The sequence below is a fragment of the Toxorhynchites rutilus genome, chromosome 3 (assembly GCF_029784135.1).
Source record: "Toxorhynchites rutilus septentrionalis strain SRP chromosome 3, ASM2978413v1, whole genome shotgun sequence".
In the NCBI taxonomy this organism is placed as follows: Eukaryota; Metazoa; Arthropoda; class Insecta; order Diptera; family Culicidae; genus Toxorhynchites; species Toxorhynchites rutilus.
Genome location: NC_073746.1, coordinates 329,273,049 through 329,337,440, shown reverse-complemented (window position 1 = coordinate 329,337,440; position 64,392 = coordinate 329,273,049). Strand labels below are relative to the sequence as shown.

General features: G+C 40.4%; 7 protein-coding genes across 10 annotated transcripts in view; 2 read left to right on the top strand and 5 right to left on the bottom strand.

Annotated features, from left to right (window-relative positions):
* The window catches only part of LOC129778917 (arrestin domain-containing protein 17-like), a 17,046-nt gene extending 16,895 nt beyond the window's left edge, over positions 1–151 (bottom strand). Inside the window, exon 1 of the mRNA XM_055786095.1 lies at positions 1–151. This exon is cut by the window's left edge and continues 267 nt beyond it. The gene's annotated coding sequence lies outside the window, so the exon portion shown is untranslated.
* A 4,323-nt stretch (positions 152–4,474) lies between these two features.
* Positions 4,475–5,933, bottom strand: LOC129778514 (arrestin domain-containing protein 3-like). Its single transcript, XM_055785456.1, has 3 exons — positions 5,800–5,933; positions 4,816–5,736; positions 4,475–4,755 (listed from the first exon to the last, which is right to left on the bottom strand). Exons 1-3 carry the CDS (start codon positions 5,912–5,914, stop codon positions 4,589–4,591), a joined length of 1,203 nt encoding a protein of 400 aa, XP_055641431.1. The 5' UTR covers positions 5,915–5,933; the 3' UTR covers positions 4,475–4,588.
* A 334-nt stretch (positions 5,934–6,267) lies between these two features.
* LOC129778513 (arrestin domain-containing protein 4-like) lies at positions 6,268–12,030 on the bottom strand. Of its 2 annotated transcripts, none has more exons than XM_055785454.1 (3): positions 11,712–12,030; positions 9,915–10,886; positions 6,268–6,423 (listed from the first exon to the last, which is right to left on the bottom strand). In XM_055785454.1, the coding sequence occupies exons 1-3, from the start codon at positions 11,824–11,826 to the stop codon at positions 6,278–6,280; spliced, it is 1,233 nt and encodes a 410-aa protein (XP_055641429.1). In that variant the 5' UTR covers positions 11,827–12,030; the 3' UTR covers positions 6,268–6,277. The 2 variants fall into 2 exon arrangements, with proteins under 2 accessions (XP_055641429.1, XP_055641430.1); XM_055785455.1 differs by having other exon boundaries at positions 11,629–11,767.
* Positions 12,031–17,938: 5,908 nt separating this feature from the next.
* LOC129778515 (arrestin domain-containing protein 2-like) lies at positions 17,939–27,282 on the top strand. 2 transcript variants are annotated; one of them, XR_008743451.1, is made up of 3 exons: positions 17,939–18,206; positions 18,270–18,555; positions 26,294–26,427. XR_008743451.1 is itself a non-coding variant. In XM_055785457.1 (3 exons), exons 1-3 carry the CDS (start codon positions 26,121–26,123, stop codon positions 27,249–27,251), a joined length of 1,008 nt encoding a protein of 335 aa, XP_055641432.1. In that variant the 5' UTR covers positions 25,941–26,120; the 3' UTR covers positions 27,252–27,282. The 2 variants fall into 2 exon arrangements, 1 of the variants encoding a protein (XP_055641432.1); XM_055785457.1 differs by lacking the exons at positions 17,939–18,206; positions 18,270–18,555 and adding exons at positions 25,941–26,235; positions 26,539–27,282 and having other exon boundaries at positions 26,294–26,473.
* Positions 27,283–36,905: 9,623 nt separating this feature from the next.
* LOC129778259 (arrestin domain-containing protein 2-like) lies at positions 36,906–38,448 on the bottom strand. 2 transcript variants are annotated; one of them, XM_055785053.1, is made up of 3 exons: positions 38,187–38,448; positions 37,809–37,940; positions 36,906–37,744 (listed from the first exon to the last, which is right to left on the bottom strand). In XM_055785053.1, exons 1-3 carry the CDS (start codon positions 38,299–38,301, stop codon positions 37,032–37,034), a joined length of 960 nt encoding a protein of 319 aa, XP_055641028.1. In that variant the 5' UTR covers positions 38,302–38,448; the 3' UTR covers positions 36,906–37,031. The 2 variants fall into 2 exon arrangements, with proteins under 2 accessions (XP_055641028.1, XP_055641029.1); XM_055785054.1 differs by lacking the exon at positions 38,187–38,448 and adding an exon at positions 38,013–38,169.
* An 8,673-nt stretch (positions 38,449–47,121) lies between these two features.
* On the top strand, positions 47,122–50,694 carry LOC129774571 (uncharacterized). Its single transcript, XM_055778332.1, has one exon. The coding sequence runs from the start codon at positions 47,122–47,124 to the stop codon at positions 50,692–50,694; it is 3,573 nt and encodes a 1,190-aa protein (XP_055634307.1).
* A 518-nt stretch (positions 50,695–51,212) lies between these two features.
* Positions 51,213–53,083, bottom strand: LOC129777958 (arrestin domain-containing protein 17-like). The gene is made up of 3 exons (XM_055784571.1): positions 52,368–53,083; positions 52,178–52,312; positions 51,213–52,126 (listed from the first exon to the last, which is right to left on the bottom strand). Exons 1-3 carry the CDS (start codon positions 52,480–52,482, stop codon positions 51,402–51,404), a joined length of 975 nt encoding a protein of 324 aa, XP_055640546.1. The 5' UTR covers positions 52,483–53,083; the 3' UTR covers positions 51,213–51,401.
* Between the last annotated feature and the right edge of the window lie 11,309 nt (positions 53,084–64,392).

The following is a 64,392-nucleotide window of genomic DNA, read 5'->3' as shown; positions in this document are numbered from 1 at the left end:
TTAACACAAAAATTGAGACGGAAATGTATCAACGAAAGATCCGTGGTTGAGAATTCCCGTGGTAAAATTCAGTGTGAAGTTGTTCTGCTGAGCAATTCCACACACTCCGTCGCGAATGCCGTCATCTACACACTACTGACTGTCTGACTGACTGATTGTTCATGCGGGACGAAATTGTTGGGTGGTGCCTCAATTTAATGTAAGCAGGTTCAACAATCGTAGCTGTGTATTCACAAAAATAGCCGCAGTAGTGACGTCATTCGAGAACGCTGAAAATAATGGAGCGTGAGTTTGATTGGTGTGTTTTTTTATTACGAACACAGCTGAAAGGACTGTACATTGCTAAGACGTACATTGGTGCTTTGCGTGTTTGAGGACAGTATGATAGGTGTGCGCTAATTAGTAATGAGTTAGTGTAAATGTTTTTGTAAAAATGCAAAAATCAAATTCATTCACTGTTTGTTTGAGGGGGTGTTCTAGTGTAGAGGCGTTATTTTCGAGCTCTGAACAAACAAAATAAATAATATTTTATTTTTTGTTATCATCTTTGAGAAAACAAAAATAATTAAACGAAGAAAAATATATTCAAAGTTAGAAAAATTGCAAGCGAAGGTAAAAGGAGGGTGAAAAACGGTGTCCTAACGTACACGATTTCAGTCTCTCTGGTTATCCGAAATAAAATATCTAATAGATTTTAATCAGTCAAGACGCTGTTTTAATCAACCAGTAATGAACAAAGCCAGAAAAGTGTTTCGCCAAAATAGCGGCAGTTTGAAAATAAAAGTTTTCAAACTGTCTCTATGCCGCAAGTTTTTCGAAAACGTCCACGCTTGTCCACGGAGAGGGGGGAAGGGGTGTAGCTAATGTCCACGTGGACACTCTAAATACATAATTTAAAAAAATCACATCTGTATTTAATAATAAACGAAATTTATTCTGCATTTCCGAGAAATTTATCGGTATTTATCAAGAAAAAGCTGTTGAGCTGTCTGATTGTGCTTCCCGGACGAAAATCCATATTTTTCATATCGTTGAACTCCTTTGCTAAAATGTGTATCCCGATAGAAACGCACATCGACTGAGAGCGATCAATTTATTTCCATTGGTTTAAGATGATAATGCCGAAATGACAGGATGAAAACACCGTCAAAACATGCTCGATTGTTGTAATATTAGAAATACACGACAACCCATCTAGAAGGGTTTTTGGTTCAACTTCCACTCTTGATGTAAAAACCGTTTCGCCTTCATATTTTGAAAACTCCCAAGGCGAAAATGGAACACAAACAATAAATACTAGTGTTCTTAGCAACGATGCTCTGAAATATGCATCTATGAGTTGCCCAGAAAGTTCATGCCGTCTTGTAATGATATCGAATCGAGACGCAGATCTAAAATAATCTTCAGTAAACGACATATGAATTAGCAGCTTGATTACAGATACAGTACAGCTCCGATTATATTCGTAATATTCTGGCAAGGTCACCGCGAATAACGAAAATCGCGGATTACGAGTTAATGGACTAAAAATGAGGTGCAAACACGAAATAAAAATATTTCAGCATGAAAACAATGTTCTAGGAATACAGAAATCATTCAATTATTAAAGGTCGTGAACATCAGTGTTCAAATAAAATGAAAGCGACCAAAACAAACGAGCAAGTACCATTCTCTTACTTACAAATCGAATCATCCGTTCGTATGCTCACTTGGTGAAGCCTGGGGTGACATTGCGCATTTCGAAACGAGTGATTTTTGTTCGTTTCGACCACTTTGACTTAGCTTTGTTTACGAACCCAAAAATTTCACATTTCTCTACGAAACAAATTTTGTTCTAAATCTAGTACACTGAAAATATTAACTTGAAAAAGATACAAGTTACGTAAAACGCAAAGTCATTCTTTGTGTCTGAGTGATTGGAGAGAAATTCGGTATTATGAGTTCCTACCAATCTATCGACTGGTTGCGATAGATTCCATAAAGCACAGTTCGCAACAAAAACTCATGATAGGCGCCCTGTTCTATCAGAATAATGGCAAACCTCATGCCTTTTTGACAGCCCGAAAAAGAGTTTGGTTGCGATGGGATTCTTTACCCACCGTATTTCCCAAATATTGCATCTTTAGATCATCATTTTCAAGTTGCGCAAAGGACTACATAACACCACACAGCATTTTAATATCTTGAACAGCATGATGACATCCATATTAATTTGTTTATACCACTATACCACTCAGCTTTTCTTCAATGATTTCGACTAACTGAATTCAGCTAACGATTGTTTTATTTTCTCCAAAACCTAAACAGCTCAGCTAGTTTTCGTCAGTTTACGCTACAAAATGTCCGAGAAAAGAATCACAAGTGATGCTTTGATACAACGTAATAACAACGTAAATGGAATTTGGATGAAACTAAGGAGTTGTACAATAAGTTTCACGAACAATGTTTGGAAACAAATCAAAAAATTGTGTACAAACCGCTACTATTAATATAATATTTTAATCAATGTTAAAACATAGCATAGAAAAAGAAACAAATTTCAAAGGGAATTTACCCACAGTTCAATTACTTTCCCGATTTGTATTCAAAAAAATTAACAAATGTCCTCGTGGACAACGGGGAGAGGGGTATAGAAAATGTTCACGCTTGTCCACGGAGGGGGAGGGGGGTGTCTAAAATCGTGCTTTTTCAATCTACGTGGTACGTGGACAGCCCCCAACTCGGGTAACCAGTTCGCTGTCCATTGCTTCTGCAATACTTCCGACCAGTCTTCCGAAAAACACTTACACATGTGTACGCGATGTTCAAATTACATGTTTTTGTTCTACACGAACATGCTTGTCGCCAGTGTTCAATGTTTATCCCAAACACGCCCAATGATACACAAACATAAACATGTAGAGATGATCATAAACAAACACGATGTTTATAATTCAAGCACATCATGTACAAAACATACCATCCGTTATCGCAGTATTCATTGCTCGTCGTTTCCATTCATGCATGGAGAAAAATTATTCCTCCTGAAACGTTTCTTTGTAAAATACTTCTTCACAGAAGCTAACTGGAAATTTAGCTCGTATTGCAAAAACTGCATGAACACTGAAGGTGTGATTTCATGCACATTTTGCAGGTCTGATTAAAAAAAACCTAGTTTTTCCCCGTGAAAAGTAAACATTCTATGGATAGAAAGAAGCTTTGTGCTTTTTATGAGCATTTTTTTGGGGAACCGACTGCACAGCGGGGGCGTCATATAAGTGCTGGCCAAAAAGATAAATAAATACTCAAAAATTACTTCTAGATGAATGTTTTCGGGAAGTTTTAGACCTATTTTTGGCAATTTGATGTAGGTAGTCAAGCATCTCCGCCTCGCTCTATTCAATTTTAGTACTTGTTAAAATAGCTAATAATAGCGGATGTTACATTAATTCAATTTATGAATTGATGCGTGCGCTAAACAATGATGTCGAATGTAAAGAACTCTGATTTCTGAAATTATTGCACCTCTCGAGTGTACGTACTTCTAGAATCACGATCAGGTGCACAGTTTCGATTTTGACATGCACATCCAACCCATATTGTTGAATTAATCGACGTTATCGCAGCAAATGGCTATCAACATTTTGTAATGCAATGGGTTCATCTTCTACTTTTTTAATGACATTGCTGCGAAATTAGGGTTGAACTGCAAATTAATTTATGCTGATGATTTGAAAATAGTCTGCATGATCCGTTCAGCTGAAGACTGCCAACGCTTGCAACATTTGATGAATGTGTTTGTTGACTGGTGCCATCTAAACAAACTGATTATCAGCGTACCGAAGTGCTCCGTCATGACGTTCCATCGTTCCAAAAGTCCGTTACAGTTTGATTACTGCATCGACGGTGCTTTGCTTGAAAGAGTTGAAAAAGTTACTGACCTCGTAGTAGTGCTGGATCAGAAATTGAACTTCAACGCTCATTACACCTCAATCATTGCTAAGGCAAACCGACAGCTCGGATTTATTTCGAAGATTGCGAAGGATTTCACTGACCCATACTGCTTGAAGTCCTCATATTGCGCTTTAGTATCAAAGCTGTTCAATGGGGAAGTTGATTCTCCTCGGCTACTTTCATTACTGGACCTTCGTGCTGCTCAACGACCTCTCCGACAGCGATCTTTGCTACAGAACAGGGAGGCGATCTGGCGTAATGGTAACATCCATACTTCTCACGCTAAAGATCACGAGTTCAATTCTCACTCCCGACATTCTTGTGTTAAAAGTGACTACAATACAGAAATAAAAAAAAGAAACCGTTCTTGGACGATTTCAATGTTTGTTTGAGTTTGAGCAATGGCCTGTGGTAAAAAGAAAAAAATAAACAATAGTCTCACAATAATCATAATAGAATACTAAAATATTACATTGAACTAAAAAAAATAGGATGCATTTTGGAACCCAAACCGAAATTTTAGTGTTCAAATCATTACGTGTTCAATCTTTATTAGTCATCGGACGAATTTATTGAGTGATATTATATTTATATGCAATCCCGGCCTGAGTACATCCACAAGTTTAGGTAGCTGCTACCATTATTGACATCTGAATCATTTTTCACTGGTTAATGCTCCTGAACCACCCTCAGGCTGTGATCCTTCAAATCGATAAACCATATATCGTGGCGTGTAGTTTCTCCATCCAATTTCATTAGTTTCTCCCTCGTCTTGGATGTCGGTTTGACTAGCACTGATAACTTCTTCGTAACTTGGTGGTGCTGTTAGGAGGGAAATTCAATCAAAAATAGTTCAATGCTTCACGAACATCAAGTACTCACGCAGTTCTGCAGGAATTCTGGGCTCAATTGGAACGGTTCCTTCTGGAGCGGCTGAGGTTGGTTGATGAAGCACTGGTGTCGTAAACATCGCATTCCCAAATGCTGGTATTGCTCTCACCGACAGAGGAATCGTTCCCAATGTTACAGGTATCTGAATTCTTGGATTGATGCCCAGGCCGGAAATTTTGCCTTCGACCTCGACACAATAGTTGATTGTCAACACCTGACAACTTCGGCTGGTAGGTGGCATTGGTGGTATCAACAAATGCTGTTCGTAGGTCTGTTTGTTCTGTCCGTTCACTCCGGCACAACGAGCCTCCGCTATGACGGATGAAACTGCTTTCACTTGACAGCGTGGTGTTTGACTGATGAAGGAAACTATTTGCACCAGTTTAGTGGAGAGTTCATCCATGTTCTTTCTGCTCTGATTGTTGACGTCTATTTTCACCGCTATCGTTTGCCCTGGTACATAACCGGAAATGGGAATTTCGGCTGTTATGTGCATAGGATCGGATCGACAGGGACCACAACAAAATGTCTTAGCTTTCTCCATCTTCGAGGGAAAACGGATTTCGAACAATTCTTCATTCAAGTTTACGTGACGAAGAACCGTGAAAGCGACTTTGTAAGACTTTTCAAACTTCCATGAGCGCTCAAGTACAACTTTCACAGTATATCGTACGTGTCCATGGTCAGCTTCTAGTGAGGTTATTAAGTTCGGTGGTAGCACGCAGGAGAATCGGTACGTGTGTATGCCAGGCAGCAGCTCGAGTGTGTTTCCTTCCTTCGATCCCGCCAGATATGTGGTAGAGTGCAAGTAATCCTGCCGACCATGGTAGTAAATGGTTCGCCGTGTCTTGCCAGTGCCCGTGGTTTCCGACCATTTGACTTCCGCTACGCCGCTGATCTTCAGGGCGACTCCTGAGGGATAATATTTCCACAATTAGGTGGCTTCGACAATGACGATAGGCGACTTTTTCCTACCTTTAACCTTGGTAACCTCCGCCAGACGTAGCTCAACTGTTCCTGCAAGTGTTTGCCCCGGAAAATACACACCGTATGGATTCTCGTCAAATTTAATTTCACATCCAATAGACATTTTGAGTGCACTAGCAGGAAGAGATCGAGGATGATAAACACAGGTTGAGAATGACCGCCCCGAATAGTTGCCGATGATTGACTAATGTGCAATTATCGGAGAACACTGAGTAATCTCTATTTTGCCATTGAGTCGACACATTAGATAAGATAAATGGGAAAATGTGAATTGCAAGGGCATGTGTGTACGATTGATATTAACATAATTGTAAATATTTTGCAGTGTAACCATGGTTTATTCTGAGTGTTAGATCGGATGCAGACCATATACTCGGAATAGTTGAACAGATCGAATCAGAGTGTTTGGTCTGTTGGCCGGCTTCAGACATACGATAAAAGGGTAAAAAAATCTAATTGAATCATTTCACTGGCGTTTGTCACTTGTTTCGCCAAAGTTATAGACTGGATAGCGCGGAATGAATGATAACGAGTCTTCTTGTGTTGGTTGCTCATCTTGCTCTTGTGGATCCACTTCGGCAACATTCATTGCCTCCTCATACGTAGGAGGTGCTGTGGAAGATAAAAAAAGGGTATCAATATATGAATACTCTCATAATTGAACGCACATCGTTGAAAGGAGATTTCATTATGGCATTTGACGAATTTCATGCCAACTCGTCTTAGGAGTTGGCAGCACCATCTCAGATACACCCAAAATTGATTTTTAGTTTAAGTTTTGTCATCCCGATTTATGACATTAAATGAGACATAACATAACAGAAAATGTCATGACTCACAAATACTGGTAAGCATTTGTATAATATACATGGTACAGCAATATAAGATTAATACGAGCGAGCGAAACAAAAGACAAATAAGCTTTCCGCATACTTTGCCACATACACGGTCCCAGACAGAGATAGATATTGTTCTCCTTCATGTACTTCATTTTATAATCAGGTGCAATATTATCACGTATTTGCTGAACAACTGCTGAAGCATCATTAGCCATGTGGATATCGTGGTCGTGTAAAATAGCTTTGCATTCCAGCCGGCCTTGGTTCGATCCCCATTGACGTCGTATAGACTTTTTTTTCGGCACAATCCCAAATGAATTTAAAAGAGAAAACAGATAGAGATGTCTGCACGCATACATACAAATAATTTTTAAGCTTTTAAAACAGCTCATTATTTGCGCATCTGAAATGTTTTCTGCCAACGCCTGTTTGGGTGTAGTAGTGAAACGTTGTGGGTGTAAAGACATGACTCAATTAAGCAACTTTGCATACTTGAAATATTCGAAAAAGTGTTAGACTGCTTTTTGAAAAAATCATCTGACATCAAAATTTTTTTCTTTAAAACCCTGATTTCCGGTGATTTTTCGGTTTTCAAAAAACTCAAATTTTAACGTTTTGACACCAGTAAATGAAGTCCGAATGAGCTAATATTTTGCATAGGGTATATTATCGTGCAAATCAACATGTCGTAGCAAGTTCCGAATGAAAAATCAAGATGACTATTTTTATTGGCACCCAAAACTATGCTTTTCGTTTCGTACTTCGAAACCTAGAATGCCGATTTCGATGTTTCATGCAATTTTAAGACATTTGGCATCAACTTTTTTTTCGAAAACCCCTTTTTTCTTTAAAATCGAAAAATCACCCAAGGGGGGAGGGGGCAAAAATTCGTTCATAATGTTCATAAAAAATATTTCCTCTTCCACTCGCTATCATTGAATCTCAAGGCACAACGTTCCCTCCTCCATTTTTCACCATTGGTTTCATGTTTGGAGATTTGAACATCAGAAAACAATTGATCATAATCATTCGAATTCACTTTCCTTTTCACATGAATGACCAATGACATAATCATATATTTGATACAGGGTCTTTCAGATTGAACGCTCACGCAACAAATTTTAATAACTTCTACCAAAGTGAGCCGATTTTTATTTTTAAAAAACGAAAATAAAGCTTATTTCAGGACATTTTCGATGTGACCACGCCTTTTTTCGATAACGCGTTCTAAACTGTGAACAAAATTCTCCATCAATGCCCTAGATTAATGAAGGAGAGGTGTGATAACTGCTAACTGCTACTTGCCTAATTATTTTCTAGCTTTTAGTAAATTATTATGTTTAATCACTATTAAACCGTTTAACCGTTTAAGTTTTCTTTACTTATTTTATTGAATTTATGTTCTTATCGATGCAAAAAAATGTTTCATTGTGAAGTTAAAATAACAGCTGTTACAAAACAAAACAAAATATTTCCCAGACGTTCGTTGCTTGTAATAATCAACTCATGATAAATTTCATGTTCAACACAATCCATTTGCAATCCTTATGCGATGTGCACTATCTGACGATCTATAAATCAAACATACTTTCGCTGATCCTTGATGACGATAGTCTCGATATGAGCGAGAACACCCAGAAGACGGTGGAAATGCTTGGCCAAAAGCAGGTTCCAAAAAGAGATAGCAGATCTCTACGCTCGGCGGAAACTTTTCCCCAGTCTCACTGCGTACAGAGAACCTGGGAACACCGAACAATATCGTCAAATGTGTCCCTCCGCCAACAGCCTACAGTCTACAGGTGATTCAGGAGCACACCCGACTCCCGATAGCACCCTATCGAGAAGCTGTCTCAATCAGTATGTCCACGCTTGTCCACGGTAAGCGAGGGTAGGGGTTATGAATAAAGTCCACGTGGACACACTTAATAACTATATTATAAATGAAGTTTGATATTTGTTCTGCATTTTCAAGATTTTTTAAAACTTTCCACCCTTAGTACTTCGTAGTTTTTAATGTAAAGGATTGAGCTGCATGAGAATGTTGCCCAGTTGAACATCCATCTTTTTTCTCATATTGTTGAATTTCTTCACTGTAATGTATACTTTGAGAGTAACTCACATAAAAATCACTGATGTCTAGGAGATCAAATGGTTTAAATACTCTAAAGGACGCATTACGCATTTCTCTTCATTTCCAATATGCACTTTCCTTGTGATATCCGCAATCAAACGTTGCACAGCTGTAGTATCAATATCTTTTGATAGTTTGTTCCAAAGTTTAACAGTTGTGCACACAATCTTCCGGCTGTAGTGGGAACTCGCCAAATCAACCCAAAACAGGGCCATACTCCTACGAAAGGTAGCCCGTGTTTCCTGAGGAGTTATTTGTACAACACATCAGTCATAGTAACCCATGAGTCAACAGACAAAAATTGATAGTTCTATCAGTCGAACATTAACCATGATGGCAAAAACAGTTAAGCTACTCCGTTCAGAAGTGTGCGCGTTCAAAGAACGGTACCCCGTCGCGTCGAAAACTGACATCGTGCGGCACTTTGTGGACGCCAGACAGGCTCGTTTCGTCAACTACAATATCTTGGCACTATTGAACAAGCATCGAAAAAAGGACGGCCGACGACCCTGAGTGACAAGAAGCTCCAAAGGATGCTGAAGAGGAAGATCGAGGGATAAGTGGCTACATCGCTGCGTCCGCTTGGCCGGGTGGTCGGTGCAACCGGCCAAACAGTGAAAAAGTACCTGGCGAACATGGACATACATGTCAGGAAGCGGAAGTCCCGTCCACTGGTCTCGGAGCTGCAGGTAATGACGCAGCGGCAGCGGCTGAATAAGGTGGTCAAGTCAATGAATTACAATTAATTTTATATTATAATGAAGAGAACCAGTGATAATGTCGGAAAATATATAGACAAATGTCTAAATAAGAGTCAGGAATAAGCATTTTAAGAACTTTGACTTGAACTTTGAGAAAATTAGACTTTCGAGTTTGAGACCCAAATTATGGCCCGAACTTGAAAGTTGCCACCAGACGTCGGCACTGTACTTCTGTCATCGATGATAGAGGAATCATTTCACATGTAAGTACACAAAATTAAGAGTGCTCAGATTTTTTACATGCACATTCAAAAGAAATACATTTTGATCGTTCCACCCATTAACAGGACATTGACATTTTAAATACACTTATCTTTAATGGTGTTAACGCAAAATGAAACACAACAACAGAGATTTCAAAGAAATACTTACGAAGCTCTTCGGTTGAAGAAGCAGTAGGGGTCGCGGTTTGTGATGTTGATGGGGCTCCTGCTTTGTTTGGTGGATGATCGGAAGACGTTCCGGCCACTTTGAAGCCGTAGGCCGGTGGCTGCGGAGGAGAAGGTGGCTGGTCCGAATCGTCTCCCGCTGCACTGGCAGAAGGAAAATCTAACAGTGGAATAGTTCCAACGGTAATCGGTACATTGAACTCCGGTATTTCTCCGGTTGAAATATGAATATACACTGCCAATTCGTAGGCTATAGTTATCAAATTACTGCTACTTGTGGGTGGGGTCGATGGGATCAGCAAATTTCGTTGGAAACTGGCTTGTTCTTGTTTTTGCTCATCTCGATTTTCAATTTTGACGACACACTGAGAATTCGTACGCTGCTTTTCGTATGGATCCGTCGCGAAATAAACCTCGTTCTTGAACAGTTTTATTCGAATTCCACTGATATAAGCGCTGCTGTTATTATTCCAGCGAACTGCGACAGGTATGTACTGTCCGGGGACGTATCCCGTGAACGGAATTTCTACCGCAATGTTCAATGGGTCCGATTTGAAAATCCACCAACCAAAACTTTTGCTCAGTTCTAATTTTTTTGGTTTTCGTAAAGATGGATCGTTGTTCAGGTTGACATGTCGAAGGACAGTGAGTGCTTCACGAAAGGTAGAGTTCTGATTAGACGGTCTCTCAACCACGGTGGTGATTGTGTACCTAATGCTGCCATACGAGCCTTCGAAAGATGTTGGAAGGGTGTCTGGTAGCGGGCAGCTGAACCTGTAAACGTGTCTTCCTTCTGCAATCTCGGTTGGATCACCATTCCCCGCGGTGATGAATTGTGTAAGAATGTTGAAATGATCCTGTCGGTTGCTAAACTGTCTTGGGCGATGACGATGACCATGTGGTCGTCTTTCGTTCCAACGAACTACCGTTGAGCCCTCGATTTTGGCGTAAATAGCTGCCGGATTTGAATAGTAGTTAAAATACAAATTATATTAACGGATTTCGAGACGTGTCGAATAGAAGGTAAGTTCGAAATTATTGCTACTATAACTGTTTTCTCACTGATGAAGCTCAGAAGGTCAGAAATGCGAAGGATCTACATTATGTACATTAAAAGTACAAATGCTTCCAAATCGAGTGAAAACCGAACTACGCAAAGGAAATGTTCATCAAATTCAGTTTCTGTTTCACGGATGATGAAATTCACGTCAGAGCTGACTTCAAACAGCACCCGGGACAGAAATGTTTCATTAGAAATGCGTCATTTGGTGGCCATCTGAACTTGTGGAATGCGAATTTTTCGTTCTGCATGCAACGTTTGAATGCCTCCAAGAACGTATTTTGCCATTTCGTGGGTCAGATTCAGCTTCATGCAATTACTCGACAAGCGTGATAGTATGAGGATGATTCGATAAATTATCATCAAAATGAAATCTCCGAACTGCCCTGACCTACGAAAGCGACAAGAGAAGGCAAAAATATAGATGACGTGCTCAAAAGTGGAGTGAAAAATGAAAGTAGATACCAAATACGACTGTATGGATTTTCAAGGAATATTTGGAGCTCACTTGTGTAAATTTTTACCGAAAACTCTTCACCATTCAGAGTAATATATAAACTGTGCAACAATATTGAAAAAACTTTCCTAAAAATTTGATTTTATCAATGCAAAATTCTGGCAATAATTTCGTGCTTACCATTCATATGCAGTTTTATTGCGTGTTTCGAAACAAAGGTCGAATTTCCTGTTCCGCATACTTTAAATTTGATTCTTTCTCACCGTTTACTGACTCTATCCCTGTTGATTGCAGTATCACACTTCCCGATAATGGTTGGCCAACATAGAAGACACCCTGGGGGTTGCTATCATATTTGATTTCACAGCTTATCGTCATGTTTCTATTAACGAAAACAATCCAAACAATGCTATTATTATTTCCGACTCTTATGTAATGAGGAGAGAGCGCAGCGGGGAAACTGGTTTAAAGCACAGCTACTACGCGACAGAGATCACTGAATGGAACTCCTACTTGTTCGATCGTGTGTTTATGACTAAGGCTGCGATCAGCAGCGATAGTGAAGTTTCGCCATCGTCCAAAACCTCCCGAGCCGCTCGGCTGCAGGTTGGTGTTTTTCTCATTCGACCTTCCTCTTATTTCATGCTTCGTATTCATACGTGTTCATCGCTCAGGTGAGCCACGATGGGCTTCGAAGTGATCAACGTGAACAGAACAAAACAAAAACTAGAAACTTTTTTTTCGTTTTTTTTGTGTTTTTTTGCATACTTTGCAATGGAATTTATTTCCGGTGGTTTTCTCATTCAATATAAGATTGCGACTGAAAATATTCGCTTTTGAATTCTATTAAAGGGTGTGTCACATCAAATTGCATCACGGATAAAACTCTGTAAAAATTCGCCCAGTAGACCGATCTTTTTGAAAATTTTAGACAGTAAAATAAAAATTATTAAACAACTTTTGGCATTTTCTTTTTATTCATACTTTTCATTCATAGCCCAAGCCCGTATGCTCGCACCTTCCTCTTTACCCCGTCCATAAGGTTCTGTACAACGTCAGGTTGTAGTTTTTTTTGAACAGAAATCCATTTTCTCTTGAAGTCCGCCTCCGATTTGTCAACTTTTGGGTTCTTCCGGAGGGCCTGCTTCATAATCGCCCAATATTTCTCTGTTGGGCGAAGCTCCGGCGCGTTGGGCGGGTTCATTTCCTTTGGCACGAAGGTGACCCCGTTGGCTTCGTACCACTCCAACACGTCCTTTGAATAGTGGCACGAAGCGAGATCCGGCCAGAAGATGGTCGGGCCCTCGTGCTGCTTCAATAATGGTAGTAAGCGCTTTTGTAGGCACTCCTTAAGGTAAACCTGCCCGTTTACCGTGCCGGTCATCACGAAGGGGGCGCTCCGCTTTCCGCAAGAGCAGATCGCTTGCCACACCATGTACTTTTTGGCAAACTTAGATAGTTTCTGCTTGCGAATCTCCTCCGGAACGCTGAATTTGTCCTCTGCGGAGAAGAACAACAGGCCCGGCAGCTGACGAAAGTCCGCTTTGACGTAGGTTTCGTCGTCCATTACCAGGCAATGCGGCTTCGTCAGCATTTCGGTGTACAGCTTCCGGGCTCCCGTCTTCCCCACCATGTTTTGCCTTTCGTCGCGGTTAGGAGCCTTCTGAACCTTGTATGTACGCAGGCCCTCCCGCTGCTTGGTCCGCTGGACGAATGAACTTGACAAATTCAGCTTATTGGCGACATCCCGGACCGAACTTCTCGGATCACGTCTAAACTGCTTAACTACGCGCTTGTGATCTTTTTCACTGACGGAGCATCCATTTTTTCCGTTCTTCACCTTCCGGTCGATGGTTAGGTTCTCGAAGTATCGTTTTAGTACTCTGCTGACCGTGGATTGGACGATTCCCAGCATCCTACCGATGTCCCGATGTGACAACTCCGGATTCTTGAAATGAGTGCGCAGGATTAATTCACGACGCTCTTTTTCGTTCGACGACACTTTTCCAAATTTACGAAAAATTGACAGTGAAGCATGGCCAACGTGATCTATACACTCTTATCTGATTATAGGCGAAAGCTGAAGATATAATTCCTAAAAATTAAATTTCTACAGCGTTTTTTCCGTGATGCAAATTGATGTGACACACCCTTTATTTCATGATCAGAACTCACCATAAACATTGCTCGATCGCGCTAAGTCGGCGCTGTTTTGCAGAAGGTAAACATGGATCATATGGAAATAGTTGAAGTCTAAAGCTCGAATCAAACGAATGAAGAATGGAACGAATGAACCATAACGCGAAACCTCAAATGAACAGGTGATTTGTTACAATCATTCATTGCATTCTTGAAAGTATCTGTCAACGAGGAAACTGGTACCGTAAACGGGGGGCAAATTGATCACTATTTTCAGAAAAATGTGAATATTTCCGGTTGTATTAGTTAGATTAATACCCAATTATTTTTAAAATCAGTACTGGTGCTAAGGTCACAAAATGTTATGGAAAGCTTTGTTCAAAAAAATCCTTAAGCGTTAATTTGGAAAATTTCAAAACGTTGCTTATAGAAAATCAATTATTTCTTCACATACGGTCATTTAAATGATAATTCAAGGGTTTGAGGATACAAAAACCTGATTGAGTCCACTCAAAGGTGTGGTCATGTCTTTCCATAACTCGATTTAAACATTGATCTGCAGATCATCCGGAGACCATTCGGGTCATTCTAATGTGGCCAAAAACCATTGAAATGCTCACCAATGAGCTAGTTTTGACAAACCAAGACGTTCGATATGTCTCATGATGCGATTCGGTTCTGGTCATTCGTGGTGCTTTTTTGTAAAATAGTTTTTTCTTACTTGATTGAATAGAAATTACAAGTATTTGATTACTTATTCAACTCATCAAGCATCGGCTAGAAGTGAATTAATATGTTTAGCGTCTATAAATATAGCTTGATGTGTTGAAAATATGTCATAATAGAAAATGGAAACGGAAATGCTATTCAGAAAAATATTAATTTTCATGCAATTTAATAAGTGTTTCGTTGAGAACCATTGACAAAAAGAAGCTTCAGATGGTTATTGAACATGTCAGATTTGAAAAACGTTTAAAATTAAATAGCATAATACCTCTGAAAATTTATGTTTGTTTTCAGTAATACGTTTGATCAATTTCACCCCGGTGATCAATTTGCCTCCGGATGACGGTACTTAACTACCATGCAAAATAGTTTTTTTTTTGAATAACTCAATGGTGTGCTTTCTTTGGTGGTAGCTGACGTTTAGAGAGGCAATGCCTATCTTAGCCATTCAGGACAGCTTGATTCCAACAAAAAACCGCGATCGGTACGTTAATCACCAGAATAAAAATGGGAAATGAGGTAGGGAAATGTCTATGTGATGAAACGGATAGTAGTTTGACCGGATACCGGAAGCTGCGAGAGCGGATAGCCGGGCATTCGGCTGTTTATTTGCGAATGCGAATCTGGGAGACACTGCATGTGCGAGAGAATAAAGGATTACATTTTAGGGAGAAATAAACACATTTTTCACATAAAAGTAATGAACTACAGAATCAACTTTTAAATGTAAGGAACCAACTTCAAATTTTGTGTTTTTAATTAATTTTCCAAAAATGCATGATAAACTGGAAGCTCTCCAAGCTGGTCAACACCCTTGACACCACACTATTATCCTTCTTGTTATCTTCCACTAATTTAAATGTGTTTACAACATAATTTTATGCAAATTTTCCTCAAATGAAAGCATCGTGCGCACTTTTTGAATTTTTAGTTCAGTCATTTTAAGGCAAAAACCGGTCTCAAGGAAAAGTTCAATAATTCTTTCGTAGTTAAGATTTGATCATCAGCGTGGAAGATTTTTTATGATCCCCTATCTTTTAAAATTTTTCGGATCAGCTACCTAATAACCTATATATAATAATATAATTTTAAAAAGATATAATAGTTTTCGATATTTAATTTAATTTATGAGAAAGTTTTCTCAATAGTTTGAACATTTATAAAAAAAAAATAGAAGGTTAATAAATTTCTCAAAAAAATGTTTCAATCGGACAACAGTCTTCAGGGCCATTTTTGGAAAAAATGAACAAAATTTCAATAAAATGGGGAGGATCGGGGCAGCGGAGGATTAATTTGGCGTTGAATTGCTCTCTGGTAAACTGTGACGTTTTGATAAGGATTTAAGTGGAGGAAAACTAAAGAGCAATACAAAAAACTTATCGTGCAAGATTAGTAAAAAATTATTGAGTTGTGAGTTTTCTGATGTTTTCTCCCCACGGGTATTTTGGAAGTATTATTTAGACACTCAATGCAGGATGGTCAATAAGCAGTTGAAAATTAAAAAATATATATATAGATATTGAAAATATTTTTAATAAGGTATTAGTACCCTTTGAAAATATTGCGGAAAAGGTTTCTAATGCGCTGATGACTAAATGTGAATTGATCGTGTGAATGAATTTCCTGTGGCGAAATGTCGAAAATGTTTTGAGTAATCTTTGAAACGCTGTAACTCTTTTATAAAATAATGCATTCGTCAAAGCATCAACTGGACCATGTATTAAATATTTCCCAGATTGCGATGAGTAGATTTGACCATCGATTTGTTGTGCGTTCATTATTTCATGAAATATTCTTAATTCGAAATCAAAGGATAATTTTTCATTCGATAGAGAATACCTCTGTAGTAAATAGTTCTACTGAAACTCTCTATGAATCAAATGGACGCGGAATAATCATGTTGATTGGATTGCTTTCAAGCATATATTCTCAAAATCTAGAGAAACTTTGAAAACAAACTATAAACGCTTTATCTTTTCTTGCAAAGTATTTTATCTACAACACATATACACATCACACACTAGAAATTTGTAGCTTGAAAATGCTGTATTTTTTATCTTAATGTCATCGTTTATATCGAAGATATAGGCGTTCCGAAATCTCTGGAAAATTTCGACCTTCTACTCCTCATCCTTTGTCAAGTGAGGATCTATAGATATCAGTAAATGCTTCCTACATTATTTTTTCTTTTTTTGAAATTCTTTTTAAATGATAGAAAAAGAGTCTATGTATATAAAATCGTTCTGTTCGTTTTTGTGCGCTTCAAAAACTCGAGCTCTGATGGAGCTCATATTACAACACAACATACGAGCCACTTCAAAAATTGTTGTTGCTACTGCCAACGCCTCAAGAAGCTTCACGATTTCCAGATGAAATGAGCACACTTCTGAAATAAATCTGTGAAAGTAAATTAACTTTCTAGTATTGAAGATGTATTCTATGTGACAGCAACACAATTCTTTGCATGTGTTCTTGCATGTGTAATCGTGAGCTTAAATTGTGTCTGATAGTGATTTTAAATCTATTTAATTTTATTCGATTGGCTTTGCTCAAGATCAATCCTTGGAATTTTGTAATTTATATTCGGATGCGGATTGTTCAACTGGATATTGCGCGTTTCCGTGTTGACAAACCAGATAGCCTTTATATCTTCGAAGATAATAGAAAAACAAAGTATTACAAGTATTTAAATTAGAGGCGAATGAACTGCAAAGTTTAAGGCCTTTTAAAAACAAAGAACAAAGAACATACAAGTATTTCAAAGTTAAACTCATATGGAATATTTGCTTTGTTTTACTACTCATTTTTCTGTCATAAAACACCAATGAGCCACGGCAAACGTGGCAGGGTTCAGCAAGTAAAATTTGAAACAAAATAAACTTAAATGGAATTAAAATTTAATTCATGCGCAATTAAGTTATTTCCTAAATTATTCTAATAAAATCAAGAGAAATATCCAGGGGGGAGGGGTATGAAAATGTCCATGCTTGTCCACGGAGGGGGAGGGGGGAGTTTAAAATCGTGCTTTTTCTGTTCACGTGGTATGTGGACAGCTCCTAAAGTGACCAGATGGTCAAAGGTCTAACGCGGGACACAAAAAACAAAACGTTATGTGAAAATAAACCATAGTTTAGCGAGTCTCATTTATTCGTGAAACACTTAACATGTGTCCTTGCAATTAAATCTAATCTGTATTATTACTTTCTAAGTAACGTTATTCAGTTGTGATTTTTCAGTGGTTTAGATTTTGTTTACGCCTGAAAATCATTCGCTCAGAGCATTAAAGCCTGGCAAGCACGATTCAAATTCAACAATTTTCTTCAAATTACCGAATGGAATGCTCGAAAATTTCAATTCATTTTTCATCCAATTTAGTGTTAACGTATGCAGTTAAAAAATGGACTATTTTCGGATGGCGATAAAAAAAAATTACAAAAAATAATTTAATGGAGCAAATTTTCCTTAAATATTACGTTTCTTAAGCCTTAAAAAAATTAAAATTGTTCATGGCTGTTGATAAGCCGCAGCAGCACTGTCAACCAACTTCATGATTTTTTCATACTATCACCTTCACCCCACAGCAAAGGAGTTGGATATCCTGAGACACTTTGTGTCCGCCAGACAAAGCCGATCTGGTATTTCCAACATCCTCTCCCTGTCGTTCTTCAAGCCGAGAGATCGAAATAACCGGCCAAACGGTTAAGGGGAATCTGGCCAAAATGGACATTTTTATGCGGAAGCGTCAGACGAGACCGGCAGTATCTGAGCAGCAGGCAATCACCCGGAAGGAGTAGCTTCAGGTGCTGGTGAAAAACTTCTTTTCGTGCTCATAATGGAAGATGAGACGTGCTTGATGCTAGAATTCAACGAATGGCCGGGGACCGGGTACCCAGGTAAGCGATGACGTCGAATATATCATCCACATCAAGTTCTCGAAGAAGGTCTTTCTCTGACAGGCGAGAAGGGAATGTCCAAGCCGCTCTTCTTTCGAGTCATATAGTGAACGGGGAACGAGTACGAAGTGCTTGCCGAAACTTGCGAAGGTGATGTGGTCTTTATGCCGAAACGGGGATCAGCCCATTATGCCAAAAGATCACTGGAGAATGGATAATGGATCGGCTGGAGATAAACATTGTCGCGTAGACGGCCAACCTTCCCAACATACCCCAGTTGCGGTCTATAGAAGACTTTTAAGCGAATGGCTAAAATGGAGAGATAGCTGACTACCAAAGCCACGGAAAGGTAAAAGAACATGTCGACATCCCTCTTTTCATCAGCCATGATTAAGGTTCCGGCCAACATTTGCTTCATTTGCGATACTTCATCTAACAACCCTCTTCCTGCCCAGCATACACTAGTTCTTCCGGCTTAATTACCACGTTAAGCCCTGACCGAGCTAGAGGACCAAAGATGAACTTTTCGTTTGACTCACGTTGGTCCCTGCGGATCAATATGGGACTTTTATAAAAATCATTATAAATCTTTATAAAAATCGAATCCTGATAAAAATCAATTTTCCGATTTTGTTGCTGTCGTGTCACTCTCTAAACAAGAAATCCACTGTCGGTGCGATGAAACGATGAAACGATGACGCCCTTGAACAGTCTGACAAATAAAAGTTTTATTTTGAGGTTCATTCATTTAAGAAAATCAACATGATCAAATTGTAATATTGAAATAAATTGATATCGCGGGACATTTTCGTTCCTTTTGCCAAATGCGGAACGTTTCGCGGGACATTTTGTTGAAATGCGGGACTGTCCCGCGTAACGCGGTATCAGTAAACTGACGTCTGGTCAGTTTACTTATACATTATTTTATTGAATCTAGATTGCATACTATCATTTATTGAAATTTCCGATCTGCCGCCACAATGTTTTCTCATTTTTTTTTTATCTTAAAATAGCGTCCGTCGTATCAATTTCGAAGCTAATTTTTGTTCTGATTATATTCAATGGAATGAGGAATGAGGCATAGTGAGAACGTTACAAAGCATCAAAGCGAAAATGCGAGCGAACCGTCAATTCTTTTTTGGTATCCAATTTTTGTCCACCAGCTCATGCTCGTTTTCTGAAACTGTGATTTTCTTACGAAGTAATTTTACCTTCAGGGTACGAATTCTATTCTCCAGATCTTGTATATTCCCATCGTATCCTGGAAACGCCTCTAACATAACGTGAGTGATTGTCAAATTGAAAAAGTTTCATGGATTCAACATTACGGCAGAGTTGAACATCGGATCATCAAAATCGAATCTTTTTCTCATTTGCTTGATTACCTCCATGAAAAAACAACGACAAATATCGTTTAAAATGATCTGTCATTCGTCATTCTTCTGCTGCCACTCCAAACTAAAAATTCTTGCCGAATGATCTTCAAATTTAATAGTATTGAATATTGAAACAACGTAAGATTCCTCGCAGTGAGAATGATCAAATAAAAATCTTTCATGTGTAGCATCACGAATTCAGGTTTTTCAGCCTGGAGCAAACGATACAAATTTGTTGATCTGGTCCAAAACATACTCCAAAAACAGCAACGGACGTTTTGTCATGAAATCTTTGGGAGCAGTCAATATTCTGCCAGCAGTTTAATTTTTGTCACATTCATACTAAGTGGTTGAAAACAAAATTAACTCTGAAAATCGTAAAATGTATCTCTTCAAGACCGCCACTAACGAAAGCCAACGGGTGGCCGAAGGGTGTAGGATTTTAAGCTGCCTGAGTTTCAAAATTTCCTGTATTACCTCGAATTCGTTGGTTCTTTTTGAACTATTGAATATATAGGAATATATTTCCCTCTATAAATGCTCAAGATAGTCAAAGATTTTTTCACATGCATAAATAGCACACAAGGCCAGCGAATGGCATGCACATTTGACGAATACTAGTTCTGGGCAATCGATTTTTATCAAACGCATTACGGAATTTTAAACCCCCATCATCACGGTCGCACCGTCCGACGCGAATTCTTTCAGACGATCCTTGTAAGGAATTCCGTCTTCATGAAATTGATCAATTATTGCATTTGAATTGCTTTTATGATCAGCAGTACCAATCGAAACTACGGCGTAAAAGTCGGCATGTACTTTAATGTTGCTTCGTTGCAAATAAAAGAAATTTCATACGCCGAAAAAATCTGTACCAATCTGTACTTTTTGACGAAAATCTGTACTCTGTACCGTACAGAATCTTTACCAAAAATAACGAAAAAAATCTGTACCTTTCCAGATAAATCTGTACGTGTGGCAACACTGGTCACAAGTTATATCTACAGCATCACTTTCACAAGGCAGACAGTGAAAATTGTGACGAAATTGGATGATGACATCAGATCCAACTGAAGCGTCCTTTTGTAGCCCTGGAACTATTACCAAGATTTCGACTAAATGTCAGACGTATGACACGGTTGGAACTCTGAATGAGTATCAGTTGTTGAATTTCTAATAATAATTCTAAATTATTTTTTTTAATTAAATAATACCATGACGGGACAAGATGAATGAACTGGAAAATACAATTTTGCTGGGTTTTCAAGTTTTGACGTAGGACTACGTCTAACCGGAAGATATAGGGGGTGAAATGGAAATCTAGGCACTGAACAAGTAGGAAAAAATGCAAGATTTGGAACGCTTATAACTCGAGCATTTCTCAATAGATCGCAAAGGTTTTTGCATCAATTGATAGGAAATATATCTACGCATCTATCATAACGAATAACATTTCATTTTTTCTTGAGATAAATAATTGAATAATTGTGAAATATCAACCATTGTCAAAATGCACTATGTGCCCATTTTTGATTGGTCCATTTTGTGCTCCTCAAATCGTACCGACCAAAACGGGCAACCAGAGCAGCAGCGAAATATAATGAAGCACGATTGGAAAAGAAAAAGAAAAAAATGAACGAAACATTGGTCGCAGTCTCACACATGCGTAATTCTCGAGCCAGCCAGTCAGCTTAAAAATCCCCGCTCCGCTGCCGTAACGATCATTCTCATTCAAACCGTACACCACATCGGTTCTCATCACAACACATCGAGTTAGCTGGCAAAGCTGCTCGCGACGATAAGAAAACCCGCATTCGGAACAGAACACATTCGGTTCGGTGGACATTAAGACAACAGGCAGTTGCAGCGAGTAGCGAATGCCAAACGCAATCGCAAAACGGCAGCTGGTAGCAGAAGAAAAAAGTTTGTTCTTTATACAATCTGCTTTGGTGGAAATCCAGAACAAGGCGGCATCAAGGGCGTTCGAAATGGTTTTTTTCAAAACCACGAGTACTAAGTTTTCTAAATTGGAACCATTCCATAAAACAAGGCGCTTTTCAGGGCCATTAAACCTTCCAGAAAAGAGTTTAGGAAATACAGTTCAATGCTTTCTAAAACATTATGCAAAATAATAATAAAACACAAATTGATTTTTTCATCATTTGTTTGCCAGGATCTGATCAGTATGTGAATTTGGCAGTTGTTCTGAGCTTATTGATAGTTGGGACTTTCCTGATTATTCAATTTTCACCAATTCTTAAATTGTTTCCAGATTGAAAGTACAGTAATTTACAATTAGTTCGACATTTAGCTAATTGGACGGACATGTAATGCGACTTATTTAGTTGGACATTTTTGTAAACATAGAGATCCAAATTATGACCCCACATTGAAAGTCGACACTGTACCACTGTCATCGCAAATGTTCAATTACAGGTTAAAATCGTCTCCAATGCGACACTGAGTGGCGCGTCGGCACGTCGCATTGAATGTAATTTATAGTACAACATGTCACAAAGCTGGATGGGAAGAAATTTTCCAACTGTGAAAGCTGTGGCGAGTGGCAACAAATCGCTAAACAGGAAGGTTTAGCCGAACAAGATGGGGATATCGAGTGATAACAAAGCAATGAACTCTTTAGATTGAAGATAATTTTGTGATCCTGAAAAGGACCCTTTTTAGCCTGCATGTGAATCCAACGAGCGAACAAATCGTAATGAATGTATTTTTTTGCCATCGCTCCCTTTTAACGCTCATTCGTTCGTCTCGTTGGACTCGCCCCTCTGGCTAAGTCTGCCGATTTGTCTCTATGCTGTGAGTGTGTACCGCTAGAGTATAAAACACGCGGACCCCAAAAAAATATCTTATTTTCTTTCAAACCGTAAACCCGTGTGGTTGTACGGCATCGGCATCGTGGGCGTAACAAAGGAGGACAAGTTAAGGGAAAGGCAAAGTCTCACTCGAACCGTGCAGGTCTCCAGTTCCCTGTTGATCGCATTCACTGATTGCTCCGCAAGGGTAACTAGGCCGAACGGATTGGTGCCGGAGCACCAGTATACCTAACAGCGATTATAGAGTTTCGGCCGTCGGAGTGCTCGAGTTGGCTTGCAAAGCTGCTCACGACAATTAGAAAACCCACATCAAGAACAGAGCAGGTTCGGTTCGGCGCTCATCAAGGCAACAATTAGTTTCAGTGAGTGGCAAAGTGTTTCTCCGGCACGTCGCATTAAATGTAATTTACTGAACAACATGTCACAAGCTGGATGGGAAGAAATTTTCCAACTGTGAAAGCTGTGGCGAGTGGCAAACGCAATAGCTAAACAGGAAGGTTTAACCGAACAAGATGGGAATATCGAGTGATAACAAAAACACAACACCAAAGGTTCTTTTCAGAACCATCAACATATTCATAAAGAGTAATAGTAAACTAATCCATTTTTCAGGTAGATAGGTAGGTATTCACATAGCAGAAGAAAATAAAACAATATATTTAAAATATATATTTAACAAAAGCTGTCCCCTTTGTATAGTCCTACGTCACTCCGGTTATGTCCCCGACATTACCCACCCGTCTTTTTTTTTTATTACATTCATTCTGTGAATCAAAATAAAATTGCCTTTGATGTTTGAATATACATGTGAAATTCAAATTAAAAAAATACAAAACTTTTGAACTTGTGGACCGCTTTGGATGATTGACCTATCACATTAAATCCAATGAGCATTTTTCAAAAAATGTTACAATTGCGAAAAAAATTGATTTTGTTTCCGCAATTATTGATTGTATTTGTTTTTTATTGTTTATATCCCTTTGGACTAGAGGGCACTGCATTTTTGATATATTTTTTCTTGAAACCTGAGGGTTTTTTAGATAACATATCCAAAAATCAGGGAGGTGTTTGTTGTAGCACATTGACTCTGATTTGATATGTCGATCATCTGAATCGGTCCAGTAGTTTAAAAGTAAAGAATTTTTGAAAAAAGTCATTTTTGAAAAATGGAAATGAAAACCCTAATGAAAACAACAACGAAAAACGAGTCTCATATTTCGTGCTACCACTTTTCCAACAATCTGAGAACCATTATACGGTTTGGCATGGAATGGCTGATTTGTAATATAATTGTGTGCTTTCAAGTAGAATTTTGGAACACTTTATTTGTATCCACATTTTTTATTTAATATTGTATTTTATTTACAAGCATGTTTTTTAAATGTTCTCTCTTGATAGTAATATACTACTAGATAGTAGATATATACAGTAATAGTAATAGTAATAGTAATAGTAATAGTAATAGTAATAGTAATAGTAATAGTAATAGTAATAGTAATAGTAATAGTAATAGTAATAGTAATAGTAATAGTAATAGTAATAGTAATAGTAATAGTAATAGTAATAGTAATAGTAATAGTAATAGTAATAGTAATAGTAATAGTAATAGTAATAGTAATAGTAATAGTAATAGTAATAGTAATAGTAATAGTAATAGTAATAGTAATAGTAATAGTAATAGTAATAGTAATAGTAATAGTAATAGTAATAGTAATAGTAATAGTAATAGTAATAACAATGCAGTAATCAATAGCACCTCGATTATCTACGAGCGGATTATCCGCGAAAGAAAGTTAGATAGTAAATCTAAAGATCTTCCCGAAATTTATCAATTAGCAGTAGACTTTTGATCTTTTGTTTTGGTTTTCCTTTCCCATTTTCTGATTACTGATGTATATGGATTTATACATGGTATAATACTTTTAGTGGTGATAGAACATAGTTCTCATGATGAAATATCTCTTTTTTGCGTTAGCACTTAATTTTTAGTAATTTATTACGATTACCAATTATAGATCACCGATGTCCGTGAAGTACTCAATTCCACGGATGATGGAGGTTCTACTTAACATGATACAAGTGATACTTACGCTGAGAAGGCCAAAGTTCCTGTGGAAACGATAGTCCCCTCTAAGGAGAAGAACACAATTTTTGACGTAGGACTACGTCTTTCAGTAAGGGTGGCAAATCAGAAAACAGGTCACGTTTTTATGAAATAAAGTTAACGTTAATAACATTTTTTGCTGCGAACGAATTTTAATGATTTGCATACCAATCGAGTCGGAAATTTTCTAAGATTTGTTTGATATGCTATACATTGTAATCCCATAGTCTGTATATGGTTTAAATTTATGAAAATTGGAAGCATTCCCATTTCACCATACATTTGTTCTGTCCATTTATGTGTTTTCCCGAACAGAGCTGTCAATATCGGGCAACTTATGCATCCGCTAGAATAGAAACAATGTTATAGGCGAATGAACTTTAAAGTTCAAAGCCTCTACAATGCAATAAACTAACTAATAGAAACAACGATTGTGGATAACGAAAAGAGAATATTTGCGAAGTATACTACACCCTTGCATAGTAAGTAAGTTATCGCTAGCGTATATATATATGTTGCATCTCCACTGAGGAAAATTCTCATTCATTCTTCGTGAGGACGCCGACTGGACAACACCGTTGCTGGACGAGGGATCGAATGCCTTCCTCAAGGCAATGAAACCGAAAAATAAGTTTCCTTGGGAGCTGGGACCGACACTGATATTGTGAACATGCTCTTGCTGCGGGCTGAATGGAGCGCGCAGTAAGAACAATTCGGGGCTCAACTTGTTAAAACTAATTCCACCATCTACTCCAACAACTCAGATACGTTACTGATGACTTCTGGTTTTCGGGTTTAAGTCTGAGCCGAACATATTTTTGTTCACTAATAACCGTAAGCTTTAATGTAAAATTTATTTAATGTTGAAATTTGTATCACAAACCTTTTTTGAGGAATCTTACGGTGCTAAGGGCTTTTTGCATAAATTTGACAATTTGATCAAGTACAGATGTTACAAATGCAAGTTCTATTTCGGCGGATGGGACGTCTTGTCTAGTATTTGCCTACTCCCAGTTCAGCAGTTTCGAAGGTTTACATAGGCGGCTACAACAAATAAGAGATACGAATTAGATACGAAATAGATACGAAAAAAGGACATGAGACAATTCGACTTTCATAGGCTAGGATATGCTAGCTGAACATGTCTTGCTTTATTCTTGTTATGCTATAGAACAAACGGAATATCTATTAGACGCAAAGATGAAAGGAAGAAAAGAAACGCATGTGCAGAATTGACGAAATTTTAATAACGGTCAACGCACTGGTACGAGTGCCATTCATCTTTGCCTATTCAAGTGATACAAATATCATTGCTCTGAAGGACGAAAGAAGTTTTTTGGTTATTAAAATATTCTATGACATTAAAAAGTAGATCCACAATATTCTCAGTTCTGTGGTGGATAACATACAGCATACGAAAATATGCTTTTGTTTGCCAACAGTAGAAAGTGACGTGGGTATGTGTCGCCTAAGATATCCTAACGCGACGGTCTGGCGCCATCGGGCAGCATCATTATCTTCGATATTTGCTGGAGCACGTGTATTCTGCTAATATCGGAGCGTAGCCAAAAATGTGATTATTTTGTGGTGCGCGAAGGAAAGGATGACAGTCAAAATCGAAATTGTGCTCACTAGTGGGGTCGATGGGGTATTCTATCCCGGCCAGGAAGTAATCGGTGAAGCAATTGTGGTTCTGACTAAAACCATCCGTGTCTCGAGTATTGTTATTGAATAAGTTTGATTCGAAAAAGTGATGAATAATTGACATTATTTTAGGATTGAAGTTGACGATTAGTGGTATTGGTAAAACGGAATGGAGTGAAGCAAACAGCCAAAACGGACGATTTCTTAACCTTGAGCAGTTTTTATTCCAAGCAAATGATGCTGCATCGAGCACGACGTACACTGGCAAGGAATGTTATCTACACTCCGAGCTTATCCTTTGTCAAGTCAATGGTACGTAGCTATGACGAATCATTGACTGTGAATGATGTCATTTGGTAAACAAACTTTTTTTTTAGATTTCATGCCCGCCGGGGGATACACATACGGCTTTGCTTGTCCACTTCCTGAAGCGATTCCAGCCTCGTTCGAGGGCAAGAATGGGCGCATCCGCTACTCATTGACCGTAACCGTCGAACGACCGTGGAAACAATCTAAAGCCCACACACTCGGCTTCCAAGTGTCCCGGGAGCTTGATCTCAACAAAGTGCCCCTTCTACCAATCAAAGCGGAGCACACGAAATTTCTCAGCTGCTGGCCATGTCTCCCTTCGGGTTCACTTGCACTCTCAGTTCAACTGCCATCCAATGGGTTCATTCCTGGCCAAATGATTTCCACACTTTTGCGTATCAACAGCAGGCGAAATATAAAGGTTCGCGAAATCACAACCGTTCTTATCCAGAAAACCACATACAGCGCTAGGTGGCCAAAGCATCGGCAACGGATTGAGAGTGTAATTATTTGCAAGACTGTATCGCCAGGGATCACGCTTCCCGAGGGAGGCATTTTGGCCGAGGAGAATCTACAAGTGCCTTGGCTGTTGCCTACCACCTGCTGCTCGAAGATCATCAAAATATGCTACGAAATAAAGGTGGCACTGGAGGTGAACACCTGCTACCTGCAGGACCCCTTCGCAGTTATCGCTATTCCGATTGTGATTGGAACGATTGCGGAGCGCGATTCGGAACTGTCGGAGGAAGAGACTGTGCTGGAGTGGTCACGTAAATCGTAAATTGTTACGTAAACGATATGTTAGGGACCCCAAACCGGGTTTCGTTTTGAATAGGCTTCATCACTCGCTGCGATAAATTCAATTATAACATTGCCATATTTTCAAACTCTGAAATATATATTTAAGTCATATCTCAATCTAACTGGATTTTGTTTAGGGTAATAATATTATTAATTTAATATTTTTAGTTTGTCAAACGCTTCGCTTCATATGAAAATTTTGATTATGGGAGTTAAAGAATGCACATGGAGCTTTGTCTGGAGAATATGGCTCTCTTTTTTTCAATTAAAATTTGTTCTACTGATCCATATGAGATCTAAGGTAATTCAACTAGTAGAATTCGTAAGCTCTGTCTGAACTATATGTACCAGCTATATGTTTCAGTTTTAGACACACAGTTATCCAAAATGGCTCTCTTGAACTTTTGAAGTAAGTTTGTACACAAAATGCATTTTGTTCAATTTTATTCGTTTTCAAAAAAGCACAGTCAATCCATTATAGCGACAGAAAACGGGGTCGCAAGACAAACACAGTCACACCCTCCACCTCTAAAGACTCATCACGGCCCTTTTCGAAATTGCGGAGTCCGTTTTGAAACCACCCTGTATTTTGGGTGGCAAGTTCTGAGAAAAAATTCTGGCAAGAACGGGAATCGAGCCTGAACCTCCCATTGTGATAGAATTCCGACAAAAAGTGTACCACATTAAATTATTTACAAAATTTCATATCTCAGCTAGATCATCTTTGATATTGATGTGCATATTGATTTATTCGGGGGAAGCAGAAGTGCCAGCAATACGATACCATAGTCGAGAACGAAAACACTCGACAACATTTAAACAGGATATTCTTGTCTCAAAAGCAGTTTGGGAAAAAAATCGAACACAACAAGCTATGTCCTCAAATATACAGTGATAGACATTCGTTTAGACGCACTTGAAAAATCTTGAAACACTTTCAAAACAATTAGGAATGTTCTTTTTATCGGGATACATATTTTCTGTAGTGGTAGTATATTTTAGTCACTTTTATTGAAAGAACGCGCGTCACACTCACACACGCACAAGGCGGCATCAGTGGATGTAAACATTCAAACGCCGTTTTTTCCCGAGACATACGTTTAGCCGCATAAAAATCAGGTTTTCGTATAATCACCGAGTCTTTATCTGTGTTTTTTGAAAAATTACTTCGGAGTATTCAATTTACACGGTAAACATAAGATGTGCAATGTAAGAAGTTGGTCAGATAAGTGATTCATGTATAGTTTGAAGGAATGTCGAAAGGTACTCTATTAACGGAGGAAGAACGGAGAATAATAAAGATGTTCAAAGAAGAAAAGTTTTCTAATCGCTCGATCGCAACAAAAATTGATCGATCTGAGAAAGTGTTACGTAATTTTTTGAAAATGGGCCCGAAATATGGAATAAAACGACCTACAAAAGGGAACACCAAAGTTACTTTGCGTCTTAAATGTCAAATAAGACACAAATCAACCAAGAAACGATTGTGTCTTGCTCACAAATTAAGGCAGATTGGTTGTTCCAGTAACGAAGAGGCATATTGTGCGCATCTTGAACGAGTCACCAAACATCAAGTGGAAGAAACTTCAAGGGAAGCCGAAACTGACCGCCACTCATAAGCAGAACCGTCTAAATTTCGCCCGGCAATACATGGAATGGAAACTAGAATTGCGAAATGTTGTGTTTTCCGACGAAAAAAAGTTTAATGGATGGCCCGGTCTGTTACAGTTGCTATTGGCACGATTTAAGTCAGCGGAATGTCGGGAGATCGAAGCGAAACTTTGGGGGCGGAAGTTTTGATGGTGTGGGGAGCCTTTGTCCTATCACAGCAAGCTTCCCACCCGAATGAACTCCAAAAAGTATCTTGAATTACTGGAGGACGTTTTGATTAGCCATATTGAGAATAACGCTACTGAAAATATAGTTTTTCAGTAGGATAATTTATCGATCTACGTTTCCAAGTAATCAAAGGCATGATTTGCTGAGAAGGACATTCCGCTTCTTGAATGACCTGCTTGCAGTCCCGATTGAAATCCCATAGAGAACCTATGGGGAATCTTGGCCGGGATGGTCTATGCAAACGGACGACAATTTGACAACATTTCCAGCAGTAATTCAGGAGTGTTGGGCCCTAATTGATATGATAACACTTCAAAAGCTGTCTGACTCGATGCCAAATCGAATTTTAATGTGATCCGAAATGGAGGTGGATATTCAAAATATTACCTCCTAAACTCGAAATGCATGTTTAGGTCTCGCCCTTTATCGCGCATTGAATGAGCGCGAAGGCCAGAGAAGGAATAGGGCAAAGAAACAAAATGTTTATTTGTAGAAACTTGTAGAAACAATTTTTATTTATAATGATTAGTTTACAGAAAAAAAAATTATAGAAGATTGTGTTCAAGACACGATCACACCGTTGACGTAGAACTACGTCAAGTCCTCCGCTTTGAGCTCTTCTCAACAGAAGCCTTATCTATTAACATTTCAGGTCTTGATTAGCTTAGCTTTGATCCTTGGTGGATATAGTTTTGTTACTGTGTCATGCGGAACCAAATCACACACAAAATTCCTGAACAATTATTTTCTTGATGAGCCGACAATAGCCTAGGATTCCCCACACAATTGTGCAGTTCTGAACCTTAATGAAATGGCGTCAGTTTGATGTAATGATTGCAATGCTAGTGACATCAGCGAGTAATTAATTTGGTCGCTACCACAGCTCAATCCGAAAAGAAGACATGTGATGACACAAAACAAGGAAGAACAAGCGATGTTTATTGCTTCGTATCTGGAACGATACTGAAGGTTTGCCTCAGCGAGATCCAATATTTATGCTCTAGGCATGAATATTGGATCTTCGTTTTTCTTCTTCTTCTTCCCTTTTTTGTTCCCGGAGACTTTAAATCACTGCCTTTCGTTGATCACCGATAAGTTGCTCGTTATTGACGGCATGGGTAGGAATGCTCACAAATGACAAATGTATGGGAAAATGGAAATGCTTCTAGTTTTTATCAATTCAAACCGTTTACACACCAGGGGATTGTAATAAAAAAAAAACTTAGGTAATTTCCGATTTGTTTGTATGTAAATCGTCAAAATCCGTTCGCGGCAAATATAGTTATTAACGTCAACTTTATTTCGTAAAACGTGACCTGTTTTCTGATTTGGCACCTTTAATGAAAGACGTAGTTCTATGTCATTTTGCAAGTTTTTGCTGGCTAAAGTAATACTTAAGGACACAGAGAATGTTAATTTGGCCGTAGATCGGATCTTATTAACAAAGTTTCCAGAAGAGAAAAACGCCCGTTCAGAGTCCACTTATGTTGGGTAGAAGAGTATCGAATCCCATTGTCATGTTTTTGCCTCTGATGCCCTCTGTACGAAAACTCTTGAGCGAGAATCCTTGATGCTCAACTGTTCTGCAGGTTTCCCATCGTCCAGTGGCTTTTTTCCTCCTGTTGTCCAGCTACTGAATCAATATCATCATCGTTAAAGTTGATCAAGTCAGGAACAATTTCAAATGTCTGCTTGATCAATGCAATCCGCGACGTTTGATAGAAAACGCCAAAGTCTCCATAATTGTGTCACGACCACGAGCAGAATGATACGGGAACAAATCTGCATATGACCCATTCCAGCGCGACGTGACAACGGTTTGACTCACTAAAAACAGGTTCTTTATCGTTTTCTTGTATAAATCACACGTTTTCCAAATGGTAAACGATTTTGAAGTGAAATTGAGAAAATTTCCTACAAGAATCTTTAGCTGGAGAATATTTTGCAGTTGAATTCGCCAGTGTTGCCAGTCCAATACATTTGTGACGTGACAACACCTGTCTTTTTGCCGGTTCCGACTTTTGAACATTGATGTTGTATTTTCAGTTCCGTTTCAAAACATACAAATAAGCTTTGTTCTATGATTTGTCAATGAAAGATGAACGTAGATTCCTGTATACTCAGTTTTTCAAAAAACTCGCAAAAACATGCATTTTGACGGCATGCATTTCGTGACGTGACAACGCGCTCTGTGCGAATAAACAGTCTCCACGAAACGTTGTCACGTCACATAATCAATAAGTTGTATTAAATAAGAATTTCATCGTATTGTAGCAAGCAATATACTATTTTTTATGTTTTTTAATTACTCTGAATACTTCTTACTTTTCTCTGAGATCTTCTCTTCCGAAAGCCCATCCTATACGGGAAGGTGATTCTAACGCAATCGGTGGTCCTGAACCTATCCTCCTTTCCTCCTTTGTATCTCAGAGACGGTGCTTCCTACTGAATTTTCAACCAAGAAACGAAACATTGCGAAACAAGGCAAATTTAATTGCTTATGGTATGTTCATTAAAATAAGCTATATAAATTGAATCTACCTGTTACTTGTAATACACGATATGTTTTTATTTGGGTAAAGTCGGGGTGGTCTTAAACCGACCTTCAGTTTTTATATCGTGATTGTTTCACACGTTCACTCTGGCGCTTGCCATCAATGGCTAACACAATCCTGGTTCATCGAGTGGCGCTCACTACAGAGGAAACGCATTTGATTTTGCTATCAAAAACTTTTGATAAACTCTTTGTATGCATTCGCGCACATACCTGTGCAAGGCCGTTTATGTTTGGGTGTTGAAGATGACTTTGACTTTGACGTTGACGTTGGCTTTGATCGTTGATGTTTGCGTGTGCATTTGTGTGTGCACTTTCTTTGTATAACTCCACATATGTCGCTCTAAGGCTAAGTTGATTCCACTCTAACATAATCTCCATCTCCCTTAAATCCTATCTCTCACTATCAAATATATATATTTTTTATTCCTCTTCGGGCCCCCTTGGATATATGCTAACGTTACCATTCACGATCGTATTGTGGTATTTCATACCATTCCCGGTCTTTTATATCCGTTTTTAACGAACCGGAAGTCACCATCCTCGATTCCAAAATGGCATCGGAATACGATATTCGATTTCCGCTGGTGAACACTTATCGTATGAGTTTTCCATATTTTTTCAGCATTCAATACTACCATCAGCAAACCGGAAGTTGAAATAAGATTATATCTTATATTATGGAATCTACGTTCATATATTGTTGACAAAACATACAAGAAGGTCATTTGTATGTTTTGAAACGGAACTGTAATTAATTAATTAATTATTAATGTTCAACAGTCCGAAACAGCAAAAAGTCAGGTGTTGCCACGCCACAAAAGTATTTGACTGACAACAAGCCAATCTAACTATAAAATATTCTCCAACTGATGATTCTTTTTGGAAATTTTCTTATTTATACTATAACATCTTTTAATTTTGTGTGCTTCATTCATGAAAACGCAAAAAAAGTTATGGTAGTGAGTCGAAATGTTGTTACGTCACACTGGAATGGATAGTATACTTTGCGTGACGTGACAACGACTTGTTGAGATAGTTGATACTCCTCTATTTGTTGACTGATCTTAACCAAATTTTGTGGGTTGTTTACCCTCATTGTTTGCTCAGAGAAACCCTAGTATAAAAATGTTTGAACCTATGTTCATATGATAAACTAAAAAAAAAGCTCATTTTTTGTGACGTGACAACGCTTCAAAATACCTGTTTTTCAAATGCTTGTATCTCATAAATTACAAAATGAAACCCAGGTCTACCCACGGCAAGTATTTAATCACCCATTCAATGGTATATAGACATTGAAGTTTGGTTAAGCATGTGCAGATATATTTCAAGAAACATAAAAGTAGTGAAAACCTAAAATATTTTGAATATAATAATGTAGTTTTTTAAACTCGCCTCTCTCAAAAGTTGGTGCATAAAAATTAAATTTGTTACAAAGAAATTATGATATAACTAGTGCTTATTCAAATAATGTTTTCAATTTTCTCCTAAAACTAGATTTGAAATTTGGTGCATAACCTCATGGAATGGGTCATACACAAAACGTCGTTTGCAATTCTTCCAATCAGGGCTTCAAACAGCTGCTTCGAAATTTTTGATGATTACTCCGATAGCTGTTCTAGTATAAATCGCAATCTGACGTCAGCTTCAAAAAGGGTGCATTTCTTCCGCAATAGCAGTTCAACAGCGACCAGAACTGGTTCGAGGGCACCAACCAATTCCTTTATCGCTGAAGCTTATCTTGTGTTTCGTTTTCAGATCTATCAGCGATTTTTGATCTGAAGTTCGGAGGTCGTAGAATCGGCGCAACACTGCCAGTTGTGTTTTTTCGATCTTATTTGATTCTCGAGCAATGTTTCAAAGCGGCATAAAGGCAAATATTGTTTATGGCGTGAAAATAAATTTTACCGAAATTACCGGTTATCGATTGTAAATTACCGGTAATTCGGTAATGAGAAATGGCCCGGTATTACAGGTAAAACCGGTAACGGTAAAACCGGTTAACAATCCCTACATCCGATTCCAGCTGAGTCATCCGCAAGGCAACACCAGAACTCCTAACAGGGAAGCAGTTCGAAAACACTGGTAAGAATAATAGAGCAAATCCCAATCTGAAAAGCAGATCACTTACTTCACTCGGACGGACCATTCTGGAGCCGTCGGATTCTGAGGGGTCATGGCTACCCAAGTCGGGATTTGCTGAAGTCTAAGGGTTAAACCCATAAGAGAGCCCTTAAGGTAAGATTTTGAAAAGTAACAAAAATCCAGGGAAATAAGTTCCGTGGTTAACGTTGGAGGCGTCATCCCTTTTATATCGAGGGGTCCCGGAAATCAGTATTGAGGCAGACAACGATGCGGTGTAACTGTGCAATTAGTGCCCAATACAGTAAACGCTCGATTTACTGCCGATTATGTACTGTTGAATACCGTTGACACGTTGAGGCTCGATCAGTTATTTCGTTGTACACGAACATTAACAAAACTAGATGAACGAAATTCGTGAATGGCACCTCTTTTTATACACATCATCCGTTGCATTGTATGTGCACCCGTGGCCGAGTGGTTAGCGTCTCACATTATCATGCCGGGTGTTCGGGTTCGATTCCAGTTCTGGGATTTTTCATCAAAGAAATTTCCTTCGATTTGCACTGTGGTCACGCGTATTCAAGAGCTTGCCCCTCAGAATACATTCAAGGCGTGTTATTTGGCTTAAGAAATCCCAACTTAGTATTAGCAAATGGCGCTAGTTAGTAAATACGTTGAGACGGTAAAAGTTCCACAGGGAACGTTAACGCCGTTCAAGATCCGTTGCATTGTATGTGGGTGGAGATAGCAATGCAATATTTGTCTTGTCGGTGCACGGTGCTGTCGGTGCTGAACAGAGAATGTGCTGCACGTGCGCTCAATGCATGCACCGATGACTACATTCCGGAGCAGTTGAGTCGGGCTCGAATAGACCAGAGCGCGCTGTAAAGGGTGTACCGTTTAAAATCCGCACGTTTCTCGTCACGGTTTGGGGACATATGAACCTTAAACGTACGTAGTCCAGCTCGAGTTTTGGTATTCTGTACGAAAGTCTTGCTCACCTGCAACTTTTTAGCCACATCTTGAACTGAACTGAAGAACTGAAACTTTTCGCGCACGCACTGTTCTTTCGTTGCCATTTTGAAAACTTTTGCGCACCTGATGAAATTAACTCACAGAATGTAAATAATACAAATTAAACTATGCCTACGCAAAATTTCAATTGATTTTACCCAACGGATCAAAAATTAGAGCAATTTGAGTGTGTGCGGATTTTAAACTACATGCTCTGAAACCAGTTGAATCATGAATCACTGAAGGATTTCAGAGGCAATAATCGCTCCATTTGGAGCCATTATTGCCGGAATACTGCTAGAATACTTGACTTACACAAGCCACTCGTGTACCTTCATGATAATGCTCGGGTTTATGTTACTGAACCGGTTCAAAACTATTTGAAAAATAGTGAATTGGGAATTTGGTCTCACCTGCATTATTGCTCAGAAATTGTCTCTTTTGACTACGACTTTTTTCGATCGGTGCTGAGCGTTCTTACTAGACCTCTCTTCAGAGACTTCACTGACTGGTTCTGGAGAAACTCGTTATAATCGTTTTTGGATGTTTTGGTTCAAAACAATCAGTGCCACAAATCATTTGAATGGACCAATTGACAATATGTCCTCTCATTTAAACCACCAATTATACAAAATTGAAACCGGAAAAAGCATAACGTTTATATGTGACTTAACATCGCAAACTTTGGGCTAGTATATTCTCAAGCAATGGTGATCTCGTGAGTGTTTGCCGACTCAAAATCCTTGTGTGAACTTCTCAGGTATTGTGGAACAGTGCCGTAGAATTCCCATGTTGGGCGTTAGCCAGCTACCATCTAAAAGCAAGAATAATAGCATCGTTCTAATTGAACCCCAACCACAGAAAAGACACAGAGATTCCTAACGTGGGTCGAAACCCACACATAAGTCTCTCTCTGAAGCGAGATTTCGTAGAATTATTGAGTTCTTCACAGCATCTTATAGCCGCTATTCTGACAATATTTTTAATTGTTGGGTTCATTTGATAAAGTTTAACCGTTCATTACTCCATGTGATGTTAATTTTGTGATTTCTACTCTAGAATGCCAAGTGACATACACAAAACATTCTACAGAATCGGTTCAAGTTCGGTAATTTTATTTGACAACGTGATCAGGAAACTCCTTCATGACCGCGATCTATCATCCTACTTCCTAGCCCTTAGAGGTTAGAGTGGTGTGTGGAGGTGACTCATAGTGAATTTATTTGAAGCCTCGGGAACGTTGAGAAGATGTTCTCAATCAACTCGGGACCCCCCCAGATTTGAAAATCGTTAGGGAGTCCTTTCGAGTAAACTATACTTTTTCAGAAACGGATTTTTTATTCTGGCCACTATCGATTGCATAATTCGCGATTCAGTTTCTAGTTCGTTCGTGACTCCATTGTTGCTTAAAAATTGAACCGTCCATTCGAAGATTTTCTTCGAATTTTTCTTTCCTACTATTTCGTGGTTTGTCTTGTCAATGATAATTAGTCGAACTGGTCCGAAATAAAAAAACTGAATTTTTGAAGGTACGAAATCAACTTCACACAGAATTAGAATAAAACTGTCAGTCTCGACCACTGAGTTCATGCGTTCGATGGGTCCAATAAGATTCGCCTCCCTGACGTCGGTTGTGAATGCTCATGAAGCGAAAATATTTAAAAAAAATATTAAGAAAGTCAATTGTTAAAACATTTATCCAAATACCCAACCATTTGCTCCATTTCGCCGTGAGATAATATTTTGCTCCATGCAGCGAGTTGTCTTTCCTATTGTCTATTACAGAATGTGCCTCATTAGAAGGAATATTTGCTTTAAAAGCGTTCGCCGTGGTCTACTTCCCGAACACTCCAAGGTCCAATAATAAAGTGTGCCTTTAGTACGCCTCCCTCAAGGTCTCGCCATTTTGTGGCATTACACTGTCATTACACGTCAAAAACATTGTGCGTTTTTGTATTTGGATTGTTAAGCTCAAGGATAAATGTTTGTTTGAACGCCATACCTAAAATCGATCAAGTCTCATTGTCAGTTTTGCTTGTAGGTAAAAAGAAAGTCTCCGTTGAACAATGTTATCCTGTTGATGGCAAACGAAATTGATTGAAGTTCAAACAAGTGTTCTTTTAAAGAGCGATTTTGGTAGCTTTATATTTTAACCTGATAACAAGCAAACTTTTTGACACATTGCAAAACTTTAGTATAATGGTATAATCTTTATGTAAAATGTTAACATTGATCTAAAAAATGGTAAAATCAACATTCGCGTGCTTATGTTTCCAATTCCATAATGGTCGATTCCCGTCGGTCGCTGTTGAGTGGGATTGTTCCAATGAAGACAGGAATGTTCAATTTCAACATCTGATGCACTGCTCCCACTTCCAACTCGGCTTCCAGCTCGTACTCGATTTTAATTTTTTTACAGCAACTATCACCTCCACTCGTGGCTGGCAGTTGCGGTATCAGTAAACTCTCCTCGTATTTCACCTCATCCGGATCATCGATCTGATCCAGCTCAGCATGAACCACATCTTCTCGGTCGATTTTAGTTTTCCCTCGAGGAGTGTCGCTAGTGTAGGACACAACCATCACTAGCTTGAGATGAATAACTTGAATCTTTGAACCACTACCGTTATTGATTTCCAGCACCACAGGAATCCGTTGCCCTGGGACATATCCGGTGGCTGAGGTTTGTAGTGTAATCAGAAGTGGCCCCGTTCGGCAAGGCCAACAGCGGAACGATTTACTTATCTCTGCCCGGGCAGGTCCCCGAATCGACGGTGGCTCGGCATTAAGATCCACTCTTCGCAACACAATGAACTCAATTGTGAATATTTTGTCCGCCTTCCAGGAACGCTGTAGGATAACAGTTATTATATACTGGATTCGTCCATGCTTTCCTTCAAAAGTGGCTGGTAACGATTGTGGTAAAAAACAATCGAAGCTGTATGTGTGCTTCCCTGCTGGCACATCCACAGTGTCGCCTGGAAATTATTTGCATTAATTGATTATTAAAATGCTCTGCTATTATCAGACATTTGAATCTACCATCTGCTCTCAACAGGTCAATCTCGGAATGTAAACAGGCCTCGCTACCCTTAAACGTTGTGCTGTATCGATTAGGACCTCTGTACTGTAGCCACTTAACGTGAGCAACACCTGCGATTATCAATTTAATTCCTGAGAAAAGAAATAAAAAAGGACGAATGGTGCTATCAAAGCTACGCGTCAACTCATCTCTAGTGTATATACGTTTGCAGAGATGTGCTCTATTTTTATCACGCCAGACAGTCGCGCCCATTTTTCTCATCCCATTCATCTCCTCTCAAAACTTTCTCTCATCTCAACCAGATGGCAAACAGGAAGGATTACAACAACAGAAAAATTATTGAGTGAAAAATTTCACTAGAGCAAACGTATGTTTACCGTTCACTTTCTTTGCCTCCGTAAATGTTAGCTCCACACTGCCGTCCAGCTTCTCGCCACAATAGTACACCTTATTGGCATCGTTTTGCAGTCGAAACTTACAGGTGGTTGGCATGATCGGGACCTCAACTATCAATAAAATCCTTAAATTATCACTTTAGGCAAAGCACAAAGCCCCTGACTCTGTGGTAGATATGAAACCGTTTTTCTAGTCGTCTGCGGTTTCGCAGCCACGAGCTCGTAGTAAACACTGATAAAGGAAACGAACTGACCGTGTTGCATACCCTTCGGGCGCGCAACAGTGAGGGTGGTTTTTTCGCTCCTCGTGAAGTTTTCTGTGCGTGTTTATGCCACCACCACTATGCTCAGGGGCTGCAAAATCTAGAGCTTACTTTAGTTCGCTAGACTGGGGTGTACGTATCGAGCGTTGCGCATGTGCGTTGCGTGCTGCATAACTGCAAGGCGTGTGTTGGGGTCCGGCGGGGATGGTAGTAATTCATTCAATTGCTCTGTTTACTCATTCAATTTTGGGGCGCCAAACAAACACAAGGTTTGAATCGCTAATTTGTTTTTTTGCTTTAAATTTATGGGTGGAAGTACTCAAGTCATTACGTTTTTTTAAGACTGTATAAAAGGTAAGAATCTTTGGGCGTGTTTTACTTCGTTATTAAAGAGATGATTGGAGTACGATCTATTTTACCTAAACTATCTGAGATCAGGAGTTTGGAATTAGGTAGCCGGATTGGAGACAATAGCCAAGAACATATTGATGAACAATATTTGAACAAATGACGCACGAAAATGCTAAAAATAAGCGCTGGACTCAACAATGCGTTTTTATTCACCGTATTCTCCAGAAATCGCCCTTTTACCGATATTGCTGATTGGCCCTTTATTAGATCTTCTTATTAGGGTCACACTTTCCTTGATCATATTGAAAAGAATTTTTGAAAGGAAATTGATGGAATATGCATCTAAATATAAATTCAGGGTAACTTCGATATAACGTACGTTTTTCTTTCAAAATTGTACGTTGTATCGAATTGTACGTTATATCGAAGCATAATAAAGAACTCAGAAACGTAGCTTATATTACTTTATTGTGTTGCTGTTTGAGTAAGGTTTCCCTTCGTACTTCGTACTTCGTACTGTTGATTAAAGATTGATCCATTTAGAAATCGGAATCACAAAACAGTTGTATTTCTAATCGTATTTTTAATCTTCTAATCTACCCTTTAAAACTATTTTTTACTATAAAATTTCAGTACTTCTACCAATACTTGACATTATAGTATCAGATTATTTTCAGACACAGATTTCTCGAACATGTTTCTCCGTTACATGGAATGAATGTTTGATACACAAAATATGATAGAATTCCTTTCTCGAGTTTTTATATAGATAGAAGACGATATAGGAGCGCGTTTCATCACATTAAAATCCATTTCCACTTTCGAACGAAGATCAATTTCGTTGCCGCAAACACCAAATGGACTTACAGCGCTTGTCAATATGTAATTGTAGAACACATGGGCATTGAATTTTCCGTATTTTCCTTCAGAGTTTTCCGGAAAATTTTCAATTGTCATGTTTGGTTGGAATATGTGTATTATTTTTACGGAACCCCCTCTCGACTCCAGAGAAGGGAGGGGTGTCATACCATCGTAGAAACATTTCTCGTACCCAATAATCCTCACATCCCAAATTTGACCCCATTTGCTTTATTAGCTCTCGAGTTATGCAGAAATTTGGCTTTTATTTGTTTGGCAGCTTCCCCTTAAAGAGAAGCGTGGAGTGTCTAACCACCATAGATACATTTATTGCACCCTAAAACCTCCGTATGCCTAAATTGGTTTTATTTGCTTGATTAATTCTCTAGTAATGCAGACATTTTTGTTTCATTTGTATGGCAGCTTCCCCTTAGAGAGGGGCGTGGGGTGTCTAACTACCATAGAAACATTTATTGCACCCTAAAACTTACACATGCCAAATTTGGTGTCGTTTGCTAGATTAATTCTCGGATAATGCAGAAATTTGTATTTCATTTGTATGGTAGCGCCCGATATAGAGAGGGGAGGAGTATCTAACCACCATAGAAACATTTATTGCTCTCTAAAACCTCCATATGCTAAATGTGGCTCCATTTGCTTGATTAGTTTTCGAGTTATGCAGAAATTTGTGTTTCATTTGTATCGCAGCCCTCCCTAAGAGAGGAGGGCGGTGTATCTAACCATCATAGAATCATTTATTGCATACTAAAATCTCCACATGCCAAATTTCGTTTCATTTGCTTAATTAATTCTCGAGTAATGCAGAAATTTGTGTTTCATTGGTATGGCAGTTCCCCATTAGAGAGGGGGTGGAGTGTCTAACCACCGTAAAAACATTTATTACACCCTAAAACCTCCACATGCCTACTTGGTTTCATTTTCTTGATTCATTCTCAAGTTATGCAGAAATTTGTGTTTCATTTGTATGGCAGTCCCCCTTAGAGAGGGAGGAGGGGTATTGAACTATCATAAGAACCTTCCCCGACCCCAAAAACTCTTACATACCCATTTTCATGTCGATCGGTTCAGAAGTTTCCGAGTCCATAAGAATCATACAGACAAACAGACAGATAGACAGACAGACAGAAATCCATTTTTATATATATAGATGACATAGGCAGTGTTATTAATGTTAGTTCGTCTTCAAATTAAAATCGGTAGATCATGTAAAACTTCTTTACAAAAAACTTGACCTTTAATTTTCTCTAATTGAATATTTTTTTTTTAATATCTTTTTTGACCTCTAATTTTCTCTAATTTAAATATTTTTTCCGCAAGTTGGGCCCCGTGGGAAACTCAGCCGAATCACGTTGGGTGACGAGAGTGACGAACTCTGAATTTTCGGAGGACATGTCTGTTTTGTGATGGATTTGAATTTGGGATGCGGATAAACATAATTTTTACGCAGATAGAAGGATCACTTCCACAGTATATGATTCGAAAATATGCAAAATAATGAGTTATGGCCATTTTCCGTGACGGGGCGTTGATGGAGTATTTTGAATGTGGAAAATTCTGTGAATCATTGGGAACATGCCAAACATGCAAGTTCGTTCTCTTTGATTTTTCATTAAAGAGCATTCTATGGGTATGGCATGTGAATGGCCACTTCCACACTCGCCACTCTCAGAAGCTCCGAGATACCCTCACATTTGAAAACAACACGAATACATGATATAACGAGGGGATTTTCATGATTTTGAAAATAATTGAGACTGCATTCTAAATGAAAATTCAACACAAGATGAACAAGTTTGACATATCGTGCGGAAATACGGAATATCTCCGATATTCTCCAATATGATCTAGGTACATTCTGTCAAATATCCGGGAACTTGTATTTTTAAATAAAATGCTTTATATCTAAATTTATATTATCGCCTTCAAAATATGCCCCTTGTGATGAAATACACTTTTTCCAACGAACAATCCAGTCATCAGAACAGTTTTTATAGCTGTATTCAGGAATTGCCTACAGTTCGAGCAGCGAATTCGTTTTTATGTCTTTAAGGAAGGCCTGGTAGGTCGAAAAATCGTTTTTTTGTTTTTTTTTGTTCCCTCAGGAATGTTATCCTATTTTTTCGATTTTTCGATATTTGTTTTCGTTGGAAAGATACAGCCAAAAGTATGAAGTCACCTTTTCCCCCTGTTGGGTGTGAACCATTGCGTTCATTATTTTGAACTATTGTGGTATACCTCATTTTTCTATACTACACTTCAAGCTTATCTACAGCTTATTGACGAAGGAGTAGACTGGAAGCTATGGCGAGATAGAAAAAGAAAATGTAGTCACCTTAAGGAATATAGTATTGCTGAACGAATTTTGAAATGCGTTTTCTTGAAACCATGTCTTTTCCACTGGTGGTGTCAATATCTCAGATTCTACTCGACCGATTTGGCTGAATTTGTTTTCAGCATGTAAAAATGAATTATCTAAAGCGTTACCTAGCCGTTTTTTAATATCTCATTTTTTCAATTTTTTTATGAGCTTCTAAACAGCGAATTTTCATAAAAAATCATAAAAAATAACTCATTTTTTCTCTAATTTTCTAAAACCCCTATGTGACGCTTTAGGTATTGTCTAAAAGTTTCAAATATTCATTGGAATTCGTTTTGCGACAGCCCGTTACTTCCGGACCGATACCACCAACAAGGTACCGATTTTCAGACAGCATCTACGTATCCAGTGTATCCGTGGCCGAGTGCACCCAAACTAGCGTTGGCTGAAAACATTTCATCTTTGGCAGTAATAATGCCATTTCGTGTGCTGGAGGGTCAAATGCGCAAATGATGAGCTGTTTTAAAAGCTTAAAATGGTTTGTATGTATGCGAGCAGACATCTCTTTCTGTTTTATTTTCTCGTTTCATTTGGGATTGTGCCAAAAAATCCATACGACGTCAATGGGGATCGAACCGAGGCCGGCTGGAATGCAAAACTATTTCGCACGACCACCCTATCCATATAGCGGCCAGCGCTGTTATATAGAATATATCTTTCTCTGTCTGGGCCGTTTATTTGGCAACCAATACGAAAAGCTTTCATATGCTTTCATTTAAGGTTTCATATGAAGTCTCCTGTTTCGCTCGCTCATATTGGCTCTAGCATATATATTATACAAATGATATACATGTATTGGGGAGTAGAAAATTTTCTGTTATTTTTCAGCTCATTTAATGTAATAAATCGGGATGCCATAACATGTGCTAAAAATTAACTTTGGGTGTGGTTCCTTCGACTTGCCCTGTGGTCCCGCGTATTCAAGAGCTTGCCCATCGGAATACATTCAAGGCATGTTATTTGGCTTGCGAAATCTCAACTAAGTAATAATAAATGACGCTAGTTAATGCAAACGTTGAGATGGCAAAAGTTCCACAGGGAACATTAACGCCATTCAAGAAGAAGAAGATGTACGCATCCAGCTGATTATTACCATTATTCGTGCACTCAAAAAATGAAAAATACATTTTCAAATATATTAGGTGTACCAGTAAGTTTCTTCGATTTTACAACATATGGCTTAACTTGATTATTATTCCAGTGAATCCAATTTCCAGACATTCGTTGGAAAGCTACTGTCATTGCGCGTATATATCATCCAGTATATGTCAAAAAATTGAAGCGTAAACAACATAGTTTTTTGTCACTTCGAATATGTCGAATTTCGTACCAACGAGAGTGTTTTTGCGGGGAGTGTTACTTCAATATGAAGAAGAAAGATGCGGAAAGTCGTCGCATTTTGGTGGAAGTTTATGGTGACTTTGCTCCAACTGAGCGAACGTATAAGACGTAAATAGTTTGCACGGTTTAAAATTGGTAATTTTGACTTGGAAGACGAAAAACGTTCCGGACCGCCAAAAAAGTTTGAAGATGAAGAATTTGAGGCTTTACTCGATCAAGATCCGTCACAAACGCAACAAGAACTTGCAGATACACTTGGAGTAGCTCAGCAAACTTTATTCGATCGTTTAAAAGCAATGAGAATGATCCGAAAGATAGGATATTGGGTGCCGTATGAATTGAAGCCACGAGACTTCGAACGCCGATTTTCCAGGTGCGAACAACTGCTCCAACGGCATAAAAGAAAGGTTTTTTTGCATCAAATTGTTACTGGCGATGAAAAGTGGGACCTCTACCGACGGCAATTGATGCGTTTGAGCTGTGCACTGAAGGAAAAACGGCTACAATGCGAACAAAGACACGATATAGTTATTTTGCAGCACGACAATGCTCGACCGCATGTCACGAAACCGGTCAAAACATACTTGGAAACGCTAAATGGAAAGTTCTATCCCACCCGCCGTATTCTCCAGACATTGCTCCGTCCGATTACTACCTTTATCGATCGATGCAACATGGCCTGGTTGATCAGCACTTCTCCAATTTTGATGATGTCAAAAATTGGATCGATTCGGGGTTAGCCGACAAACCGGCCGATTATTTCCGCAAAGGGATCCGTGAATTGCCAGAAAGATGGTTTGTGACTAGCGATGGGCAATACTTTGAAAATTAAATGTGTAACGATTTTTGCAGAATAAAGCATTAATTTTTGAAAAAAAATAATTAAAAATCCTACCGGTACTCCTATTAGATAATTTTCATCATTGTAATAGTTTGTCAGGAAATACTCGAATCGATTGCTGCAAAAATCTTGTAAATCCATTTTCGTGATGCGACCGATTTTCCGTTTTTCAATTTGCACCAATAATATAGTTCGCGATGAATAAAACCTGAAAAGAAACAAAAAAGAAAATTAAGAATTGAAGAAATAAATTTATACTTACCTTTAAAAGTCATACTTACCACATACACACCCTACTATAATTTACCATAATGTTATACTTACCTTGTATTGAAATACCCTTGAAGTTATTGTAAAAAGCTGTTGTAAAACCATGAACCAGAAACCATTGCTCAGATTGGAATAAACGCTCGTACGACACACATCGTAAGTTTATTTAGTTCGACAAAAACCAGTGAGCGAGTGAAAATTGCTCGAACAAAGTTTGAAAGAATAGAGTGAACTACGCAACATAAGTTTTGGTGCCGAAACCCGGGACCTGTGTTGCAAAAAATATCGTCGACGGTTCCAGTTAACCGGTTTCAACGGTTCAAGAGTTCACCTCTATTCATCGGAGATAACCTCCAAACTCCAAAATCTCCACGTGATCGGAGAAACGTTCTTCCGGATTCATCATCATCCCCAGCGGAAATCGAAGAATGCAAGCATAAGAGAGAATCTTCCTGCAGCCGTAGCAGAACTACAAGCAACATTTTTCGTGAGTAACCAGCATTCTACAACACCGACATCGGACAGGTTAAGCTCAACCTGTGTATCATCACCACGTGTTCAACTTCATCTCGAGGATATCATCTTATTCCACGCGCAAATCAGAGTATCCTGAGCGGTGAAAGGAACCAGCAAGAGTCCAGTAGCCCAAGGAATATATTCTCAGCAGACAGCAATCCGCAACGCAAGCATCGGCAGTGAGGTTAAGTAGGCCCTTTGTCTTAAGCTGAAACAACAGGTAACCCTTTCACATTCATTGTACTCTATTGTTCAAAATGGCTCCACATAAGAAGGCAAGCAAAGTGACCAAACTGAAAGCGTTGTACTGTCGGCGGACAAACGTATTGGGATCAGCCAATTTAATCAAATTGTTTAATGATGAGTATGATCCGACGCATAGTGATCAAGTTATGATTCGAGTACAACGTCTTGATGACTTGTGGCATGATTTCGAAGTCATACAAGATGAAATTGAATTGTTGGAGGATGCAGACGAGCAGTTAAGTGAAGAGAGGAGAGATTTTCAGGATATGTATTATAAATTAAAAGCATCGCTACAAGCTAAAATTCCTTCACGTAGTACTCCGTCATCTGTTCTGGATCGACCAGCATCATCCACATCTGGTATGATTGTATCAAATATACGACTTCCGGAAATAAAATTAAAAGAATTTTCTGGAAATATTGATGAATGGGTATCTTTTCGAGATCTCTTTCTATCGCTCATAAACTCTAACCCACAACTTACGGCAGTGCAGAAGATGCATTATTTGCGAGTAACGCTCACTGGTGAAGCAGCTCGAATTATCGACTCGCTTGAAATTTCTGGTATCAACTACCATGTCGCATGGAATCTATTGAGAGATCGCTATGAAAACACAAATTTACAAATAAAAAGACATATATCCAGCTTGTTAAAGCTAACATCGCTTCGTAAAGAGTCCGCATCTGGACTTGCTGAACTGGCTGATGATTTCGATCGCCACGTTCAGTTACTAGACAAACTCGAGAGAACCGATGAACATTGGAAGTCGTTCCTCGTCGAAAAATTAAGCAGTTGTCTAGATGCCATTTCGCTTCGTGAATGGGAAACGCATGTATCCGAAACAAATCGACCATCTTATAAACAACTATTGGAATTTATTCACAAACGATCTCGAATAATACAAACAGTCAAGCTCTCCCATACTGCAAATAGCCAATCAGAAATGAAAAGCATAAAGCCACGCCTCACTGCTTCCCATGTTGCTTCATCGAATATATCGAAATGTCCGAACTGTAAACAAGCACATTTCCTATTTCAATGCGAACAGTTCAAGATTCTTGTACCACAACAGAGATTTGAGTTCGTGAAGAAACATGGGCTTTGTATCAATTGTCTGAAAAGAAACCATCTTGCGAAGGATTGCTCCAGCGGTTCGTGCAAAAGTTGCTATAAAAAACACCATTCATTGCTTCATTGCTTCATTTACCTGCTGTGCCGATGTCAGCTACAGTTACATCAACTGGAATCAACAAATCTACAACGTCGAGATACAACGGCCAACACGCTGAAGCAACCCGTTCGCAAGTCGGTCGCCTGTCGCAATCCGGTTCAAATTCGGTTATATCCCCTTCGGTGTCGCAAACAACCGTACCATGTACGGATGCACAATCCGATTCGTTCTCGTCTCGTACGCAAACAATTTCGTTCGATAATGCTCCTCCGTCGTCGGGTGAAGGTTTCGAAAATCTCACTCCCACCGCTTCTTGCCAAAGTGTAGAAGTAACAACAAGTGTTTGACCTAATACCGTGTTACTGTCAACAGCTGTTGTTCGTGTGAAGGACACTGAAGGGCACTATCATTTCGCCAGAGCCCTTCTAGATAGCGGTTCTCAGCCCAGCTTCATCAGCGAGGCTCTCTGTCAAAAACTAAGATTGAAACGTGTGAAGAGGAATTCACCAGTCAGCGGCATCGGTCAATCTACAGTGAACGTGCATTACGAAGTCACCGTTGCTCTCGCCTCTCGTTTTGGAAACTTTGACTGCACACTGGATTGTCTAGTTCTTCCACGGTTGACAGTGTCATTGCCCAGTTGTCACATAGATATAACCAAATGGCAAATACCACGCAATTTACCCCTCGCCTGCGGGACATCAGCCAGGGAGTTGATATTCTTATTGGCGCCGAACTATTTTTTTCCTTACTTGAATGTCAGCAGATTACACTCGCTTTTGGCAGTCCAATTCTACAGAAAACAGTTCTTGGTTATATTGTTTGCGGAAAGGTTCCAGAGCCGATCCAAGATTCGTCACCAACTCAAACCAGCCACTTTTGTATCGACCAAGACCTCAACTGTCAACTAGAGAGGTTCTGGACGATCGTGGATTTTGATCGGGGTAAAGCTTACACTTCCGAAGAACAATTTTGTGAGGATTACTTCCAACAAACTGTATCCAGAGACACCGATGGACGGTATATAGTACGTCTTCCGTTACGGGAAAATTTACTGCCACTCTTAGGCAACTCTTTTCGATCTGCACAACGTCGTTTTCTTGCCATGGAACGGAAGTTTGCTGCCAATACGGATCTTTCTGAAGAATACCAAAAGTTTATGGATGATTATGCGAGACTTGGTCACATGGAGTTGAGTACGTCCGCGCCACATGGCCCACAGTTTTACCTACCCCATCACGCAATCCACCGCCCAGATAGCACCACAACAAAAACTAGAGTCGTTTTCGATGGTTCTTGCCGAGATTCTAATCGCCTATCGCTAAATGACATTTTGTATACTGGTCCCACAGTGCAACCTGCTTTGTATTCAACTGTTGTCAACTTTCGCAAGCCACGGTTAGTGGTCACAGCAGACGTCGAAAAAATGTTTCGTCAGATTTGGATTCATGCGGACGATCGCAAGTATCAACAAATACTCTGGCGTCGTAGTGCATCGGAGCCTTTGGTCTCGTATGATTTAAAAACCGTAACTTACGGGCTTTCAAGTTCACCGTATCACGCTACCCGTGTACTGAATCAACTAGTCGTCGATGAGGGTAATCGTTTTCCCCTAGCAGTTCCGATAATTCAATCCGGGACTTACGTCGATGATGTACTATCCGGTAATGATGACTTACAGACTCTTCAGGGAGCATGTAAACAGCTGATCGAAATGCTAAAATGCGCCGGTTTTGTGCTTCGAAAATGGGCCTCCAATAATTCAGAAGCACTCGTTAATGTTCCTCGAGACTTGTGGGAAACGTCAGTCGAACTAGAGATCGATCGATCATCTGTAGTTAAAACTCTTGGATTACTATGGTTTCCACAAAAAGACGTGTTTAAAATAAAATTACCAGTTTTGACGGAGTTGGAAACTGTTACAAAACGAGTAGTAGTCTCCGAGATGTCTCGTTTATTCGACCCACTACGCATTCTTGGACCCGTAGTGGTCAATGCTAAAATGTTTGTCCAAACTCTGTGGGCAGAAATTATACCCTGGGATCAAAAGCTTTCAGAAATCCACAGCGGTTGGTGGAAGAAATATCGCGATGATTTACGTCAGCTTCAGTCGGTGGAAATACCAAGACGAATATTGTCCAACATTCATCGAGAATACAGTTTACACTGCTTCTGCGACGCATCCGTCAAAGGTTACGGATGTTGCATTCATGTCGTTTCACCGGACGAAACCAAACGACAGTTTTCACATTTGTTAACGGCAAAATCACGCGTCGCTCCTCTACGTGGCCAAACTATACCGCGCTTAGAGCTCTGTGCCGCATTACTTGGTAGCCAGCTAGTTGATACCCTACGAAGGACTACATTCTTCACTGAATCGGTGACGATGTGGACAGATTCTACCATCGTGTTGCATTGGATAAAATCGCCATCACACTGCTGGAAAGTCTTTGTTTCGAACCGAATTGCTGAGATCCAGCGTTTGACGAAAAATTGCAATTGGAAACACATTCCAACCCATTTGAATCCGGCGGATCGAATTTCGCGAGGAATGCTCCCGAGTCAGATTGTGAATGACGAGTTATGGTGGCATGGGCCTAGCTTCCTCACCAAGGAGCAGGATTTCTGGCCCGATACTTTCGACTCAGTGCCAGAAGAGTGTGATTTACAAAAAGAAACTCGATCAGTAATTACACTACACGCCAATGTTGACAATTTTCGACTCTTCGATAGATTCTCGGAGCTTTCCAAAATAATAAAAACAATAGCATTCTGCTATCGTTTCTACAATAATGCTAGTCGTCGTGATAGTAAAACTGGATCGCTGGATCGCGAAAATGCACTAAAGGTACTCGAACGTTTGGCCCAGAGAGAGGAGTTTCCGCTAGAAATTCAAATATTCGAAAAGAATCAAATCCATTCGAACAACACGAAGCCAACCGGATTAAAATCACAATTGAAGAACCTCAACTTATTTATGGATCAATTTGGATTATTACGCATCAATGGAAGGCTGCTAAATATGAAAGCTCCATACGATACACGATTCCCTATTCTTCTACCGGCAAACCACAAAATTAGCTGGTTAATTATGAGATCCTTCCATGTAAGGACTCTTCACGCTGGACCATCACTCGTTCTGGCGACAGTAAGACAGCGATTCTGGCCGCTTCGTGGACGGCAGTTAGCTCGCAAGATAGTTCGCCAATGCATCACGTGCTTTAGGATAAATCCCAAAACAACGCAACAATTAATGGCACCATTACCATCGGCTCGCCTGAATCCTGCTAGAGTGTTTTCTCGATCTGGGTTGGACTACTGTGGGCCGTTTCTCGTTCGTCCGTTGAGTGGAAGAGGAGCTTCGGTCAAAAAATACGTCGCGTTATTCGTGTGCTTGGCAGTAAAGGCCGTGCACCTCGAAATTGTCGCCGACTTGTCGACCGTCGCTTGCATTAACGCGGTAAAAAGGTTCGTTTCGCGGCGGGGACGCGTGTTCGAAATATATTGCGACAATGCGACTGCGTTCGTGGGTGCTGATCGGGAACTTCAAACTCTGAGAAGGGATTATTTGAAGCAGTTTCGTTCCACTGAATGGTCCAGTTACTGTTTGAGTGAAGGAATCCAATTTCGTTTCATCCCAGCCCGTTCTCCGCATTTTGGTGGGCTTTGGGAGGCAGGGATTAAGTCCTTTAAATACCACTTTCGTCGTACCATCGGTTGCAGATCATTTAACATGGATCAGTTCCACACCGTCGTAGCTCAGATAGAAGCGATACTTAACTCACGCCCTTTGTGTCCAATGTCGGATAATCCTGAAGACATCTCTGCATTAACTCCGGGTCATTTTTTGGTTGGCGAACCCCTATTTTCCATCCCCGAACCCGATTTAGGCAATATAAATATTAATCGCCTGTCCCGCTTCCAGGAAATAAGAAGATCGGTCCAAGATCTCTGGCGTTGCTGGTCCAGAGACTACGTCAATCAACTCCAACAGCGAAGCAAATGGAAAACAACCCTCACAGACGTTCAAAATGGTCAATTGGTCCTTATGAAGCAGGACAACGTACCACCGCTCCAATGGCCATTGGCACGCATCATACAAACGATTCCTGGAAAGGATGGTCATGTTCGAGTAGTGATCGTGCAAACAACGAATGGGAAATATCGCAGAGCAATCACCGAAGTCGCAATTCTACCAATTGAATGTGACGCGAACAACGTGAATGCAAATTAGATGATGGTTGAAACAACGGTTTCAACGGTGGCCGGCATGTTCGCGATGAATAAAACCTGAAAAGAAACAAAAAAGAAAATTAAGAATTGAAGAAATAAATTTATACTTACCTTTAAAAGTCATACTTACCACATACACACCCTACTATAATTTACCATAATGTTATACTTACCTTGTATTGAAATACCCTTGAAGTTATTGTAAAAAGCTGTTGTAAAACCATGAACCAGAAACCATTGCTCAGATTGGAATAAACGCTCGTACGACACACATCGTAAGTTTATTTAGTTCGACAAAAACCAGTGAGCGAGTGAAAATTGCTCGAACAAAGTTTGAAAGAATAGAGTGAACTACGCAACAAATATGTTCCGAAAAGACGTTATCCTACGTCAAAATAATTAAAACGAAGCATGGTAAAATACAACAGAGATATTTTTTCGGAAGTGAAATAAAACTAAAATTTCTTGGCTTGTACAACATATTCAATTGATTTCAAATTGGTGCCAATAAATATTTTTATTCTGTTACTGTGTTTACAGAATGTATACATTCAAAGAACGTCGCAAGTCTCAAAGCGCGGAGAAGGCATGGAAAGTCGATTGTTTCATTGAGAAGAAAAATTGAACACATAATTTCACAGTCTGCCCAAGAGTATATTGATAATTTGTTTTCATAGTTTAGAAGAAAGATTTAAAGTCTTGAACAGATCAATGAACATTTCCCTTGGACCAAACTCGAATGGCATTGCTCTCCATCAGGTTGGAATCCCTCGCTGGAATCACGCCAATTACCACTGGAACACGAACGCGTTGGGTCGCATTCGAAAGGCAAGATTCGATTCTGAATTCAACAACCAATTCGTAGCCAATTTGTACCACGTGAGTGTGCGTAGAGGTCGGCAGAAGCCAGGGTACCTGTAGATTTTCCGCCGCCAGTATACCACCCTCGGGAAGCGTTATTTCAGGGGTAACATTCCTGCATGCCACCATTCGTTTCACCTTCTGCTTCGCCTCTGGTTTCTGCGCATTGTAAGTAATTTTCTGAACCAACATCGTGACAATTTTGGTGATTTTGTTGCGACTTTTGTTGTTGATTTGGATAACCGCTGGGATGAACTGGCCAGGGACGAAGCCGGATGTAGGAAGCTCCACGGAGGCATACAGAGCACCAGTCGGCATGCACGGCCAATAACCAATGTTTTCGATTATCTCCTCCCTCACCGGCGACAGCATCACGTGGTTTAGATCAAGCCGTCGAACCACTTGAAAGTTGAGCGACTTTACTCTGGCTGTCCGCCAGGGACGTTCGAGAGTGGCCACCAGCCAGTAACGGATGTGACCTCGCTTTGCTTCTAGCGAAGCTGGTAGCGTTTCGGGCAGTCTACAGGCGAAACCATGCTTGTAGGCTCCTGGGGCGATTTCAACTGATTTATCTAAAATAGAAGTGTAGTAATTCACACGAAAAAGTGTCAATCGTTCCATACCGTGCGATTGAAATAGGACCAGCTGAGAGTGCAAGTGTTGTTCCTTTCCTCTATAGGTAACTGTATAGTGGTGACGTGCGCCTCTTCTTTCGTACCACTTTGTCTTACCTTTTCCAGAGATGGTAAGGGCCAGTTCTGTAAAAATTTAGAATTCAAATTATTTGTACCGATTCTCAGTGTCATTACTTACTGGAAACTTTACAACATTTATCAAACTCTACAATCACATCCCCAATTAATTCCTGACCGGGATAATATATACCATCCGCACTGTTTGTGAGGACAATATCCAGCCTGGATGGCATCTTTCGCTGAAAAGCGCGTTTACTGCTAAAAAGTATTACAACGTATCACAGCATGTGGCGCCAGTCTGTCGTAGCGCTGGACGGTTCTCCGATACATCACTTGTCAGATGTGCGTTTGGTCCATTTTCTAGTTAAATGCAGCCTCATTTGTCGATTTATCCATTTCCCGAAAATGATGCTATTAGGTCGAACGTGAACGATTTTTCTTATAAATTGATAACACCATCTTCTTTAACTATCGAATGTGTATGGTGTGTACAAGTGGTGTGGACAGCGCTACAGCGAGAACTGAAGAAATTTGGGATGAAAACTGTGACATCACTTAGTTCGTACGCACCGAAGGGTGCTAGGAAACAGCTGATATTATGATGCTGATACACATGTTTGCTTTACTTTTCTTGTGCGAGTCGAAGAAAGCTCGTAACTGAGTCTAGTTGAGAGTTACCAACAGTGAAGTGCCCTTTCGTTTTTGGCAGAAAGCCAAAAACCCAGACCGTGCCAAAAAAGAATTCTTATTTCTCTTTGATTATCGATTGTTCTCCCCGAATAAAGTGTCAGTTATATGATGAAAAATCACCAAATATGAGGAGCTATGTAATGTGAATCAGGAGGAGCTATTTAAAGGGTGGAACGATCAAAATTCGACCAACTCAAATTTGACGTATGAACGTTAAATTACGTTAAGGGGGAATTCTAGTGTAGAGACACGAATTTAGAACATATTTTCAAGTTCCGTAAAAATAATACAAAGAATATTTTTACTATCCATTATATCATTATTTGTTTATCTATCTTTTAACAATAAAACAAAAATTGAACGGAGGAAAAATATTCATAACTATAATAACAGTTGAAGAGAGAGGGTTAAGAAAAAGTTGTACGTGGCGTACAAGATTCCATCCCTTCTGGTTATCTGAATCAAAAAAAATCGAATAGATTCTGAATCAGTAAAGCGGAATCAGCGGCCGTTTGAAAAACAGAATGCGGTTCAAAACGTTTTCTCTTACGTTTCCCGAGTTTTCATTTTTAGAGATTTATGCGATAAAGAGATGGCTGCAGATTGTATCCATATAAATTCGGCAAGAATTTTTGTAGAAGTCAACAAGACAAGTTACGAGGAACGCAAGAGACTCATTCATACCTGGATACGGATACGGTACCACCAACGATGGAAACAACGCGCGAGCCGCAATCACTGGAACAGATGTAAATTTCATCATAATTTTTTTTTATCATTTTGAGAATTATATCCAGCGGTATATCAAGCCATGTTGCTGAGAGCAAGGCAACTCCAGTTAGCTCTTTAAAGCTAGTACTACACGTCTTTGACCGTACACAAGATTTTGATCCACAGTGACAACATCATTTTTTTTGGCAGACTTATCTCACTTCTTAACTAGGCGAACCTAGCCAGAATTTTCACCTGCCCCCGGGCTTCTGAATGCCAAAGGGGGACTAGGCTCTGCGGAATGCACGTATCTGCATGCTCGTGCTGTTTCAGTCCTGACCGAGAAATTGTCGGACAATCGCGCAGGTGCTAAGGATGACCGACTTTTGGATGCCGGCCAATTCCTTCTCCATGTTCAACACCTTTAGCGCTTCCAGAAGTGTCTTCGGGACAGTTCCAGTTCCAGAGAGAACGACTGGAACAATTCTTGGGACCTCCCTTAGCCCCCACAGTTCCTTGAGCTCCACGGCCAATGGTCGGTACTTGCAGATTTTGCGACCGTGGGTCTCCTCCAGATTCTGGTTCAGTGGAATAGCGACATCGATGATGGTGACTTTGCGGTCGCTCTTGTCGTAAACCATTATATCTGGACGGTTGTGGTGGATCGAGAGGTCGGTCAGAACAGTGCGATCCCAGTACAGCTTGAAACGGTCATTTTCCAGGACAGGTGCAGGCAGGTACCGGTAGTTTGGTACGTTGTCTTCCAGTAGAGCACATTGGAGCGCCAGTTGTCGATGAACAATACGGGCCACGTTGTTGTGGCGCTCGGTGTAGGCTGCGTTGGCCAAAACGGGACAGCCTCCCATAATGTGCTCTATGTTTTCACCTGGTTGATGGCACATCCGGCAAATGTCATCAACGTCTTGATGCCAGACGTACCGCCTGCAGTTTCTCGTCGGCATTATCCTGTCCTGGATGGCTATCATGTCAGCTTCTACTACTGAAGAAGGTTCACCACGCGTTAGCCACAGATTAGATACGGCCTTGTCGACGTGTGGCCGGTCCAGTTGATGGGGGTGGGCACCATGCACTGCCTTCTGCTTCCAAGCTGCAATCTTCTCCTCCACTGTCTGCAGATTGCAGTTTAGTTGGTACTCCGCTTGCGCCAAGTGCAGAGCGCTGTATCCTCTGTCGGCGGCGCAGACAGCCCGGTATAGCGCGTTTTGGTTGGTGCGTTCTGCGAAGTACTCGCGCAGTTGTCGTACCTGGGCAACACACAGTGCAGATATGTCGACTATTCCAAGTCCCCCTTCTTTGCGTGGCAGTGAAACTCTCTCCAGTGCCGATTGAGGATGGTGCATTCCGGCCTCTTTGAATGCTTTCCTCATCCTCCTCTCAAGGTCCTCTAGGTCAGTTTTGCTCCATTTGACTACACCAAAACTGAAGGTCAGCAGGGGACCGCGAATGTGTTGATCGCGCGTACCTTGTTCCCCGCGTTGAGGAAAGTCCTCAGGACACAGTTCACTCGACTCAAGAACTTGTCTCGCAGCTCCGTCTTGATGTCGGAGTGGCGAATCCCGGTGAGCTGTCGGAATCCAAGATATTTATAGGATTCGCCACGAACCATATCTCTTATAAACTCGCCGTCATAGACCTCGTAACCTCCGGATTCGGTAAGCTGCCCTTTTAGCAGATGGACACAGCGGCACTTGTCGAGGCCGAACTCCATGCAGATGTCCCTGCTTATGTCTTCGACAACCCGGATAGCTACACCTAGACGCTGACGTGAATCAGCGTAGACCTTGAGATCATCCATGTAAAAGGTATGGGTCACTTCTTCGTGGGCGCCGTCGCAGATCGGCCTCATGTCCTTATTTTATAGCCATGACCGTTTCTATTGAGCGTCCTACTGAGGGGGTTCAATGCCAGACAAAACCAAAGCGGGCTGAAAGAATCGCCTTGGAATATCCCTCTCTTTATCTGCAGCGTTCTAGACTGCAACACATTTTCCCCATCACTAAGGTGCAGAGACGTGCTCCACTGCCTCATCGCTTGCTGCAGGAACCTAACGACGACGGGATCAATTTTGTAGAGCTCCAATACCCGGACGAGAAACGAGTGAGGTATGGAGTCATAAGCCTTCCTGTAATCGATATAGGCCATGCTTAGGTTCCGCTGGTTGTAAACCGCCTGGCCGACTATGGCTGCGTCGATGATGGCCTGGTCTTTGCAGCCATGCGTATTTTTTCTGCATCCTTTCTGCTCTTCTGCGATGATATGGTGTTGTTCGCAGTGGGCAGAAACTTTGGCGGTTATGATGCTTCTTAATATCTTGTACAGACCCGATAGGCACGTTATCGGTCTGTACTTTGATGGGTTCAATGTGTTGCTGTCTTTCGGGAGGAGGAATGTGACGCCACGGGTGGCGAATTCAGGGAGGTTGTGTGGGTCACGTAGCACCTTGTTGAAGCACTCAGCTATCTTTTGATGTGCGACGGTCAGCTTCTTGTGCCAGAAATTCTGAACCCCATCGGGGCCCGGTGCTGCCCAGTTCCTCAGGTACCGCGAGGCTTCGCGGACATCGTTCTCTTCGACGGTGATAGCTGGCATCTCTCCAATTTCACCACAACTCTCCTCCTCCTGTCTTAACCACATTTGCCCTTCGCGATGTTGTACTGGGGCTTCCCAAATACCAGCCCAGAAGTTCGTCACATCGCTAATATCTGGCAAACCTTCGCGGTAGTCGGGCTTCTCGTCGCTAATGTGGTCGTAGAACGCTTTTTCGTTATCTCTGAACATCCGATTTTGTTCCTGGCGCTTTGCAGAGTCAGAGTAACGTTTCAGCCGTTTAGTTAGGACGCTCAATTGCTGTACCAGTGTGTCGAGTTTTTCCGTCAGCTGGTGAGCTCCCAGCTGGCGAAGTTCAGTAGGCCGCACGATCACAGCAGCTTGGCGACATACTTTCGCCGATCTGCTACCTCTTTTGTACGCCATCAGTCTTCCAATTGCGGCGCGCTTGTTTAGGATCCGTTGCTCCAATCTCCTTCGCCATGGAGGCTCACGCCTTTCACGGAGATGTTGGAGCAGTCCGCCTCTTGGCCTAATACGGTATCCTAAACTTTTGGCGGTCGCCACAGCAGCACAGTAAACTTTCAGTTGCAGCTCCTCCATGTTCTCAGCATCAACCAAGTGCAGCGGAAGAACGTGCTCGTTCATGAGCTTTACTGCACTTGTCAGCCTGCGGGAATGCTGCAGCTTCGGGATCCTGGGGCGCGACAATGGGTCTGTGTCGCGGAACTGTGAGATCGCCTCGTCGTAGTGGAAAACCAGATCGCGTAATAGTTGTTGATCTGGCTGTGGGTCTTCCGGCTCAGGGGGTTGATGTACTGTGGCCTCCACTGGTGCTGATTCGCGTGCCCCACTCGCGAATGAAATGCTCAGCCGTACTGAACTTCGTCTCGACACATCGCTTGCTCTGTTCGTTCTGGAGCGTTCTCTCTGCACCTGCTGCTTGATCTCGTCGACTTGCGTTTGGAAGAGCATGTTATTGCGTACTATCGCTCTACGCCTCGCGTTCATCGCGTTCTGATCAAGCCTCCCGACGAACTCTGGATACGCTTCCTCGAACATTGCGAGTATTCGAGGGCGACCGCTCATGTCCGTCTCCAAAGCAATGCAGATGTAATAGGCGCGGATCACGAATTCATTCATTTCGTGTGTCCACATGATCCGGCGCCTAGTGGTACCCACAAGTGTGGACGACTGTGGTCTGGCAGTCGCAACACGTCTCGTAGGCGCAGCGTTTCTTGGGTGATGTCGATGGCTGCAGTTTCCGTGTAGCGGTAGCTCTTCGGGTTGAACCCGGCTGGTGGCCCACTCTTGCACCTCGCCCTCCAGCCGCTCGCTCTTACGCCCGTTCCAGGACCAGCTCCAGTTCGGGACCCTCCTCGGGTGATCGCATTCTAATTACTCTTCGTGATCGTAGCTCCATTTTATTGGGTGTATCTCCTTTGCCCGGGAGACAGCGGGTTGGCAAGGCCTCCATGACCCGGGAGGCCTTCCCCGGGAGAGATATAGCGCTCTGACTCGCTCGCACCCCCTCACTTAGCCACTTTCGACACCCGTTCTCGGAGCCAAGACCAGGTGTGTGTCTCCAGTTCACGCCCGATCTAAAAATGTCGTCATATAATCTTCGTGGAGGCGTGAGATAGGAACATTTGAGACCAACGGGCAGGCTCCTACCCTAGTGTTGATCCCCATTTGAGAACCAAATTTTTTTTCCTCCGCTTTCGTTTCGAAAATCGTCCGCTTTCAAGCATCAAAAGGATGACGAAGAATTATCTCAGTATTGCTGCCTAGCCGTGAAGCATAATGCTTCGAGAGCGAAATTTTGAAAGACGTAGATATTTATAGTGATGATGTCATTGAAAATGAGAAGGAATATTAGATGTAAAATGCAAACAGAAAGCTTCTAATAGGGAAAGTGGTGGACCCTAAGGAACAGACCATTTCCTGTGTCCACATAAAGGGTGTGTCACATCAAATTGCATCACGGAAAAAACGCTGTAGAAATTTAATTTTTAGGAATTATAACTTCAGCTTTCGCTTATAATCAGATAAGAGTGTATAGATCACGTTGGCCATGCTTCACTGTCAATTTTTCGTAAATTTGGAAAAATGTCGTCGAACGAAAAAGAGCGTCGTGAATTAATCCTGTGCACTCATTTCGAGAATCCGGAGTTGTCACATCGGGACATCGGTAGGATGCTGGGAATCGTCCAATCAACGGTCAGCAGAATACTAAAACGATACTTCGAGAACCTAACCATCGACCGGAAGGTGAAAAACGGCAATAATGGATGCTCCGTCAGTGAAAAAGATCACAAGCGCGTAGTTAAGCAGTTTAGACGTGATCCGAGAAGTTCGGTCCGGGATGTCGCCAATAAGCTGAATTTGTCAAGTTCATTCGTCCAGCGGACCAAGCAGCGGGAGGGCCTGCGTACATACAAGGTTCAGAAGGCTCCTACCCGCGACAAAAGGCAAAACATGGTGGGGAAGACGCGAGCCCGGAAGCTGTACACCGAAATGCTGACGAAGCCGCATTGCCTGGTAATGGACGACGAAACCTACGTCAAAGCGGACTCTCGTCAGCTGCCGGGCCTGTTGTTCTTCTCCGCAGATGACAAATTCAGCGTTCCGGAGGAGATTCGCAAGCAGAAACTATCCAAGTTTGACAAAAAGTACATGGTGTGGCAAGCGATCTGCTCTTGCGGAAAGCGGAGCGCCCCCTTCGTGATGACCGGCACGGTAAACGGGCAGGTTTACCTTAAGGAGTGCCTACAGGAGCGCTTACTACCACTATTGAAGCAGCACGAGGGCCCGACCATCTTCTGGCCGGATCTCGCTTCGTGCCACTATTCAAAGGACGTGTTGGAGTGGTACGAAGCCAACGGGGTCACCTTCGTGCCAAAGGAAATGAACCCGCCCAACGCGCCGGAGCTTCGCCCAATAGAGAAATATTGGGCGATTATGAAGCAGGCCCTCCGGAAGAACCCAAAAGTTGTCAAATCGGAGGCGGACTTCAAGAGAAAATGGATTTCTGTTCAAAAAAAACTACAACCTGACGTTGTACAGAACCTTATGGACGGGGTAAAGAGGAAGGTGCGAGCATACGGGCTTGGACTCGAAGTATGAATAAAAAGAAAATGCCAAAAGTTGTTTAATCGTTTTTATTTTACTGTCTAAAATTTTCAAAAGAATCGGTCTACTGGGCGAATTTCTACAGCGTTTTTTCCATGATACAATTTGATGTGACACACCCTTTAGCACTACAATTTCCGTTTTTCGAAGAACATTGTTGTTCAAGATAGCAAGCGGTTTTTATTATGAAAATTGAAAATAATACATTTTTCATTACAAGAAAAAAAGTTGAAAAATCGAACTTTTTTTTGGTGAGGAGGTAAAGTGGAACATATCATGCTAGCAGGGATACATTTATGCGTGTTTTTTTGTCCAAATTTGTTCAGATCATTATTGAAAAAGTAGGTACATGCATGAAATGAGCTAGGCCTATTGACCTAGAGCCGCAATTGAAATTTTCGCATACGCGTAAAAACATAGTAGGACAAACATAACGTTTCTCATAATGATAATTGGAGTGGAGTGGCATATTTTTCCTGGGTCAAAACCACAAAAGGGATCACTTTAAGAGCAGAAGGTGATAAGGTATGACAGCTTTTGAAAACAGCGTAGAACGAGATACACACTGTTGCTTTTGTTTTTTGAATGTTTCGCCCCTGAACACAACAATAAATTTCAAATGGCCTGGGGCTGCCACACAAATTAAACACAAATTTCTAAATAACTCGAAAATTATTCAAGCAAATGGAGCCAAATTTGGCATGTGAAGGTTTTAGGGGACACGAAACGTTTCTATTGTGAATAGACACTCCTCTCACCTTTCTAAGAGGGGGCTGCCATAGAAATGAAACACAAATTTCCGCATAACTCTGTGTTGCCGCAGTAGCAATGGACTTGGCAACCCTGGCAAACAATGAACATACCGAGATAACACCGATAGCTACGGTGTAATCACAAGTGTCGATCAAGTAGAAAATTAAAAACAATTGAAGCCTGAAGTAAATAGATCGGTTCTGCTACGTATTTGATAGAAATTGCATTATAAAAAGTTTACAATTCAATTTAGTTCCAAACGGTGAATTTTTTGAATATCGGAATTGAAATTGTAAAAAGGGTTACCGAATTGTAAGCCCAGAATATACTTTTATTTTTTTGTGAATTAATATAATCATATTTTGTAGCTTTGAAGCACGCCAAATAAAAGGTGTCAAAAATCTGTAATTTCTTTTGAATCGATCCCGACACTCTGTAACGTTTTCCCGTTATCTTATCTTATATATATATATATATATATATATATATATATATATATATATATATATATATATATATATATATATATATATATATATATATATATAATGGAGTGATGTCTGTCTGTCTGTCTGATTCTTATGGACTCGGAAACTACTGAACCGATCGACATGAAAATTGGTATGTAGGGGTTTTTGGGGCCGGGGAAGGTTTTCGTGATATTTTGAGACCCCTCCCCCCTCTCTAAGGGGGGCTGCCATACAAATGAAACACAAATTTCTGCATTACTCGGAAATTAACCAAGCAAACGAAACCAAAGTTGGCATGTGAAAGTTTTAGGGTGCAATAAATGTTTCTATGATGGTTAGACAGTCCTTCCCCACACTCAAAGGGGGGGCTACCATACAAATGAAACACAAATTTCTGCATTACTCGAGAATTAATCAAGCAAATGAAACCAAATTTGGCATGTGGAGGTTTTAGGATGCAATAAATGTTTCTATGGTGTTAAGATACTCCCCCCCTGCCGTACAAATGAAACACAAATTTCTGCATTACCCGAGAATTAATCAAGCAAATTAAACCAAATTAGGCATATGGAAACTTTAGGGTGCAATGAATGTTTCTATGGTGGTTAGATACCCCTCCCCCCTCTCTTAGAAATACAAATAAAACAAAAATTTCTGCATTACTCGAGAATTAATCAAGTAAATGGGCGGAACGAAGTTTGCCGGGTTAGCTAGTTATAAATAAAAATGAATAAAAAAAAATATTATATCACCCAGTGCGGAATTAATAATACGCAATACCATCTATGCATCGTAATTCCCAACTTTTTTTTTGGGGTCCAGCTCCTCTCAATTAATTGCAAACAAGTAGGGAATATTCGGCGAATTTCTTGTGAAGAAATTTTACGGGCGGAAATCAATGGCAACTTGGCATACTACAGTTAGGACCTGTAATTTTTTGGAACTCTCGGCCATTTCTTTTGCGGAGCGGTCGGAGAGCGGAACGATTTTGTGTAAAGTGCGAGAAGTACAAAATAGTACTTTTGTGAAATATTGTTTCGGAAGTGAAAAGTAGTGTTGTAATTTCATTTTATTTTTTATTTGATACAGCAGTTAGTAAAGTGTGAATACAGATTTAGTTTCGCTATTTTTACGTTGATTTTGAGAAACAAAGGTAAATTCCATTTCATCCCAACCTAAGCCAACACTGTAATCAATCAAGCGTTTCCATTGAACAGATTGCCTGTTCAACAGACAGCATATCCGGGATTCTGGATTTGCCAATTATCCGGAATAATTTCCTGAGGATTCCTTATCCGCAACGAACGGACGAAAGTCCTAAGAGGATCGTCCGACCGGCACTCGGCGTGTTTCGCAGTGCCCTGCAGCATCCGTCATCATACGCTGTGCCATTTTTTGAGTTTCCTGACCGCGGAATCCTGGTCGGTACCCACGAGCACAAACGGTAGCTCGCCGACAGCAAATCGAGCTGCGGCTGTATCGAGCTTTTCTTTGCACATCGTCAGAACGGTAAAAACCCTGCGCGCAGGTCGGGTACAAATTAAACGCATGGCCATCGGTGGAAACGGAATGAAACGTATTCGCGATGACAACGGTACAGTGTCGACATCTGGATACGATATTAGTTTCCCACTAAATTTATCATTATTATCTTCAGATGAATGTTTTGTATGAGATTATTATATCACATGAAGAAAACAAAGTTTTCCACTCACATTAAATACCAGTTTGATACGAAGAAGTTAATTTTCATTAATGATTTTTTATTTGAAAAGTGCTCATTCTGCCTGAGAACTCATTATTATCTTCGACACTTCACTAACTCGTAAAACGTAGTTCAATGGCGTGCCGTTTATTTCGTTTCCACCGTGAAGTGTATTCGAGAATCAGGCCCTATATTGTGAATAGGGTTACTAAAGAGTTTTTTTCTTTCAATGAAACAATATTTCATTCCGGTTGAATATTATTCGGGAGTTTTTCTGGTTGATCCCTCTCCTAAAAATGGAATATCGAAACGAAAAGTTTTCTGAAAATTTAGGTTCGCGCGAAAATCGTATCGAATTGAAGAACAAAGTTTTTGCAGAGAGGTTCGCGTGGGTTCGTAACCTTTTCCCTATATCGTGCGTGGTCTTTCGAGGCTAGCTTGACCGTGAGAGGATACATAGTTATTGGGCAAATAACACGCTTCCCTTCTGGGAGTGGCGCTAAAGCCACCTGATTTAGCTAAACTCGCGTGTCGGAACTTCGAACGGTTACAACTCGAGAAAGAATCAAGCTAATGGAACCAAATTTGGCATACGGAGGTTTCAGGGAGCAATACATGTTTTCATGGTGATTTGACAGTCCTTTCCCCTCTCTAAAGAGGGTGGGAGGGTGCTGAATAACTCGAGAACTAATCAAACAAATGGAATCAAACTTAGCATATAGAGGTTCTTTGTACCTGCCTTGGCCGAGTGGTTAGCGTCATAACTAACATACCGGGTGTTCGGGTTCGATTCCCGTTCTGGTCGGGGGAATTTTTCGTCAAAGAAATTTCCTCCGACTTGCACTGTGATCACGCGTATTCTAGAGCTTGCCACTCAGAATGCATTCATGGCGTGTTATTTGGCATAGAAATCTCAACTAAGTAAAGGGTGTGTCACATCAAATTGCATCACGGAGAAAACGCTGTAGAAATTTAATTTTTAGGAACTATATCTTCAGCTTTCGCTTTAAAATCAGATAAGAGCGTATAGATCACGTTGGCCATGCTTCACTGTCAATTTTTCGTAAATTTGGAAAAATGTCGTCGAACGAAAAAGAGCGTCGTGAATTAATCCTGTGCACTCATTTCGAGAAACCGGAGTAGTCACATCGGGACATCGGTAAGATGCTGGGAATCGTCCAATCCACGGTCAGCAGAGTACTAAAACGATACTTCGAGAACCTAACCATCGACCGGAAGGTGAAGAACGGCAAAAATGGATGCTCCGTCAGTGAAAAAGATCACAAGAGCGTAGTTAAGCAATTTAGACGTGATCCGAGAAGTTCGGTCCGGGATGTCGCCAATAAGCTGAATTTGTCAAGTTCATTCGTCCAGCGGACCAAGCAGCGGGAGGGCCTGCGTACATACAAGGTTCAGAAGGCTCCTAACCGCGACGAAAGGCAAAACATGGTGGGCAAGACGCGAGCCCGGAAGCTGTACACCGAAATGCTGACGAAGCCGCATTGCCTGGTAATGGACGACGAAACCTACGTCAAAGCGGACTTTCGTCAGCTGCCGGGCCTGTTGTTCTTCTCCGCGTTCCGGAGGAGATTCGCAAGCAGAAACTATCCAAGTTTGCCAAAAAGTACATGGTGTGGCAAGCGATCTGCTCTTGCGGAAAGCGGAGCGCCCCCTTCGTGATGACCGGCACGGTAAACGGGCAGGTTTACCTTAAGGAGTGCCTACAGGAGCGCTTACTACCACTATTGAAGCAGCACGAGGGCCCGACCATCTTCTGGCCGGATCTCGCTTCGTGCCACTATTCAAAGGACGTGTTGGAGTGGTACGAAGGCAACGGGGTCACCTTCGTGCCAAAGGAAATGAACCCGCCCAACGCGCCGGAGCTTCGCCCAATAAAGAAATATTGGGCGATTATGAAGCAGGCCCTCCGGAAGAACCCAAAAGTTGTCAAATCGGAGGCGGAATTCAAGAGAAAATGGATTTCTGTTCAAAAAAACTACAACCTGACGTTGTACAGAACCTTATGGACGGGGTAAAGAGGAAGGTACGAGCATACGGGCTTGGGCTCGAAGTATGAAAAATGGAAAATGCCAAAAGTTGTTTAATAGTTTTTT

What these genes read in the sequence shown, in the direction of transcription:
- LOC129778514 (XM_055785456.1), bottom strand. Translation starts at nt 5,914, where the DNA reads ATGTCTATTGGATGTGAAATTAAATTTGACGAGAATCCATACGGTGTG. An exon ending in GGAGGTTACCAAGGTTAAAG is followed by an intron (nt 5,737 to 5,799) that starts GTAGGAAAAAGT and finishes ATTATCCCTCAG; the next exon opens with GAGTCGCCCTGAAGATCAGC. An exon ending in CAGAATTCCTGCAGAACTGC is followed by an intron (nt 4,756 to 4,815) that starts GTGAGTACTTGA and finishes CCCTCCTAACAG; the next exon opens with CACCACCAAGTTACGAAGAA.
- LOC129778513 (XM_055785454.1), bottom strand. Translation starts at nt 11,826, where the DNA reads ATGACGATAAGCTGTGAAATCAAATATGATAGCAACCCCCAGGGTGTC. An exon ending in AGGGATAGAGTCAGTAAACG is followed by an intron (nt 10,887 to 11,711) that starts GTGAGAAAGAAT and finishes CAAATCCGGCAG; the next exon opens with CTATTTACGCCAAAATCGAG. An exon ending in TTCTTCAACCGAAGAGCTTC is followed by an intron (nt 6,424 to 9,914) that starts GTAAGTATTTCT and finishes TATCTTCCACAG; the next exon opens with CACCTCCTACGTATGAGGAG.
- LOC129778515 (XM_055785457.1), top strand. Translation starts at nt 26,121, where the DNA reads ATGACAGTCAAAATCGAAATTGTGCTCACTAGTGGGGTCGATGGGGTA. An exon ending in TAAAACCATCCGTGTCTCGA is followed by an intron (nt 26,236 to 26,293) that starts GTATTGTTATTG and finishes ACATTATTTTAG; the next exon opens with GATTGAAGTTGACGATTAGT. An exon ending in TATCCTTTGTCAAGTCAATG is followed by an intron (nt 26,474 to 26,538) that starts GTACGTAGCTAT and finishes CTTTTTTTTTAG; the next exon opens with ATTTCATGCCCGCCGGGGGA.
- LOC129778259 (XM_055785053.1), bottom strand. Translation starts at nt 38,301, where the DNA reads ATGCCAACCACCTGTAAGTTTCGACTGCAAAACGATGCCAATAAGGTG. An exon ending in GGAGGCAAAGAAAGTGAACG is followed by an intron (nt 37,941 to 38,186) that starts GTAAACATACGT and finishes TTCTTTTCTCAG; the next exon opens with GAATTAAATTGATAATCGCA. An exon ending in TGACCTGTTGAGAGCAGATG is followed by an intron (nt 37,745 to 37,808) that starts GTAGATTCAAAT and finishes AATAATTTCCAG; the next exon opens with GCGACACTGTGGATGTGCCA.
- LOC129774571 (XM_055778332.1), top strand. Translation starts at nt 47,122, where the DNA reads ATGGCAAATACCACGCAATTTACCCCTCGCCTGCGGGACATCAGCCAG.
- LOC129777958 (XM_055784571.1), bottom strand. Translation starts at nt 52,482, where the DNA reads ATGCCATCCAGGCTGGATATTGTCCTCACAAACAGTGCGGATGGTATA. An exon ending in TAAATGTTGTAAAGTTTCCA is followed by an intron (nt 52,313 to 52,367) that starts GTAAGTAATGAC and finishes AAATTTTTACAG; the next exon opens with AACTGGCCCTTACCATCTCT. An exon ending in GGTCCTATTTCAATCGCACG is followed by an intron (nt 52,127 to 52,177) that starts GTATGGAACGAT and finishes CTTCTATTTTAG; the next exon opens with ATAAATCAGTTGAAATCGCC.